This window comes from Aethalodelphis obliquidens, unplaced genomic scaffold (assembly GCF_003676395.1).
Source record: "Aethalodelphis obliquidens isolate GAN/ISIS:26980383/991018 unplaced genomic scaffold, ASM367639v1 scaffold3, whole genome shotgun sequence".
In the NCBI taxonomy this organism is placed as follows: domain Eukaryota; kingdom Metazoa; phylum Chordata; class Mammalia; order Artiodactyla; family Delphinidae; genus Aethalodelphis; species Aethalodelphis obliquidens.
The window spans coordinates 10,757,321-10,829,409 of NW_020837947.1; positions in this window are offsets into that span (position 1 = coordinate 10,757,321).

The window sequence follows — 72,089 nt, forward strand, 5'->3', positions numbered from 1 at the left end:
AGGTTCTGCTCTTATATTTCTTGATCACTCTTGCTAGAGTTTAGCAATTCTATTAATTATTTCAAAGAACCAATTTCTGGATTCGTTAAATTTCTCTACTATTTGTTTTCTGTTTCATTGACTTGCACTCATTTTTATCATTTCCTTTCTTCAAACTACTTTGGTTTAATTTTTCTTCTAACTTATTGTAATAGAAAGTGATCTTTATTTTTCTTCCTTTTAAATATAAAGCTTTAAATTTCTCTTCAATCACTACTTTAGTTATATCTCACAAATGTTGATATGTTGTATTTTCATTATATTTCATTTTAAAAATTTTCTAATTTTTCTCATAACTTTTTTTTTTTTTTGCGGTACGCGGGCCTCTCACTGTTGTGGCCTCTCCCGTTGTGGAGCACAGGCTCCGGACGCGCAGGCTCAGCGGCCATGGCTCACAGGCCCAGCCGCTCCACGGCATGTGGGATCTTCCCAGACCGGGGCACGAACCCTTGTCTCCTGCATTGGCAGGTGGACTCTCAACTACTGTGCCACCAGGGAAGCCCTCTCATAACTTTTTTGACTCATGGATTATTTAGAAGCATATTGTTGAACTTTCAAATAATTAGGGCTTTTGTAAACATCATTTATTTCTAAAATTTGATTTTATTTTGATCAGAGAAGATATTCTGTAATATATTAGTCTTTGAAATGTATCAAAGCTTATGACCCAACTGTAGGTTCCCTGTGCACTTAAAAAGACTGTATTTTGCAATTGTTGAATATATTTTTAATCCATATCCATTAGGTCAGTGTAGTACTGTTTAGATCTTCTGCATCTTTACTGAATTTTTCCTAGTTGTTCTATCAATTACTGAGAAAAATGGTGTTAAAAATCTCCCACGATTAATATGTATTTGCTTATTTTCCCTTTAGTTCTTTTAAGTTGTTTTTTTTCATGTATCTTGAAACTCCACTATTAGGTTCATGCATGCTTATGACGACTATTCCTTATAATTGATCCTTATACTATTAAGAAATGTCTTTTTAAAAAAAATGCCTATTGTTCTCCTTGTCCTGATTTCCATTGTATCTGATATTAATGTACCCACTCTCTTTTATTTACTCTTTGGTTGGTATATCCTCTCCCATTAAAATTTTTTCAACTTGTATGTCTCTTTTTATTAAATGAGCATCTCTTGTAAACAAAACATAGTTAGGAATAGCTTTTTTTAAAAAAAATGTAGTTCAAAAATCTTTGCCTTTTATTTAGAGTGTTTGATCCATAACATATAAAGTAATTATTGACGTGGTTAGATTTAAGTCTTCTATTTGCTATTTTTTTCCTATTTGTCCTGTCAGTTTTTCTTTTCCATTTTTCCTTGTATCCTTATTCTTTTGTGATTATTGAACAATTTATTATTTCATTTTATTTCTGTATTGGATTTTCAGGTATACTTTACTTTTTTAGTGCTTGTTCTAAGAATTACAGTATACATCTGTACTTTACAGTGTCTTTCTAGAGTAAACACTCTATCCTTTTCAGAAGGTATAGCCTTGCAATAGTGTTGTTCTATTTGGTCTTCATACTCTGTATTATTGTTATACATATTACTTTTACACATTTTAAATCCTTAGTCAGTAGTATAATTTTTGCTTTAAAGAGTTATATGATTTTGAAGATATTAAAGGAAAAAATAAATGTCTTTTATATATACATTCACATTTATCACTTTCAGTGCTCTTCATTCCTTTCTGTAGGTTTGAATTTCCATCTGGTATCATCTTTCCTCCAGCCTGAAGATCTTCTTTTAGAATTTTCTTAGTAAAGTTTTGGTGGTGACAAATTTTCTCAGTTTTTATTATCTGAAAATGTCTTTTATTTTTGGAGAATATTTTCTCTGGATGTAAAATTCTTGAATGTCATTTGTTTTTCTTTCAGCACTTTAAAGATATCATTCCATTTTTTTAATGGATTCTATTGTTTCTAATGAGACATTACACATTATTTATACTGCTGTTCCCTTGTATATAATGTATGGTTATTCTCTGGTTACATTTAAGATTTTTCTCTGTAACTTTCTTTCAGCAGTTTGATTATGATGTGCCTACGTTGGTTCTCTTTGTGTTTTTTCCTATTTGCATTTGGTTAGCTTCTTGGAACTATATGTTGATCTTTTTCACCCAGTATGGGAAATTGTCTGTTAAAATCACTTCCTTAAATTTTTGTTCTGCTCTATTTTCACTCTTACCTTAATATTCTCTTACAGGTTATTGAGGTTCTGTTCATTTATTTTGATTTTTTCCCTCTATATCCTTAACATTGGATAAATCTTTTTGATCTTTTTTCAAGTTCACAGACCCTTTTCTCTGCTCCTCTTTCCTCTGCTGCTCCAAATCTGCTAGGAAGCCCATCCAATGAATTTTCCATCTCAGATAGTGTACATTTCTTTTATTAAATTTCCATGTGATTCTTTTTTATAGTACTTTTCTGCTAAATTTGTATAATTTTATTAATTATGATCATATTTACCTTTAAGACCTTAAATGTATTTGTAATAGCTGTTTTAAAGTTTTACCTGCTCTTTCTAAAATCTGGGTTATTTGGGAACCTATTACTGTTAACTGTTTTTTCTCTATCTCTAGGGTCAAATTTTCCTGTTTCTTTGCATTTCTACTAATTTTGAGTCTATGCTGGACATTGTGAATAATATGTTGTAGAGTATGGGTTGTATCGTCTTGCTATGAAAGACGTTGAATTTGTTTTTCCTGAAAGACCTTAAATTCTGTCCAATTATTTTGATCCTGTCAGGATTGTTTTTATTATTTGTGAAGATTGATCTGTTTCAGTTTGGAGCCAAATTCTATGGTGTGCGTTTTACTCTAGCATATGATTATTGTCAACTGAATGTCCACTGTACTCAGTGTATAGTCTCTTGATTATAACCGAGTTGGCACTCCAGCATCTCCTGATATTGCACAAGCTGAGACATCACTGGCTAGCTCTCATCCTTGTACCGGGCCATCTCTGCGTGGTCTTGCAGAATCTCACCCTGTTAAGGATCAGTCCGATCCTTAGCTTAGCACTCTAGTGAATCCCCAAAAGACTCCTTCCCCACCCCACACACAACTCTCTTTTCTTATGTATCCTGCTCTGAAAATTCTCCCTGCTTCTGCATCCTGCAACTCCAATATCTGCCTCCTCAACTGAACAAGACTGTTGCTCTGATTGGTTCCACCTCCCTGATCTGTAGCAGAAAATACCATTAGGCAGGAAATCAGGGCAGTTGTGGAGAAACAGTTGGACCTATCTCATATGTTTCTCTTCTCTCAAGGATTATATCTTGTACTACCTGTTTGTCAGTGTCTGAAAACCGTTTGCTTATATATTTTGTCCAGTTTTATAGTTGTCTGAAGGCAAGTTCAGTACCAGTTAAGTGGTCATGGCCAGAAGGAGAAATTTGTATAAATAAATATGCAAAGCAATAAAAAATAAGAACCATTTATAATCTTATACCTAGTGATGATCACTCAGTAATTTCTGATTTTTTTTATTCTATGCATATGTGCATACATATATGTATATCCATTACATATATCATTCCCAATCTTGCTTTCATAATGATATAGCTTGAGAAATTTAAATATTCTTTAAAAGGATACCTTTTGTAGGCTGAAAATTATAAGACACTGATAAAAGAAATTGAAAAAGATACCAAAAATTGGAAAGATATTTCATGCTTATGGATTGAAATAATTAATATTGCTGAAATGTTCATATTACCCAACACAATCTATAGATTCAATGTAATTCATATCAAAATTCCAATGGCATATTTCAAGGAACTACAACAAATAATTCTAAAATTTGTATGGAATGACAATAGACCCTGAATAGCCAAACCAATCTTGAGAAAGAAGAATAAAGCTGGAGGTATCACACTATCTGATTTCAAACTAAACTACAAAGCTATAGTAGTAAAAACAGTATGGTACTGACACATAGATCAATGGAACAGAATTGAGAGCCTAGAAATAAACCCACTTATATATGAACAATTAATGTATGACAAAGGAGCAAAGAACATACAATGGAGAAAGGATGATCTTGTCAATAAATGGTATTGGGAAAACTGGACAGCAACATGCAAAAGAATGAAGCTAGACCAGTATCTTATACTACACACAAAAATTAACACAAAATGGATTAAAGACTTTACTGTAAAACTGAAAACCATAAAGTTCCTAGAAGAAAAAAGACTGTAACCTCATTGACATCAGTCTTAGAGATGTTTATGTGGATCTGATTCCAAAGGCAAGGGAAACAAAAGCAGAAATAAACAAATGGGACTACATCAAGCTAAAAAGCTTCTGCACAACAAAGAAAATCATCATCAAAATGAAAAAGGCAATGTACTGAATGGGAGAAGATATTAACAAATGATATATCAGATAAATGGTTAATATCCAAAATATATAAAGAAGTCATACAACTCAACAACAACCAAACAAACAACCTGATTAAAAAAATGGGTAGAGGACCTGAAGAGACATTTTTCCAAAGAAGACATACAGATGGCCCATAGGCACATGAGAAGATGTTCAGCATCACCAATTATCAGGGAAATGCCAATCAAAATCACAATGAGATATTATACCACATCTATTCTGTTAGAATGGCTATTATCAAAAAGACAAGGAATAGCAAATGCTATAGAGGATGTGGAAAAAAGGGAATTCTAGTACATGTTCATTGGGATTGTAAACTGGTGCAGCCACTATGGAAAACAGTATGGAGAGTCCTCAAAAAATTAAGAGCAGAACTATCATATGAAGCTATCACTAACATAGTGATCTATCCAAAGAACATGAAAACACTAATATGAAAAGATGTTTGCATCCCTGTGTTCATCTCAGCATTATTTACAATAGCCAAGTTAGGGAAACAACCTGTGTCCACTGATGCATGAATAGATAAAGATGATGTGGCACATATATACAATGGAATACTACTCAGCCATAAAGAGGAATGAATTTGTGACAACACTAATGAACCTTGAGGGTATTTTGCTAAGTGAAATAAGTCAGGGAAGGACAAATATCATATGGTTTCACTCACATGTGGAAACATCTCACTCATGTGGAATTCCACATACGAGTGAAACAAAAAATAAAACAAAAACAAAAAATAAAACAAATTAGTGGTTACCAGAGAGGAAGGGGTTGGAGGTGAGCAAAGTAGGGGAAGGGGGAGTCACCTGTATGGTGGCTAATGGTAATTAGACTTTTGGTGGTGATCACTCTGTAGTGTATACAGATGTTGAACTATAATGGTGTACACCTGAAACTTATAAAAAATGATTATTTTAAATTATGGCACAAACTTCCATTTTATGCTATACCTTATCCTAACCAATTCTTTGTTCTTGCATACTTAGGCTTTTTTTTCTCTCACTATTTTAAACAACAGTTAAGGAACATTCTTATATATAAACTTCTGTCTGCATGCCCCAGTCCTTACCAATTGTTACTGAATTCTGTAAAATGGCATCAAATTTAGGAAGTTAGGACATCTCATTTGGATTTATGGCTTGCCTGTGTCCCAAATCTGAGGTGACCTTAGATTATCATGTTCAATTTAGTTAAAGCAAGCTGGAAAAAGAAGCATTTATAGAGTGATGTTTAAAATCTCCATTCCTTTGGAAGCCTGTATGCTCCCTGAAAAGGAATTTGACTGTTCCTGGCCAGCACAGCATTTAATCCCAACCTGTCACTAGTTTCTATGAAGTGAGGTTTCTATTACTTCCTGGATTGCTCTAGTCTATCAGAGGTCACCATCTCCAATTTAGCCTAGATGTGGATGGGAAAATACCCTGTACAGCCCTAGCATCCAAAGAACATTGGTGTCAAATTCAATTACTGGAGAAGGAGACCTTTTTTTTTTTTTTCAGAGGTCTCTGAATCCATTTAAAAAGCTTCTCAGATTCCTAGCCCTTGTGCTTATGGTGAATGTATCTCCCACACAGGCCTTCTGACAGCTTTTTTGTAATTTCACATTGTCAACTGCTTTTGTGGTTGGACTTTCATTTATTGAAAAGAGTCTCAAATGGAAGTAGAGACAGTTATGTCTTTAACATATGTCTGAGTGTGCCTGAGTGGGGTGAATATTGCGGACACATAATGACCCAAGATGATTTCATTTCACGTAGCTTTCCTCTTTTTAGATTCCCAAATATGTTGATTTCCCAAATGTAAGATATTAATTCTGGATTGCTGTGGCCACAGTTTCCATTAACTCCCTTGTGGGCCTCTAAGGAATGAAAGTGTTCTTGAAGGCTTTTCTCATTTTATTTTAAAATTCTTTTGTGGCAATTCCCTACATTTCTTTTTGTTCAATTTGGAGAGTTTTTTCTTTTCTGTGATTAAGGAATAAATTAATTCATTTTGAATTAAGGAAATGGGACAACGTATTTCTTTTTCTGTACCTGAGAAATTTGTTTTCACAATTACATTTCAGTAAAACCACCTAACAGTCATGAAAGATTAGCAGTGTTTTCTCTCTGCAATATAGCCTTATAATTTAGAACACAAGTGAATCAAGAAATGTGGCTTTGCAGACTGTTTTGAGTATTATAGAATATTAATTTAACTAGTGGGTCAGTCAGTCCAGGATAGATAAACCTGCCATTTAAATTGTTAAGAACTATTTCCAGAGAAGATAACTTTTATACTGCTGATTGAGCTTCCCTTTCATCCTTTCAAGTTCAAATTTCATAATTAGAACATGATGAACAATAGAATTCTCACAGAAGAATATAGACATCTTCTTGGCTTCCTTTTTACTATTGCCTTTGAACATGGAATAAATGACATGTTCTGCAGCATTGCTAAATCTTCTGTTCCCTCTCACACTGTTATATTTCTGACCATTTCAATGACAAAAGAGGAGGTATTCAGATGGTGTTACCCCCAGACAAAATGTCAAAAGTTCAGACTAAATAGAACTAACTAGTTGCAGCCATTAAGGAATTATTTTGGAAGCTAATTTGCCAATATATTTAGAATATTATTCACTAAGAACAGCTGCCATTTTGTCTCTCCAAACGTTTTTTTTTTTGGCCTTATTCTCCTTTTGTTTTTTAGAAAAATGTTTACAGGCATCACCCATGTTAAAGCCAATATTTTTTTGTAACTCTCCTGAAATGAATCTTTCATTCTGACCTGTGTGAATTCTGCCCATGGTGATAAACTTCGTAGAATGGAAAGTTTCATTTCAGCCATGCAATGTCAAGTTGAACTAAATTCTGCATTTGGAATTGAGTAGCTACCATCATGGTGATGCTATATTACCTGGGGGAGCCAGCTGATTTCCCCAGATATGGATCTGTTGAATATCCACATACAAGTTGTTTTGTGAACATTTAAGTTTTCATTTCACTGGGACAATGCATAAGAGTGTTTGCTAGGTTGTAAATGTAAGCACATTTTTGTGTTTAAAGAAATTGCCAAACTATTTTTCAGAATAGCTGTACCATTGGAGTTCCTACCACCAACTATGAGAAATCCACTTTCTTTGCATCCTCACCACCATGTGATGTTGTCACTATTTTATTTTAGCTCTTCTAATAGGTATGTAATGATAACTCGTCACAGTCCTAATTTGCATTTCCTGGTGATGGTGAACATTTTTTCTTGTGTTTATTCACCATTTGTATATCCTCATCGGTGAAGTGTCACTGATTGTGATTTGCCACTTTTCTAATGGGATTGTTTGTTTCACTATTGAGTTTTAAGAGTTTTATACATTATAGATATGACTCCTTTGTGGTTTGCAAACATATTTTTCCAGTTCATAGTTTGTCATTTCATCTTCTTAACAGGGTCTTTCACAGAACAAAAGTTTTAAATTTTGATCAACTCCAATTTGTTGATTTTTTTCTTTTATGGATTGTGCATTTGGTGTCATGTCTAAGTGCTCTTAAATAAGCCCTAGGTCCCAAATATTTTAACTTATGTTTTCTTCTGACAGTTTTATAGCTTTACATGTAAATTTATGATCAATTTGCAGTTAATTTTTGTATAAGATATGAGATTTAAGTAGAGGTTTATTAGTTACCTGAGGATATCCAATTGCTCCAGCACTACTTGTTGAAAAGACTATCTTTCTTCCATTCTGTTGCTCTTGTACCTTTGCCAAAAGTCAGTTGGCTGTGCTTGTGTGAGTCTATTTCTAAGATTTCTATTCTGTTCTCTGGGTTGCTGTGTTTATCCCTCAGCCAATTTAACATAATCTCAATTATTGTTTGCATATAATGAATACTGAAATTGGATAGGGGGATTCCTCTGACTTAATTCTTCTTTCTCAAAATTTTTAGCTATTATAATTCCTCTGCTTTGTCATAGAAATTTTAGAAGACTCTTTTGTATATTTATATAAAAAAAGTCTCTGCTGGGATTTTCATAGGAATTATGTTACCCTGGATATCAATTTGAGGAAAATTAACATCTTTATTGTGTTGAGCCTACCAAGCCGTGAAAGTTCTATCTCTCTTCATTTATTTAGATCTTCTTTGATTTATTGCATCAATATTTTATAATTTTCAGCATACAAACCCTGTACAGATATTGTTAGCTTTATACCTAGGCATTCTATTTTTAAAGTGATTATAATTGTATTTTAAAAATAAACTATTTCTTTAGAGAAGTTTCAGATTTACAAAACTGTAAAGAGAATTGTAAAGATAGTACAGTGAATTCCCATATGCTCCACACCCAATTTCTTCTATATTAATGTCTTACATTATTATGGTATACTTGATACAATTAATGAGCCAGATTGATACATTATTATTAACTAAAGTGCATACTTTAGTCAAATTTCCTTAATTTTTACCTAATGTACTTTATCTGTTTCAGAATCCCAGCCAAGATACCACACTGCAAAGTACAGAATACAAACTCCTTTCAGATACACATGGAACATTTACCAAAATTGACCATATGCTAGGCTGTAAAGCAAAACACAGAATACTTTAAAGGATATAAAGCATATGTTCTCTAATCAGAATGAAATTAAGCTAGAAATCAGTAGCAAAGACAAAAATTCCCTAATGTTTAGAAATTTAAAGATACATTTCTAAATAATACTCTTTGTATTTGTGGTTTCTGGGTACAGTGTTCTATATATTTCAATTAGGTTAAGTTTGTTGATTATGTTGTTCAAAATCTATATTTTACTGGTATTTTTACTGTTTGCTTACTAAGAGAGTTATTATCTTAGGGTTCCCTTAAAATCACACACTGAAAAAGCTACATGGGCTCAGGTAGTATTTTTGAGTGGTAATCCTAGAAATTTCAAGAAGGAAGTGGAAAAAGTGAGACAGAAAAAGATAGAAAAGTCAATAAAGGGCATATTACTAACCTGGTTACCACCTTGAAAGCTAGGGTTTAATGCTATTTGAGACCCTCTGAAAATAATGTGTATCACGTTCCTCAGAACTTTCCCACTGTCATACAGTAAGACAAAATAACTGATCTACCAACTCCCATCCTCCTATTGTATTTCTCAGTCTACAAGCCCTGTACCACATTCAAATTGTTAGACGAGTTCAGAGGAAAATGGCAAAGAATGTTGGGATGACATGGATTTAATTCCCTTTTCTCTGGCATCTTGACCTCTCAGGTTCTGGATAATTTGGTAATTCTCTGATAATTCATATATGTTGCAAAAACTTTTTATTTGCATTTTACTTATTTACTTTGTTGCGTTTTGTGGGAAGATTAGTGTAGTACAAGCTAGTTCATTATAGCCAGAAATAGAACTGTGTTCGTCTTTGTTATTAATTTCTAGCTTTTGTTCCCATTGATATTCTCTATTGCTTTTAATGATTTTTTTTTTTTTTTTGTGGTACGCGGGCCTCTCACTGTTGTGGCCTCTCCCGTTGCGGAGCACAGGCTCCGGACGCGCAGGCTCAGCGCCCATGGCTCACGGGCCCAGGCGCACCGCGGCATGTGGGATCTTCCCAGACCGGGGCACGCACCCGTATACCCTGCGTCGGCAGGCGGACTCTCAACCACTGCGCCACCAGGGAAGCCCTTTTTCTGATTTTTATTCATTGATTTCCACTCTGATCTTTACTATTTCCTTCATTCTGCTTGCTTTGGGTTTAACTTGCTCTTCTTTCTCTAGTTGCTTAACACGGAAGTTTGATCACTGATTTCAGATATTTTTTTCTAATATAAGTATTCAATGCCATAATATCTATTTAAACATTGCTTTATCTGCATCCTACATGTTTTGATATTTTGCATTGACATTTTCATTCAACCCAAAATATTTTCTAATTTCAGTTATAACTTCCACTTTGACCCATGAATTATTTAGAAGTGTGCTATTTAAATTTCCAGATTTTGGGGGACTTTCCAGCTGTCTTTCTGTTATTGATTTCAAGTTTAATTCAGTTGTTGACAACAGACATATTTTGTGTGGCTTCTACTCTTTTAAATTTGTTAAGGTTTATTTTATAACCCAGAATATGATCCATCTTAGTGAATATGCCATATTCACTCAAAAAGAATGTGTATTCTGCTATTGTAGGATGAATTGTCTATAAGTGTTGATTAAACCAAGTTGGTTGCTAATTTTGTTCATGTCTTCTATATCTTATTTTCTGTCTACTTGTTCTATCAACAATAACTCCTTTGAGTGTTTAAGTCTTCAATAATAATCGTGGATTTTCTATTTTCTCTTTCTCTTCTACCAGATTTTTCTCAGTGTGTTTTGGTCTCTGTTATTAGGTTAATACTTGTTTAGGTTTGTTATGTTTTCTTGTTACAATGACTTTTTTTGTCATTATTTAATGTATTTCTTTATCCTTGGTAATATTCATGTTCTGAAGTTCACTTTGACTAGTATTAATATAACCACTCAGCTTTCTTTCGATCTGTGTTTGCATGGTATGACTTTTTCCATTAAAATTTTTTAACCCATCTACGTGCTTATACTTAAAGTGTGTTTCTTATAGACAGCATATGACTGGGTTTTTTAAAACTAAATCTGGCAATTTCTGTCTTTCATTTGCTATGTTAAGTTCATTTATCATTTAAATTTAATAAAATTATCGCTATTGATGTGATTGAACTTTACTGTTTGTCCTCCTGCTCATATGTTTCCCTTTTCTTGCTTTCTTTTGGATTATTTAAATTATTTTAATATTCCATGTTAACTTATCTATTAAATTTTAGACTTTATCTCTTTTGTATCTTTTAAGTGTTTGCTCTGGAGATTATAATACATATCTAAATTTTCTATTTGTTCATTTTTAAATTTATAATTGATGATGATTTTAAGGTTTTCCTTATATAAGTTTTAAGTATTTTATCACTTCAAATACAGTGTAGATTCCTTAGAACTAAATAGGTCCCTTTACTCTCCCCCAGATTTTCATGTTACAGTTGTCACATGTATTACATCTACATGCATTGACAACTCCACCAGACAGTGTTATAATTTTTGCTTTTCAGCAATCAAAGTATTGTAAAGAACTTGAGAGGAGAAAAAAATAGTCCTTGATATTTACCCAGATATTTATCATTTCTGCTGCTCTTAATGTTTAAACATACAAGTTTCCCTCTGATATCCTTGCTAAATTTGGCATGCTAATTTTTAAAACTGAGGTAAAATAGGTATAACATAAAATTTACCATCTGAACCATTTTTAAATGTATGGTTCAGTAACGTTAAGTACATTCACACTGTGGTGCAACCAATCTTCAGAAGTCTTTCATCCTGCAAAATTGAAATTCTGTACCTATTAACAACAACTTCCATTTCTCCCTCCCTCCAACCAACCCTGGCAACCTCCATCCTACTTTCTGTCTTTATAAATGTGAGTCCTCTAGGTACCTCATATAAGTGGAATCATACAATACTTTTCTTTTTGTGACTGGCTAGCTAATATCACTTGGCATAACGTCCTCAAGGTTCATGCGTTTTATAGCATGTGTCAGAATTTCCTTCCTTTCTAAGGTGACCAATATTCCCTTGTATGTATATAGCACATTTTGTGTAACCATTCTTCAATCAATGAAGACTTAGATTGCTTTCTACCTCTTGGCTATTGTGAATAATGCTGCTACGAGTATGGTGTACAAATATCCTTTGATATCCTGTTTTTAATACTTTTGGATATACACCCAGAAGTATTTAGAATTGCTGGATCACAGCCATACTGTACCTGATAGGGACTGCACCATTTTACATTCTCACCAACAGTGCACAAGGGTTCCAGTTTCTACACATTCTTGCCAACAGTTGTTATTTTCTATTTTTTGAAAGTAGCTATCCTAATTACTGTGAGGTTGTGATTTTCTAATTGTTTAGTCTGACGTTTTGCTTCTCCATTCATGAAAAATACTGGCCTATAATATTTCCTTCTTTTATTATCTTTGTTTTTTAAATCAAAATTATTTTATTCTATATGAAATGAGCTAAAAAGCTTGACCTTTCTATTCTCCAGAAAGTTTTGCTTTACAGAGGGCACAGACAATTTCTTAAACATTTAGTAAATCTTTCAATTTAAAACGGCTTCTCTATATGATACTATTTCTTTTTATTTCTAACAGTGTTTGTCACATCCGTTTTTTTTCCTTCTTGGTCAGTCTTACCAATGGTTGGTTAATTTTATTAGACTTTTCAAATAACTTTTCTTTGAAGATCCTCCAGATAAATTATTTATTTTTACTTTATTGATTTTTTATTTCCTTTCAGTTTTCTTCTGCATTTATTCAATGGTTAATTTTCTAACTTCTTAATTTGAATACTTAGCTCATTGCATTTCTATAATGCTTCCTTTATTAATATATAAAACTAGTACTTCCCTCCATGTACAGCTTTGGCTGCATCCTACAAATTTTGATACGAAGTTATCATATGAGTTTTGTTATTTCTGTTGTTGCTCTGTTTCATATATTCTATACAGTCTGCATTTTGATTTTCCCAGAAACTGATGAATAATTTAATGGTAATTTTAAAATTCAAAATGCATAGTGTTTGATTTCTAATTTTTATAAGCAGTGGTCTACATGAAACTAAATTTTTGTAAATTAAGAAATATATGAATATATATATATATATGCTCATATTATGTTTTAATGAGTGAATGCAAAGAAAAAAATATGGAAGTTTATATACCAGAAAGTTAATAGTAGTTATCCCTAAGTGCTGGAATTTAAAAAGGCTTTTTTTATTTTCTTTGCATTTTACTGTATTTTCTTAATTTGAAATGTGGATGTGTATTTTTATTTTACAAAAACAGAGCTGTTTACAATTTATTGGGGATAAAAAAGAGCTCAGATGAATATAAACTATCTATATAAAGAACTCATTTCTAATCCTCTGCAGATTATAGAGTTCATTCATTGGAATACCAAAAACAAAACAAAATTTTTAAATCCTATTAATTCCCTTGGCATGGATTTTACGGCAAATATGTGATTAGTTATTATAAATTTTCTGTTTATATTTGAAGAGACCGATTAGTTCTATAATTGTTGGCAACCAGAGAATTTCCTTTCTTTCTTTTGAGTTCGTTTTTTTTTTAAAACTTTGATTTATTTTATTCCATATTTCAGCATGTTTCTAGTTGAGGGATGGGGATTGAGTCTACAATGTCATATTACAAAATCTGGATGTTTATATCTTGTTTTCTTGCTTGTTTGATTGTTAATATAGATGAATCTGTGCTGGAATATTATATCTTGCAGGACAGAAATCAGATATTATTATCTCTGTATTTCTAGACACAGAACCTAGCATATTATAGAAACTTTAAAAATGTTTTATTAATGGGTGAATTTTGAAATAGGTCAAATTACAAAATAGGTCAAAAATTCCAGTTATAAGTATTGCAGATATAATGTACAGCTAATGACTATAGTTAACACTGCTATATGGTATATTTGAAAGTTGCTAAGAGAGTAGATCCCCAAGTTCTCATCACAAGGAACGTTTTCTTTTTTTAAACTCTATGAGGTGAGGGATGGTAACTAAACTTATTGTGGTAATCATTTTGCAATATATGTAAGTCAAGTCATTCTGCTGCACACCTTAAACTTATACAGTGCTATGTGTCAATTGCATCTCAATAAAACTGAAAGAAAAAAAGAGAAATGTGATTTTTACGGAAATGCTATCTTTAACTCCTCCCTGATCTTAAAATAAATTCCTCAAGGGCAAAGACTACGTCTTGGACCTTATTACATCCTCAGCACATTGCTGGACACCTGGCATTGCCTCTATAAATATTTGTTGGATGATGAATGAATGGCCACTTGACTGTGATCTTGCTCAGTGTTGTTAAATCAGATGAATTTCCACCCTTCCCCTTATTTGAAGGTAGAACACAGGTAAAGAAGACTGGGAAATGAAAACTTTGCTTTCTAATTGGCACTATGATCTGTAAGTCAGACTCATATCAGACTGCCCTTCTCTTTTTCTATTCTCATCTCCCCTGCAATACTTTGCTTCACTCCTCGCAAATCAATAAGTAGGAAGAGTTCCTTCAATCTGGGCTCAGTGGACCAGGACCAACAGAGAGGGTTTGATATCCTTTTTTTGATATTATACTTTGGAAGTGAATAGAAATCTTTCATGTATGCTCCTCTTTCTTCCCTCCAGTTCCCCGCAACACTGAGTGTCTTGAGATTGTGCACCAGCAACTCAGCAAGGGGGTTGTGCAGCCAGTCTAGGCCTTGGTATAACCAGTTTAACTTCAGTTTACACTTTCATAGATCCTTGAACTTCTTGTTTTCCAAGCTTTGCTTTAGGCCCACTTTTGAGAAAAATTTTATGAATCAATAAGAGCCCCTCAAACTTTCCCTGTATTAATAATTCCTTACTCTTTGAATTTGGCAGTGTGCTGACAAAGAAGATTTTTGTGTTTGAGTAACATTTGCTCGAGGCAGACTGATACCTTGTGCATATGCCCTCTGTTACACTCCAGTTGATTGACACATGAATAGGATGAAGAAGTAATATGCTTTGTCTTATTGGTCCTTGTACTTGATGAATGTAGTCATTTTTTTTTTTTTGGTTCTGATTTTCAAATATTTTCTTTCACATTTTGTGAACTTTCATTCTTACTAATGATTTCTCCTAATATCTCTGTATCTCCTCATTATACAGATCAATGAACATGTACACACTGAAGACTGATTCTAATGTCCTCAAGACCATGCCCAGAAGATTAACGGTGTTTTGGTATTTCAGTGAGTAGATTTCCTTGGAAGGGATACAAGGGAGACCAGGCTGACATTAAACTCTGTAGTGGGTTAAAAATGTGTTTTGATATACTTGTAACATATATTCATCTGAGTTCCTTTTTTCTTAGGGATTAACATTTACATTTTTGGCATATACTTTTCCAGATTTTTTTTCTTAGCATTCACTCATCCAAACACAATGTGTAGGTATATGTGTGTGTGTATACACACACACACACACACACATATTTATATTTAGACTTTTATGTTTATAAAAAATGTGATCATAATAGGCATAGATTTTAACCTGTTTTTCCCACTGAGATCGATCCTTCATCCAACTCTGAATCAATGTGCCTTTTTATAAGCAATTATTTTACCATCTAATATCAAAACACGTTTTCCTTCTAAGGCTTTTCTATGTTTATTACACACTATTTTGTAACACCTCTTAACTAAGGGAGTGCAAGGCACAGTTTGTAAATCTTTAAGTGAAAACCTCCAAAAGGAGTAATAGAAGTATGAAGGCAAGTGAGAAAGAAAGCAAGTGTATAAAAATCTAAAAAGGAGGAAGAGACTGTATGTAGCTTTGGAAATGAGGGAGTGGGTCACCTCATGTTTTTGAGAATCAAAGGATCTCAGTTCTTTCCGTTCTCTTAAAAAAAGTTAGCTGATTAAACTCTATTTATGTCATCTCACAATGCAGTGATATGTTCTCCTCACAGAAATTCCCCCAGTGCTGGAGGTGCCACTTCCACCTATGCAAAAGCTTGAGTCAGTGCCTTCTAGCCTTGCTGCCCTCTTATTTTTTCCCATGACTGCGAAGAGACACAATTTCAAGGCTAATTTGCATGACTTTCAGACTGTTCTAGTATTTTCTGTCTTAGCTGGTTTGGGTTACTTTAACAAAATACCATAGATTGTGTGATTTCTTAAACAACAGAAATTTATTTCTCACAGTTCTGAGAACAAGGTGGTGGCAGGGTTGGGTTTTGGTGAGGGCTCTCTTCTTGGTGTGTGAAGGCCACCTACTTGCTGTGTCCTCACATGGCAGAAAGAGAGAGGAAGCTCTGGTCTCCACCTCTTTCTGTGAGGACACTAGTCCCATCAGGGGTGCTCTACCCTCATGACCTCATCTAAACCTAATTACTTCCCAAACGCCCCACTTCCAAATACTTCCGCACTGGGTATTAGAGCTTCAAAAATTAATTTTGGGTGGGGCACAAACATTCAGTCCATAGGATTTTCTTAGCACTTAAAGGTCAGAACTCTGTGATGAATCTTAATGATCTTGTGAAGGAAACTCATTACTTCAACTTAGAAATAAATTGGAAAATCAGCAATGAAAGCATTTTGAATGTAGGCTTGATGCTGAGAAATAAAGCAAAGGAATAAAATTGCCACAGCATATCTTAGAGGGTCCTGAACACAACAAACTCTCTTAAAAAGATAATAAAGATGCTGGGGCAGGTGGCAATGATAGGATCACAAAAACTGATTGGACAGAGAAAGGACTCAGCATTCAGCAGCACAGAGGGGTGAGGTGGGGAGTGGCATAATTCTGTAACATTGAGCATATAATAGCAGAATCCTGGATCCATGGAAACATAGAAACCAGCAGCAAAGTAGACAAGAGATCTGCCTCTGCTGTCTTCATAGGAAATGGCTCATTTCACATTGATAACAACTGAAAAGCTCTGGAAAGCCTAGGATGCCCTGGAGTAACTATATACACTCTCAACGCAGCAGAAACTCTCTTAATTGGCATGCGCAAAGCTCACCCACCAAATTAACCAATGCTCTTAACTCTTTCTTTAAAATATACTGACTGGTGCCACCACCCATAGTACGCTGTTGGCTGCTTTTTAGTATCCCACCCATGTCTGCTCACTCCAGATCTAAGAGTCAGTTGGGTTTATGCTAGCTGATTTTGTTATTATAACAATATATCTCAATTAAATATTATGTGATATAATGAAATATAACTGTGAAAAATGTTGCTATGCCTATGGAAACAAAGTTAAGTATTCAACAAGAATTTGAAAAATTATTAAAACTTTGCTGTTGTTTTAGGTGTGAATGAGATGACCGTAAGATAGCAGGAAAATTCTAAGAGATCAACCCCCCCTTTCCATATTGTTCCCCAAGGGGCCTTACATTCCATCAACGTTAAAGAAACTGAAATTAGACATCATAGACATTGCATTGAGTGCAAATCACGCAAAAACAAAATAGTAAAATGGTGTGGAGCTTTAATTACTGGTCACCCATTTTGAAAGCAAGGACTGGGACTTCCCTGGCGGTCCAGTGGTTAAGACTTCACCTTTCAATGCAGGGGGTGCAGGTTCGATCCCTGGTTGGGGAGCTAAGTTCCCACATGCCTCGGGGCCAAAAAACCAAAGCATAAAATAGAAGCAATATTGTAACAAATTCAATAAAGACTTTGAAAGTGGTCCATATCAAAAAAAAAAAACTTTATAAAAAAAGAAAAACGGAAAGCAAGGACTGACTATTGACCAATCAAAAGAATGGTGAGTAAATATTTTTAGTTAAAATAAATTACTTAAAAAATATATACTTCACATATATATTTTTCAGACACATTTTTACATATATTATTATTTTCACATATATTATAATTTTAAAACTGTTTCTCTGCCTTAATGAATTGTTTCGATTAAATAACTATGGTATTCTACAGTATTTCACTAAATTTCCGTGTGGGTCACCTGTGAAATAGACAGGATTTTCAGATAAGTCCGCACAATACCATTTCCATTCCTAAAGCTAAATGCTTAGCTTGGTGCAGAAAGGGATGGTGAGCCTTAATTTTTATTCACACTAATATATATATATAGGCCTTGCCACACTTGGAAGAGCCAAATTTCAACATTAAAAAAAAATGCCTCAGGGCTTCCCTGGTGGCGCAGTGGTTGAGAGTCCGCCTGCCGATGCAGGGAACACGGGTTCGTGCCCGGGTCCGGGAAGATCCCACATGCCGCGGAGCGGCTGGGCCCGTGAGCCATGGCCTCTGAGCCTGCGCGTCTGGAGCCTGTGCTCCGCAACGGGAGAGGCCGCAACAGTGAGAGGCCCACGTATGGCAAAAAAAAAAAGCCTCATTAATATATGCGCGCACACACACTCACAATAGAAGAATAAGACCATTTCAGAAAAGAAGACTGAATTATGCAGAACAAAATGAAATAGTCATGGTCTGAACAGTAATTGAGAACATGAAGATTAGAACTGAGACAATAGGAAAAAAATAAAAAATATATTTTAAAAATGGATGTGGAGAAAATGATATAGAGGAGAGGCAAAGGGAATCTAACATTTCTATAATTGAAACTCCCAAAAAAGAAAATAAGCACAGTGGAGCAAAGAACAAATATTGAGAGTATAATTTATGATATTTTTCTTGAAAAGAAACAGATGTTAATGTGTATACTGAAAGTGAAAGTTGACCCCAAACTGTTAACACTGACTCATAACCGATTATAATATTTGATTTGGAAAATAAAGCAAGTATTTTTATGACATCCAGGTAAAGGAAAGTCCTTTTAAGGGAAAGAAAATCAGGTTGGCATAAAGCTTTTCAATAGGAACATCCTATAGCAAATGTCATTAAGCAATTTATAAGACATCCGAAGGGGAAAAGTGTAAACTGAACATTTTATACCCAGGCAAGTTGCTCAGAGCTATAAAGACCAACAGTTTTGAACATATCTTGCTGGAGAATCTACTAGAGAATGAGCTTTGGCCAACCAAGATGGGATTGGGAAGGTTTTAGGAAAAGGACTAGTGGTGAATATTAAATATATTTAACTTTGAAACTCAGACCAAAGGAAAGTTATAGATAATTGTAACAAAGTAACATGTACATTTTATACCCTCTGAAAATGTAGAAATAATACACCAAAAAAATGAGAGAATGGAAAACAAAGATGGAAAGTTGTGTAAGATCATTGCTTGCTTCAGGGGAAATAGCTGGGAGTCAAAAATTATCCTCTGAGGCTGACAAATCAGGTAGTAAATGTTTTAGCTTATTGTATAGTACAAGGCAAATGTAAAAGGCAATAATTGTATTGCTTCAAATTAGGTGGTGAAGGAAAGGCAAGAGCTTATAAACTAATTGTTGCTTATAATAGGAAACTAATATATAATGTCTAAAGCAAAGAGGGAATTAAGGACATTATGTAAAAGTTTAATGTAAAAGTAATTCCAAGAACAAAAGAAATAACTTTCTAAATATTAGAAAAATAACCAACAACAGCAAACAAAAAGGAGCAAAGGGAGCACACTGTAAAAATTAAACATACATATTCATGCATACATACATATATAAATATAGTATGAATTGATATTACAGATGAGAGTACATACTTACCTGTTACATGAGTAAATAGAAATAGGATTAACTCACTTAAAAAAAATTCAGCCTGGGTTACAAAGCACACACAACTCTATGCTGTGTATAAGACAGAAAACTAAAAACAATTAAGAAATAAAATGACAAAGTTATGCCAGGAAAATGTAAACAGAAATAGAAATAAAGGTTATAATCTTAACGTCAAACAAGGTAGAATTCAGACTAAAGAACATAAATAATGACAGAAAAAAATCTTATAATGCTCAAGGCTGCAATTCACACAAGATGCAATAATGAAGAATATTTATGCAGCAAATGACAGTGGAAACTTCCATGAGACAGAAACCACAGCAGATATAAGTTCACTAATAACTAGAGGCGGAGACTCACCTCTCTCAGTATGATATATCAAGTAGTCAAAACAAAAAACAAAAAACAATGATAAAGACGACCCAAACAACACAGTAAGTTAGATCTTCTGGATATATTTCAAACGCACAAACCTCCCCCTACTTTTTTTTGTGTGTGTGTAGTATGCGGGCCTCTCATTGTTGTGGCCTCTCCCATTGTGGAGCACAGGCTCCGGACGCGCAGGCTCAGCGGCCATGGCTCACAGGCCCAGCCGCTCCACGGCATGTGGGATCTTCCCGGACTGGGGGACGAAGGCGTTTCCCCTGCATTGGCAGGCGGACTCCCAACCACTGCGCCACCGGGGAAGACCTCCCCCTACTTTTTAAGTGTTGATACATCCTTCACAAAAAATTGATCACATGTCAGTTAAACCACAAAGAAAATCTCAATAAATTCTAATGAAGTAGAAATATAGAAATAGCACAGCAAAATTATCTGGCAACAATGCAATGAATATACAGTTCAATTTAGAACAAGGCCCTTTCACTTGGAAAGCAAAATAAAACTGTTGAACAATTCTTGGGTCAAAGAGGGAATGTAAACCAAAAATGCAGAATTTAATAATGATGAAACATATATCAGAATTTTGGAATTTAGCCATTTTGCTAAGAAAAATGGTCATGATATAAAATGCTTAGATCAATAAAAAATGAAACAAAGTAAGCTAAACGTGACACTCAAAAAGGTGAAGAGAGCAAAATTATGTAATTAACGAAGATTCAAGTATAAATTTATGGGTTAGAATACAGAAAACAGAACATGTTCTTCATTGCTTCAATATTTGTAATAAGAAAAGGTTGGAAACAGCACAAGTACATAAGACAAGTGGATGGCTGACCACGTTTACACAACGTGACATTGGAGGCATCAGAAATGAACAGGGAAGATGTTTATGCTCTAACATGGAAAAATATTGTTAACTGAAAAAGGCAGGGTGCAGGATGGTGTAAAATGAAAGAAAAGACTATAAAAGTATAGTTTCCCTTACTCGATTTTTGCATAAAGAAGCCTTGGAGGGATCACGGAGAAACCCACATAAATGATTTCTCATCAGGGTGACAGTACTGGGGGAATGAGGACAGGGGTTGACATGAGACGTCTCACTCAATACATTTTTAAACATTTTACTTGGGGGACCATTTTAATACAGTAAAAAACAATAAAAAATGTGAACCAAACACAGGCAGATAAGAGAAATATTTTCCTAAGTCTCTGGGCTGAGGAAAAAAAGAAGAGCTTGTGAGCAGGTTGTGATAGCATCGCCGTCATTAACCCTTTGGTGGCTGGTGGACAGGAGAGACGTACATGGATGGAAGAAACCAAACTGCTCTCTTGACAAGTCGGGCAGCATCTGTCAACAGCAGCTGCTCCATCTGGGCCTCTGCTAATGGTGGCCATGCTCCTGGTCGGACCGCAGGCTCCCATCTGCCTCCCCTGCCGTCTCAGGATGGAGAGAAGGAGGCCGACTCTGATGCTCACTGCTCTTGCTTCTTCCTCTGAGCCTTACAGCCCATCAGCTTCCCAGTGGGGATTGAGAGATGGGGGCCTGGAGTTTGCTTAACATTTCCTTTTCTGAAACGGCTTGAAGTTCGTGCACCTGCAGTACATGAATGTATTGTCTATTTAGACAAGTTTGCCCACAGACACACACGGAAGGAAGAAATTTTTTTTAATTAATTAATGTTTTTTGTTTTTTTGTGGTACGCGGGCCTCACACTGTTGTGGCCTCTCCCGTTGTGGAGCACAGGCTCCAGACGCGCAGGCTTAGTGGCCATGGCTTACGGGCCCAGCCGCTCCGTGGCATGTGGGATCTTCCCGGACCGGGGCACGAACCCGTGTCCCCTCTATTGGCAGGCGGATTCTCCACCACTGCGCCACCAGGGAAGCCCTAATTTATTTATTTTTAATTAATTAATTTATTTATTTTTGGCTGTATTGGGTCTTCATTGCTGCGCTGGGAGCGGGGGCTACTCTTCGTTGCCATACACGTGCTTCTCATTGTGGTGGCTTCTCTTGTTTTGGAGCACAGGCCGTAGGCACGCCGGCTTCAGTAGCTGTGGCTCGTGGGCTCAGTAGTTGTGGCTCACGGGCTCTAGAGCACAAGCTCAGTAGTTGTGGCACACGGGCTTAGTTGCTCCGCAGCATGTGGGATCTTCTCGGACAGGGCTTGAACCTGTGCCCCTTGCATTGGCAGGTGGATTCTTAACCACTGCGCTACCAGGGAAGTCTCGGAAGAAATTTTAATTTGTCGTTTTTTAGAAATCAGAATCTATTTTCCTCACATAGTGGGGACACAAAACATCAAGAAGCTCAGGAGGCTCCTGAATTTTATTTCTACACTCACAATTTCGCGAAGAGTCTTAACAGATTTAGTCCAAATTTAGTGTAAAAAAAAAAAAAAAAGGCTGCTCTGGGACTGCAACTATAAGTGCCAAGTTTCAATCCAGAGCAAATTTTTACAGCTGAGCTGGCAGGTCTTTAAAGAGGTCTTGTCAAAACAGAAACTATCAAGAACCAAAAAAAAAATATCTTACCTGCCTTACTACTAATGTCCCTGGGTGTGGAAATGAAGAGATATTACACAGTATTACACATTAGAAGGCAGACCTGTGGCAGAAGAGATGTCTCTTCATCTACTCCTTCTTTCCTTCCTTCTCTCCAGGAAGAGAGTTTTTAGTAAGACTATAAATGGACATAGTCATTTTATTAACAGAAAATGCCCAATTAAGGTTTTGTTGGGAGAGGTGATTCATATTAGTAAGAATCTAGGATCCTTGCTCAGAATCCTCCTATAGAGACGATGGACCGGGGAGGGGGGGGGGGGGCGGGAAGTCACAGGGTATTTGGGGGTGGGGAGGGTGTGAGTGACAGTGCTGAAGAGAGATTAGAGGTGAAAAGGGAGCCCTCTCTGACACTTGCCTCGGGTAGACTCACCTCTGACGGTTTACACTTCTGTGTAGACCCTGTTTGCTGACTGACTCCCAAGATGGGTGGCTGTGTGGAAACAGGCTGTACCTGTACCAGCGGAAGGCATAACTGACAGAGTCACTTCCTGCACTGTAATTGACATCCTACACTCTTCGCTTCCGCAAGTGCCTGGACTCTAACAGTTGTTCCTTGAGAGAAGGAAGAGTGTTTGTATTTTATGTGTTGAAAGCAAAGTAAAATGATTGCACAGGTTTTGATAGATTTCAGGGCGTGGGACACATTCTGCCATTAAAATTCCTCTTAATTGCTTTCTAGATTAAAGCATAAATCAATGAAGTTAAATGTCTTAATAGTGTCTCTTAATAGTGTCTTCCAGTTTCCCTTGATGCCGCTCCCCCAAAACAAAAGAAACAGAAAACAGTGGTAATGTAAGTGTATTTTAGTTACCCGTTAAGTAGATAGTCAGAGGGCAGGGGCAGAGTTCCCAGACTCCCAACCTCCTCTAATACCTTTAAATAAACATGTCTCTCTCCCTCTCTCTCCCTCTCTCTCCCTCTCTCTCTCAAGGGAAAGAGCACAACTCTGTTCTGCTTTCACATTTTTGCCATTGACTCCCCTGAGAAAGGAATTTCCCCTCCTCGTTCCCTGGGCTCTGCCTCTGCCTACCCGCACCCCTTGCCCTCTTCAGGCTGGTGTCTTTGTCCTCAAGTCTAGACTTGTCAGTGATAAGTACCGTGAAACATGAAATGCTTTGCGGGAGGCCCAGGCGCCTCAGGCCTGCAGAATACTACCTGTATATAAAACCGACTCAGAAATCTCCTCTTCCTGTCTCTCCTCGCTAAATGCCTGGTGTTGAGTGTCTGATTCCCTCTGCTTGATTTGTCACCTCCCCAGCATTCCTGGGAAAACCTCACCTGTGTAATGAGAGTAGGCCTTCCTATCTTGTGTTTTTTCCTGCTAATACGTCCCCTCTCAGCTTAGCTCTATTTGCTTCCCTGCATCCCTGGAGCCTTTGGGGGGACATGGATTATCAAAACTCTAACCTTCCTCATGCACTTAAAAAGAAAAAAAACATAGTAGCTACAAACAAACCGGAGAGACCTGGGAATTAAAAACAAATCGACTGACAAGTGGCAGTTCTGCTGGGATATAAAAAAAGGTGAAAAAAAAAAAGGCTCAGTCTCTTAATTCAACAAGCCCAGTTGAGGTTATTTTGAAAGTCACTAGCTGCTCTGGCTGTAACAGCAGTGTAGACCAAACTAAATTATTATTCTCTTCTTGTTGAGTTTTTCTTATTGAAGTTTCTAGCTCTCTACTCTCTGGTGGTAAAACAGTAGCTACCAATAACAGCTTGCCTCCTTAGTCAGGTGGTAGCATTCATTATGAGATGATTTTTTTTTTTTCTAATAAACTTTAGCACCTTCACCCTCCAGGAGCAAATGTTAGCATAGCCAAGGTGTGGAAACTTCTGAGGGAAAGTTTTAAAATTTCTTCCCTTTGGAATTTATGTTAATTATAGGGCCAAACACAGTGCCAGCCCAGACCTTGTGTATCACTTGCTTTTTAATTTCCTTTTGAACATAGGTTATGGGAAGAATTTATGTCCTATAGTGATTCATATATAAGATAAAACAATATTCTTTCACTTTTGTTTGCCCCCATCTCCCAAATCCACTATCTACAGTTCTGCCACAGAGATCTTTAAATCACAAATCTGGCTACTGTGCTTTCCCTGCTTATAACCTTTAAAGGCTCCCCATCATCTGCTGCAAACTTGGCCAGTAGAGTTCATGTTGCCTGGTGATGGGTTGAAATTGACTCTCTAGAGCACCGGGCTGAGAAGGACCCAGAGGCTGCATCTGGGTTCTGTGGGCATGCTGTGAGCTATGCCTGCCATGGACCTGGGAAGAAGGAATGGTTGTAGATATGTCATGCTCAGTGTACATGTTCAGTCAGGTCTTTGCCATGGCATCTGTGTCCCTCCATGCAATACTCTACTGTTCAGTGGTACAGAAATTCTTTGAGTTTCAATATATGCTTTTGTTTCAGGCTTTTGCATTTACTGTCCGTCTACTCGAATCATCCTCTTTCCAACTTCTCTCCTCAGGTTTGTTTTATTTGAATTTCAAGAGTGACCTAAGATTCATCTTCCTAGAGAAATCCTTTTTCTGTTCTCTTTGATTGTAGACCAGGTATTAAGCCTATGTGCTGCTGTTGCAAACCATTATACTTAACCCACTGTTTTATAATTACCTATGCAGGTGTCTGCTGCCTTCATGAGACTCTAAAGTCTCTGAGGGCAGAAGTATTCTATTTTCTCATTAATTACCTATGAGAGGACTTGGGCTCTTAGCTGGCATACAATAATTGTTTACTGAAAAAAATGAATGAATGTGTGAATAAATGGCATATTTCCTATGGGTGTGAAAAATAAAACAGACCTTACTGGTCTTTGCAGTTTATAATAGCCATGCAAACAAATGTAAAAAAAAAAGTTTTAAAGAAATAACAAATGGTACTGTTGGATAATTTTAGTAATTTTTTTTCATTTGTTATCATGCATTCATTTAGTACATTGATTTAGGGTTAAATTCAAGGTGGGTTTTTTTGTTTTGTTTTGTTTTGTTTTTTTGCCATATTCCTGGGCCCTTTTGGTGAAAACCAGCTTTCTATTGTCTGTTTTACTGTTTCTCCAAATAACATTCATATATATCTTAGTCAGGTCGGCCTAATATAATAAAATACCATAGACTGAGTGGTTTAAAGAACAGATATTTATTTTCATACTTTGGAGGCTGACAAGTCCAAGATTAAGGTGCTGACAGATGGAGATTCAGATCCTGATGAGAGCTCTCTTACTGGCTTCTTCCTGTATCCCCACATGATGGAGACAGAGAGAGAGAGCGTGCTCTCCTGTCTCTTCTTATAAGGGCACAGATCCCCTCATGTGGGCTCCATCCTTATGATCTGTGTACTTCCCAAAGACCCCATCTCCAAATCACATCACATTGGAGGTTAGTGCTTCAACACATGAATTTTGGGGGGACACAGCTATATATATGTATTCCTTTGATTTGTTTGTTTATCACATGTACTTACATATGTAAGTGGAATAAAATCTGAATTCCCAGAGTTCTTTACCATATTTATTCACTCCCCAACTCCTCAAATATTGACTGATCGCTTACTATTTTCGAGGTGCTGGGAATACAGTGAAGAAGAAATAAACACAATACACAACCCAATGCAGCTTACAGACTGATTTGCCCTGCCTGAAGTTTCTCTAATTTGGATGCATTGATGTGCTTCCATTAGCAGTTATCTTGGACCCTTCATATTGAGAAAAATGGTCCAAGCAAGATTACACACTCAGTGTAAACAGCCCCTTCCTCTCGAGAGCTGCAGCAATAAAGAGGATACTTTTTTAGGTAGGTGCATCTTTATGGCAGAAGACCAAAGTGGACGTTTGAGGATTCTGAATTAACCCTTACCCCTGTTAAGTCTCACTGCTCTTGCCCTAAATCTTCCGCCCCATTTTACTTTAAACAGTTGTTTTATTGTGGTGAGAACACTTAACATGATGTCCACCCTCTTAAATTCTTGAGTGTACAATACAGTACTGTTAACTAGAGGCACAGTGTTGTACAGCAGAGCTCTAGAACTCACCCATTTCACTTAACTGAAACTGGATGCCTGTTACCAGTAACCCCTCATTTCCCTCTTCCCACAGCCCCTGGCAACCATGATTCCATTCTTTGGTTCTGTGAACTTGACTATTTTTGATACTCATGTAAGTGGAATCATGCAGCATTTGTCTTTCTGTGACTGGCTTATTTCACTAAGAATAATGACTTCTAGGTTCTTCGTGTTGTCACATCTTGCAGAATTTCCTTCTTTTTTTAAGGTTGAATAGTATGTATATACCATGTATTCTTTACCTAGTCATCTGTTGGTGGACATTTAAATTGTTTCCATACCTTGGCTACTGTGAATAATGCTGCAACAAACATGGAAGTACTAGTATCTCTTTGAGATCCTGATTTCAATTCTTTTAAATTAATACCCAGATGTGGGATTGCTGCATCACATGGTAGTTCTTTTTCACTTTTTTTGAGGAAACTGCATGCTCTTTTTAATAGTGGCTACACCATTTTGCATTCCCACCGATAGGTGCAAAGGTTTAAATTTTCCACTCCCTTGCCAACATTTGTTGTCTTTTTTTTTTTTAATAATAACCAAACTGACAGGTGTGAGGTAATTTATCATGGTGGTTTTGATTTGCATTTTCATGATGATTACATTGAGCATTTTTTCATGTATCTGTTGACCATTTGTATGTCTTCTTTGGAGAAATGTTTATTCAAATCCTTAGCCCATTTTTTTTTTAACATCTTTATTGCAGTATAATTGCTTTACAACAGTGTGTTAGTTTCTGCTTTATGACAAAGTGAATCAGCTATACATATATCCCCATATCTCTTCCCTCTTGCATCTCCCTCCCTCCCTCCCCTCTAGGTGGTCCTTAGCCCATTTTTAAATTGGGTTTTCAGTTTTGTTGCTGTTGAGTTATAGGAGTTCCTTCTATATTTTGCAGATTAACCCCTTATAAGATATATGATTTGCAAATATTTTCTCCAATTTCATAGGTTGCCTTTTATAGAGAGACATCCCGTGTTCATGAATTGGAAGACTCAATACTGTTAAAATGTCCATACTACCCAAAGCTATCTACAGGTTCAGTACAATCCCTATCAAAATCCAAATGGCATTTTTTCAGAAATAGAGAAACAATTCTACATTTCATATAGAACTGTAAAAGACTAGGGGTAGCCAGATAATCTTGAGAAAGAAGAACAAGGCTGGAGGCATCAACTTCCTGATTTCAAAATGGATTACAAAGCTACAATAATCAAAATAGTACGGTACAGGCATAAAGTCAGAATAGAGAGCCCAGAAGTAAATCCATGCACATATGGTCAAGTAAGCTTTAACAACGGTACCAAGAGTACACAATGGGGAAAGGATAGTCTCTTCAACAAACAGTAAAAAAAAAAAATACTTTTAACCAAAAGAATGAAATTGGACCCTTATCTTACACTAGACACAAAAATCAACTAAAAATGGATTAAAAACATAAGCGTAAGACCTGAAAGTGTAAAACTCTTAGAACACAAAGGGGAAAAAGCCTTTTGATATTGGTCTTATGATGATTTCATGAATAGGACACCAAATATACAGGCAGTAAACAAGTGGGACTACATCAAACTAAAAAGATTCTGCATAGCAAGGGAAACAATCAAAGGAGTGAAATGCTCCAATTTAGTATTATCCTGGGGAACTTGCTCTAAGAGGGTAGAAGTAAGTCTAGGACTAGTTAGTCCCTGTTATTATGTGACAATAACTTTACATTTTGTGTTTTCACAATCGATTTTCAAAATAGCTTTGTGAGCAAGGTTATTACACTCTTTATGGATGAAGAAATGAAGGATCAGAAAGTTGTGCTGCTTATTCAAGGTGGCCCAATCTGAGGAACTGGGGTACTTGCCAGGACTTCAAGCATTGGGTGCCTCCTAAGACCTCTCTGCCCCAGAAGCCATGCACTGGATCAGCCTGTCCTGTGTCCTCTTTTTCTAGGACAAGGATGCTGAAATGGTGGCCAAGAGCACTGGTTGGTGGACCCAGGTGGTAAATGGAAACCCCGTCACCTCTCCTATCACCTACTGGCTCTGACCTTGTTAAATACTCACATACTTTGCATTTCTGGTGGGAATTCTGAGTAACCTAAGGGCTAGATCAGTAGCAGAGCTGGTAGAACAGCGCCATCTTCGTGTGGGTCATTTGACTGGCTTGACAAGCCCAGCCTCCTGTGCCTAGCTTTAATCCCATTGCCTTCTACTTTATTGAACTTCCATCTCCAACCACTTACGTCCCTGCACTCAAGATATTTTAATACTATTCACTGTCTTCTCTCACCATGTCCTCTACTGTGAGCCTCCTCTCCACTTCATCAATCTTTCTTCCCTTAAAAAATGCTTCCTCCCAAGTAAAAATTAATAGGTACTCTTCCCCTGAGAGAAATTCCTCTCTTGTCTGGATAGCTGTGCTTTTCCTGAATGACCAGCCTGTTTTTATCTTGTGGTAACTGAACTGTGTAACTTATCAGGCTTCCTTGGTTGGGCTGGCTGTTAGAAAGGTGAGAACCAAGTTCATGAATTTCCTGTAGAAAGTACCTGGCTCCCTATCATGGGCATTATTGTATTAACCTCATTTTGAGGTGACCTTAATATCCCTACCTGTGTTTTGCTTTCTTCTTTCTCACTTATTTTAAAACATGCTCTCTGGCTATAATTTACGCATCTTTCTAGGCCCCTAGAATCTTGTTTGGAGCAAAGTAGTGGGGGGGACATAGTTATATGGGAAACTACTCTTGTCTGTCAATGTCTTATCTCTCCTACTCCCTTGGTCATGGAATCCTTGACTTCTTTTAGTTGAACACATGGCCATTTGGAATAAAGACTGTATTTTCTGATCTCCTTTGCAAGTGTGGTTTTGGAGTCAGAGCTGACCAAGAAGGATCTTTGGAAGTTTCAGTGTGTGAATTTGGGGAAGTGTCCTAAAAGGGAGGGCATATGCCCTTATTCTCTTTCTTTCTTCCTGCTCATTGGAATGTGAGTGCAATGACTGGAGCTCAAGCAGCCACATTGGATCATGAATCAACAGCCCAGGCTGAAGAGCAATAATGTAGAAGAAGCCTTGGTTTCTTGTGACTGTGAAGTGGCCTCACGAATTTTGGATTGTCTGCTTTCATACTCTCTACATGAGAGAATGAAACTTGATATATTTATGCATAGTTAACTGGATTTTCTTTCACTTGCACCAAGACCTAATTCTAATATGGCAGACTTTCAATCTTGTATGGTCAGACAGAGATTGTATCTGCCATGACACAATTTGAGCCCAATAGACATTAAATTTCTACAAGCAGTAAGAATATCTTTAATGGATTTGGTTCTTGTATATGTGTTTCTACCCATGTTTTCACAAAACTGCATTCTTATTTTTTTCTTGTATTTATCACTCTTATAATTGCCTGTATTAGACTAGGGCTCTTATAAGCTTTGCACAATGCCCCAAACTGTGCATATAGTGCCACACACATCCTTATGCATTATTCACTTCTTCTCAATGTGTCTTCTGGAGAGTAACACAACAGGTTAGACCTTTGTGTCTCATTCTTTCAACAACCGCTTGTGGAGATGGGTGCTATGAGGAGCACAAAGGTAAGTAAGAGACCATCTGATTGAGGAGATGATAATCCATAAAACTGTAATAAAGGCTTAAAGGGATAAGTCCTGTGAGAGAGGCTGAGATAAGTAGAATTCGGGTCCCATTGTACTTTATCTGGCTCCCCATTACCTCTCTGATCTCATCTTCTACTCTTTCCTCTTACTCACCTGCCTCCAGCCAGAGTGGCCCACTTGCCATCCACAAACATGTGTGCCTAAGCTGCTCCTGCCTCAGGGCCTTTGCACGTGCTATTTCCTGGACCACGGCTGTTGTTCCCTCAAGTTATAGCCCTCTCTCAAACTGGACCTCCTATCTGGTTTCTCTGTTTTATTTTTCTCCATAGCCCTTGTTAGTATGTAACATTCTGTATATTTTACCTATTTATTTGGTTACTGCCTCTCTGTCCTGACTACCTATGGCTCCATTAGGGCTTTATATTTTTTGTTTACTGCTCTGTAACAGGGATTATAATATAATGGGGACTCAATAAATATTGTTTTAATTAAGGAATGAATGAATGAAAGATTCAAAGAGAAAGTACATTTCTGATGGCCGTTTACTCGTGGAGGTGGCATTTAGGTTTGAATTTGTATGTATGGGAGAATTAAGCTGGTATGAGGATACTTTCCAGAGCGCTGTTTTTACCGGCAAGCAACTGGAGACAGCTTAGGTACTCACATAAGAGGGTGGGGGTGAGTAAAAGTAAAAATGCAGCAGATGGAAATAATGACCTAGATTTACAAGGAGTTACACTCAAGAGGAGAGGTGAATTAAAGAGATCAGAAAAAATGCTATAGCATAATATCATTTATGTAAGTTTCAAATTCATAAAACAATATTCCATGTTTTAACAGAAATGTATATAGATAGATACCCCCATTTCCGATAGATAGAGAGAGAGATGGATAGGTAGGTAGATATCATAGAAGGATATGTAATGCATGACTGCAGAGGAAAGAGAAGTGAGGATGAGGGATAAGGAAGACAAATTAAAAATAAATATAAACAAATGAAGGACCTCTCACAGACCTTTTGTGAAGTATGCCAAGCCTAGAGGGTTCACTTAAATTTCACGCTGGTCACACAGCACTAAAAACAAATGGAGGGAACTTCACTGGGGACCAGGAGGGTAGAAGAAGATGGGAAATGAGTATCCTAATAATGATAGAGCCGTGGTCAGGAAATACCAAGGAAGGGAGCAATTAGGACAGTACTGAGTGATAAAGATGGAAAGATAGGTTGGGTCTAAAATTTTAAAGAGACCCAAATGCTGGGCAAAGGAAATTTTCTCACTTCATTAAGCAAGGAGGAACCATTAAGAGTTTTTGGACAAGATGAAATAACATAGGAAAATTAATGTGGTATGTAATGGATTAGATAAAATAACAGATTCACAGGCAGAGAAAAGAGTTAAACAAGAGAATGCAGTAGTCCAAGCAGGAAGTACTGCTTAATGTGAACCTAGAAAATAGTGATGTAAAGAAGGTTGTGATTTAATAGTTATCTGATAATACATTTTTATGAATTACATACATCCTAGCACTGTGTTAAAGGCTAGAGGAAGGAATCAAATGTGGAATATTTAAATGACCTATGTATTGTCCCTTGGTGGGAAACCAGCATGGTGACAAGTACTCTGACATCCTGTGGGTGTTACATAAAGTTCAGAAGGGACGGGAAGGACTACATTTGGTGTGTGCGATGTAACTGGACGTCAGTTGCCAGGTAACTGAAAACACAGTTGTCAGGACCTAAGGACAGGTCCCATTTTGGTGGAGAAAGAAAGCAAAGGAAACTAGAAATGTTCAACCTTCATGACTAAAGAAGCTGATGTATGATTAACAGCTAAAAGCTGGTGAGCTGTTTAGGGAGAGATGCTTTTGGTTTGTGGGAGAATCCTATTTAAAATTCTGCCAAGTCACTCCAATAGATATGTCTAGTAGCCTGTTAGACGCGTGAGATTAGTGTTTGAAGAGTCCAGGGCCGACGCTATTGATCTGGGACCCACTCTGTCGGAGGGGACGGTAAGAGCCATGGTCATCACCATGGTTACAGAAGCAACCGATCGGAATACGTTTGTGTGATAGGATCAACCAACGAAGAGTAGATCTTTCTAAACATGAAGTGATGGAAATATGAGTCAGGTGAATGTTTTTAAGCTGAAGAAGATTCACAACTCAGCTTATTTAAAAAAATAGGAATCCCTGTACTTTGATTATGAAGCCCCATCTGGAAGCTTTTGGCGGAGAAGCCATATAGAATGCTCTCGAATGAAAAGTCATAGGAAAAAGCAAAAGGAAAAGAGACCAGAGTAAGATTTTCAAATCAAATTATAGGGAAATAGGAGTTTGGAAATTAAGCTAAAATCAAATCAGGTGGCACCTATATTGCTGTTCAGGGCTTGAAATTCATGGTCTTAACTGGAAAAGGGTTAGTCCAGAGAGGCCCATTTCTGGCAGAGGAGCAGGTCCTGTGTAAGAGGATGTGCTCTTCTAGGGGCTGTTAGAAGCTGCTCCCTCGTCGAGATGTGCAGGGGAATGTTTCCACCACGTGGGAGATTGCATTGCGTCCTGCCTTCGTTTCATCTTGGTTTACAAGTGAGCCTGTATGTTTAGAGTGTCTTGCCCAAGTCTGGATTTTATTCATCTGTCCATTTATTAATTAATTTACTTACTCACTTCACCCGTGCCTTCTTCATTCCTTCCTTTATTCAATGTTCGCTGAGCTCCTACAAAGTACTACATACTGTTCAAGTCCCTGTGGAGGCACAAATATGAAAATATGCCTCTTGTTCCCAGCCTAATCTCAGACACAGTTATGAATACCCACGGTCACTATAAAAACAAAAAGTTAAATGCTCTATAGGGGGAGGATGCCTCAAATCCCATGGACGCTCTCAATGGAGAGCATTTGGAGAAGGCTTCCTAGAAGGGGTAACATTTTACTTTGACTAAAACAGTGAGGAAGAGTTTGTGAAGTTGGGCAGGCAGAATGATGCCTGGGGTGAAGCTCTTCAGGCCACAACATGTGCAAAAAATACGGATGTTTGAAAGTGGGTCTGTTCAGGGAATGCTGGAATAGGGTTCATGGCAGGATTGTTGAGAGATTAGGCTGGAAAAAAGCAAGCAGTGGTCAGGTAAAGGAAGTTCTCTTCTCCACGTAGAATTTAGTCTTCCTTTCATTTAAACTTGAACCCATTGATGAGAAACTGTCCTAATCCCAGTGTACTAATTCTAATGGTACCCATTGATTATTAATTGATAAAAATTAATAACCAGTAGTCTCTGAGTCGATTTTTATCTTTGGCACTTATAAACCCCCATTGCAGTTTGACATGGAAAATAACTTTAAAGCACCTGCCCTGTTACTTCTTAGTTCATTGCTGTGAGAACCGATTTGAGTCCAGAATAGTGCCAGAAAATGGCACAAAGTGAATCTGGTCTCTGAGCTTCATGTTAACAAGGACAATATGCATTTAAAATTTCCTTCTTACAAAAAAGCAGCTACTGCTTTTACTATCCTGGGATGTTAAAATACCTACCAATACACTCTTGGCCACAAGCATGACTTCACATATTTTTTTTCCTGAAAAAAAATTAAGATAAGAAATGACATGGCTGAAAATCTTAAGGACCATGAGATTTATTTTGTTTTCATTAACTGTGCCCAAGTTTCTTCTTAAGCAATGAGACTATATAGGATGCAATACTTTATTTAAAAATAAAAGTTATTGTGTTGGTATAAAAGTGCAATGACTCCAGGCCCATTGAAGATTTTCAGTCTGAGCTCTGAGACTGTGGTTTCTTGTTTAGTTTTTAGACTCTCCACAGAAACATTTTTATAAAAAAAAATGTCCTGAATCAAGGAACATGGAGGAACTCCAGGCGCTTAGCTGATCTCAGTAAATTGGCAAGCTCGGCAAAACATCTTCCAACTGATTTTCAGACACAGTGTTAGCGATCAACAAATATTTTCTGAACGTTGCACATACACATTAAGGATTCCTTTGAAATAAGATGCTAGAAAAATGGGATGTGCTCCTAAGGGCAATGTTGGACTCTGCTTCTTCATGGAGACAAAATGTGTTTGTTCCCACTCTTTAATATAGCCTTGTGAAAGCACCTTGGACCTTTGGGGAAAAAAATGATATAGATCAAATGAATACCCCTTTATGTAGGCTCAAAGAGAATGACACAATTTAAACTATAGGTCACTATTTAAGAAAATAGGCTCCATCCTCTGTGGAGTGTGTGTGGTGTGTGTGTGTGTGTGTGTGTGTGTGTGTGTGTGTGTGTGTGTGTGTGTGTGTGTGTGTCTGTTTTGAGACTGCGAATGGAGGTAGTTAGAAGGTTGAGTTAAAAACAGTGTGAGTGGGGACTTCTCTGGTGGTGCAGTGGTTAAGAATCCACCTGCCAATGCAGGGGACATGGGTTTGAGCCCTGGTCTGGGAAGATCCCACATGCCGCGGAGCAACTAAGCCCGTGCACCACAACTACTGAGCCTGTGCTCTAGGGCCCATGAGCCACAACTACTGAAGCCTGTGCACCTAGAGCCCGTGCTCTGCAACAAGAGAAGCCACCGCAATGAGAAGCCCGCGCACTGCAACGAAGAGTAGCCCCTGCTCGCCGCAACTAGAGAAAGCCCGCGTGCAGCAACAAAGACCCAACACAGCCAAAAGTAACTAAAATTAAAAAAACAAAAACAATGTGAGTGTTTAACTTTTCTTGTTTCTTTGCAGTACTGGATTTTATCCTCTTTCTGTTGCTCTACCACTTAAAGGGTGTTCTGTGAAAAAGAAAGAAAAAGCCTAATCTGCCAATAATACCAGGAGATGCCATTGAGCGTAGCTATCTTCTGTGTCACTTGGACCCAAGTGCATATCACGCTGAATCAGTTTTCTTTAAAATGGCAGTGGATGTGGGTCTAATTCACTACACCAAACATATTTGGCTCTGCTAGTCAAAAGAAACCTGGGAGGAGTAGTGTCTGCAATCCAGACACAGTTACCATGAGCTGCGGGATGGACAGATTTTGCTGCAGGGGGTGTTTAGGCCCAGCCAGTGTGAGTTTCTGAGGACTCACTCATTTTTTTTTCTTTTCATTTTTAACAAGTTCAGGTAGAGGGTGATTTCTTTTGATGTGTGTTGTTGGGAATACAAACCTGGTGTGCTTCTCATCCTTTAATTGAGACCTGATAGATAGATTAGATATTCTTTTGGGGGTAAAAGGAAAATTAATAAAGTTGACCTATTGGAAAGTTAAACACAAGCATGAGCTGACTGTTTAAACTTTCCCTTCTGAGGGGGGAAGCTTCGTGGGTGTGTCCGTATATGTGTGTGCGTGCGTGTGCACGCGTGTGTCTGAACTCTGCTGGGGAAAGCCCCTGAGAGCCGCTCCGCTTCCTTTTGTGTGGAGCACAGTTACACCCAGTGGCCAGTTAGGTTAATGGCACGTGTGTGTTCCCTGAGGTCACCTGAGAAAGAGCAGTGGGCCCCAGTCACTTCCCAGAGTGGAGGCCAGACACCAATTTGGATAATAGCAGAACAACCGTGTTCCTTTCCTTTGTTCCGAAAGGTGGTGCCTGGGAAGGAGAAGGCCCCACACCATTCATGATGTTAACAATAGCAGCATTAACATTCATTGGACTCCAACCGCGTCTGTTATTCTTTAAATTAGGACCCAGGAATATAATGAGATGGATTTTCACAGGCTGAAACAAAGACTTATTGCTTTTTATTCTTATTTCCCTTTATCTGGGCATAATTGAAACATGTTGAAGGTAACTGTTCTTTTCATTTTGTTTTATTTTTGAGTTGGGGGAGCAATAGCAGATAATGTTAAAAAGGACCATCTTTTTAGAATGCAAATAGGGGCAGAAACCCTAATTATAAATTTTTAAAGAACTATATGAAACAACTCTGAACTGAAATATCCTTTAGGAGCTTCAAAATGACACTCTTCTTTTGTGCGAGCTTGCTTTGAAAAACTCTTAGAAGACACCGCTAAAGTCCTGTTTTCACTCAGGGGCGAGCATGACTTGTGGGGAAAAGCATTCGAGTTGTGTTTGTGACATGTGCCTTCTTGTTAGGCTGACCACAAAGTAGAATTTGTGACCATTGGAGATGTCTCGCCAAGTGAAAATTCAGCACATTCCTTTTTAGGAGAGAGCCTGTTACAGGCTTGTTCCCAGGGCTGCAGATACAGTGTCCGTGCTCCATGAGGTCTTCAGGGCATCATGTGAAACCAGGTCCTCACACCTGCTCTGATATGCATACCATTTAGAGCCTGAGTTAAGCCTCACTTTTCTAATTGAATCGTTCTTAGGACCTCTAGTCCATAATGATCTCCCCTTGTCTGAAGTTCCATCATTTGCACTTTTCAGAAAAATAGGGACTTCAACCACTCAAAACAAATTGAAGCCAAGAGACCAAGGTCTGAGTCCACAGCTCCGCCCCTAATGAGCAGCTGACCTTGGTTTGAAAATTACTTGTTCCCAACCAGAAGGACCTGATCTCCTTCTGTAAGTTCAGGAAGTTGCACTAGAAGATATTGAACATCTCCTCCAGCTCCTTGACAGGGTAACTTTAATCACACCGTCTTTCCTTCTCTTAACTCACCTCTACAACTTGATTATCTTCTGCTCAAAGCTATTCATTTCTCGATGCAGGACAGCTGTTTATGTTGAGCCCTGCAGTCTCTGGGCTGGTGCTTGGATCCCTCCCCCCCACCCCATCCTCATTTCTGTGCTTTCTGTGGAGCCTGTAGCCATCATGTACTGCCGAGGTTCACACTGGTGCAAGGTGATGTGTGTTCTTGTTTTATTGATGTGGAGCTGTTTTTTCTGTTCCAATGCAAGGATCATTTCCCACTTGATGCTCAGAGGAGGAGAACTGAAATATTTTACTATTAAAAACAAAACCTTGCATTCATTGTTTGCGTTGCTTGTTCCTCCTTCTCTACCCGACTCTTACCAACCCAGCCTCTGCTGAAGAGCTATTGTGGCCCCAAGTGACTGGACTACTTGAGGCATTTTACCAGGAAGATATTCAAAGAGGTTACACGGAAAGTAACATGGCATTCTTGTTTCTGCATAACAATAGACTTACTTTCCGTTGTTCGTCTAAGCAGGTGGAATATCCTGCCAGAGGGTCTTTGAAACCCTTCTTTGTCCATTGTGGAAAAAAAAAAGAGAGAGAGAGAGAGAGAAAATCTGATATGCTGATAAGAACGCAGGTGCCAAAGAGAACGTCAGTACAGCCACAGTGAGCACAGCTTCACTAGCTGCGGCATCACCGGCCATGACCAGCTTTGGTAGAATTTTTAAAAAGGAAGCGTTTGCTGCTAATCGAAAGTGAAAGGCTCAGTGCTGAAAGACTGAAGTCTGATAAAGTCTGATAGATGCTAAGAGAGACCACAGCTCTTAAGCAAGAAGAAGATAGTTTTGACCCGTGTGTCTCAAATTTTAATCTTATCACAATCATTTGGATGGCCCCTGGTAAATCTGAGTGCTCTGACCTACCCCCAGAGTTTCTGATTCTGTCCATCTGGGGTGGGACCAGAGAATTTGCATTTGTAACCAGTTCCCAGATCATGCTGATGCTGCCGTTCTTGAGATCACACCTGCATCATACGGTCATTGTGTTAAATGAGCTCATATCTTTCAGATGCTCAGATCAATGCTGAGCACTCAAAAAAGGTAATAAAAATTTTTAAATGCCTGATTATCAGAACCTTTTCAATTATTGTTATGTATAGTGTCTGAATTCTGCTACTAATGGTGGACCAAATCAAGTAAACGCTAGACAGAATTTTATTTTAGCAAAGCTGACTATGGTCTGATTATGCTACATGGTACACTGTCCCGCTATGCTTTTGCCTACCAATCAGAGAATGCCTTGCTATATTTTAATACGTGAGTTCTTTGCTCCTGGAGGGCGTGGGTCTTGACTTCTTATTCCATTTCTCTGGCTGGAGCTAATGCCTAGTTGGTCCTCAATTTATTGGCTTATCTATATCTATATTATTGCCCTTCTAACATAGATAAGAGGGGCAAGAATTATGGGAGACACAAAGAAGATATATCGTCTGATCTCTGGGAAACATATTCACAATGCATATAGCTTACAGAGAACAAATATCTAGAACACACAAAGAAATCTTACAACTCAATAATAAAAACACAAACAATACAATTTCAAAATGGACAAAAGTTTTGAATTGAAACTCTACAAAAGAAATCTGAATGGCCAATAATCACATGGAATTATGCTCAGTTATCATTAGCCATTTGGGAAATGCAAATTAAAGTCATGATGATATACCATTTCTCCCACTAGAATGGCTGAAATTAAAACTGTGGACAATACCAAGAATGTGGAGCAACTGGGTCTCTCACACTTTTCTGGTGGGAATGTAAAATGCTACAACGACTTCGGGAAAAGGTTTGGCCATTTCTTACAAGATGAAACATTTCCTTACCATACGAACCAGAAATTCCATTCCTAGGTTTTCACCCAAGTGAAATGAAAACTTCTGTTTTATTCATAAGAGCCCAAACTTGAAATACCCCAAATGCCCATCAAACAAATTGTGGCATATCTCACAAACACAGAAATGAAAAATTTCAAAAACATTATGCTAAACAAAAGAAACCAAACACAAGGTAATACATACTGTACTATTCCATTTATACGAAATTCTTAAAAAATAAATCTAAAATATGGCAATTAAAAGTAGATTAGTGGTACTTGGGACTGGAGGTGGGAAGATGATGGAAATGTTCTCTATGTTGATTGTGTTGATACTTATACCATTGTTCAAAACTCATAAAACTGTACTCTCAAAATGGGTGGATTTTATTGTATATAAATGATACCGAAATAAAGCAAAACAAAAAATTAAGATTTAAAATACTTTTGTCCTTTAAACTTCAGTGTCTAGGGTGAACCTTCAGCCTCCTCATTTGAGTGCCCTCTCTGGGAGTCGTCTCAGAGGTTCGGCCAACTGAACTTCTCCGGCTGTACCATAACCCTGCAGGGACCCTAGTCCATATAGACCTTTCCATTCTCCGTGTCCTCTCTGCTTTTATCTGGAGTATGGCCAGAGAATCTTTATCTTGGTCTTATGATTATGTTTTAAAAATGGGGAATAATTTTCAAGACCTTGTTATTGAGCAATGACGGGGAGATGTTAAAAAAAGAGAAGATATATCTTCACAAAAGAGTATCTTATCTATCTGTATCCATCATCTATCTATCTATCTATCTATCTATCTATCTATCCATCCATCCATCCACCTATCATCTATCTCTTTCTCCCAGACTGTGAACTACGTTTTCATTCTCTTAGTGGCATCTTTTGAAGAGCAGAAGTTTTCATTTTGATCAAGTGTAGTTGTTGGTTTTTCCTTTAACGTTTAATTTCTTTTGTGCCATAAGAAATCTTTGCCTATGCCAAGATTGTAAAGATTTTTCTCCTGTGTATTGTTCTGGAAGTTTTATGATTTTAGCTTCCATGTTGAGTCTTTAATACATTTCAAATAGATTTTTGTGAATGGTGTGAGACAGGGCTTGAGGTTCTTTTGTTTCCATACCAATGTCCAGTTGTTCAGCGCCATTTGTTGAAAAATCTGTACTTTCTTTACTGAAATGCATCCATGCCTTTGTCAAGAACTAATTGAACATAAGAGTTTAGATCTATTTCTGGAATCTATTCTGTTTCATTATTCTATGTCTATCCTTACACTGAAGACACAACGTCTTGGTTTCCATGTATTTAGAAGTTTTGAACTCAGGTAGTTAAAGCCCTCTTATTTTATTCTTTTCCAAAATTATTTTGGCTCTATTCTATGTTCTTTGCATATCCACATACATTTTTAGAGTAGCTTGTTAATTTTTGTAAAAGAACCCGAGGGGATTTTCGTCAAAATTGTCTTGAAGCTGAGATCAATTTGGGGAGAATGCTTATCTTAATACTGTGTATTCCAATTCATGAAGATGATATATTGTTCCATTTATTTATATCCTTTATTTCTCTCAGCAATGTTTTGTGGTTTTCAGTGCATAGGTCTTTTACAAATTTGGTTAAATTTATCCTTGAGTACATTTTTTTTTGGTTTTGTTTTTGATGCCACCATGAATTTTATTGTTTTTTAAATTTTCAATTCTAATTGTTTACTGCTGGTATATATCACATTTCTAGTATACATTTGATTTTGTGTATTGACCTGACCCATGACTTTATTATAGTCACTTAATTTTTGTAGCTCTTTTTATAGATTCCTTAGAATTTTCTATGCAGACAATTGCCTTAATTTTTTACTTTCAAATTTTATGCCTTTTATTTCTATTGCTAGCCTTATTGCACCATATAAGAACTTCAGCACAACATTATATCATAGTGAGAGCAAATAACCAACTGGGCCTGAAGTTTTCTTTGTGAAAATGTTTTGATTGTGAACTTAATTTCTTTAATAGATCTAGGGCTACTTAAATTTTATATTTCTTCTACAGTTTTCTTACATTGTGTTTTTTAGAAAATCTTTAATTGCATTTAAGTTATCAAATTTATTGGCATAGTAGTGTTCATGATATTTACTTTTTAACCTTCTAATGTCTGAAAGAATTTTAGTGCTATCTCTTCTTTAATTCCTGATTTTGGTAATTTATGTTTCTCTTTGTTTTTTTTTTTTTTTTAAGTATAGCAAGAGACTGTCAATTTTATCAGTATTTTCAAAGAACCAACTTTGTCTCTATTTTTTTTTCTACTTAATTAATTTTTACTCCAATCTTTGCTTCTTCTTTTTCTGGGTTTAATTTACTTTTTCTGATTTCTGAAGATAGAAACTTAGATTACTGATTTTACATATGCTAATAGCAAATCTATGCCACACGTACCACTACTGCTTCCCTTTTACAGATAGAGAAACAGGCTCAGAGAGCTTGTAACTCCTCTAGGGTTAGAGAGCTGCAGTGGGTGGAACCTGAATTCAGACCCAGGAAGCAAGTCTCCTCAGCTTGCCTGTGGGGCCTTGAAAGCCAAGGCCGGGAGAGAGGCATGGCACCTTGACTGAACTAGAAGGTCAGAGCTCAAGGACTCCTACGTGGTTCCTTCAGTCATTTTCTGCATGCCTCTCAGTGTGTTCTTTTCTCCAGCTAATTTCTTCCTTTAGCCGTATGATACAGGATGCTGGGACAGCACAGCACAAGCTTAGGGGATTCAGATCCCAGTGGGTGGCTTACACACTCTTGTCAAGTGAGTGTATGTTTTTAATGCAGCCTCATCAATTATTACCCCCCACTTTCTGCTCCACCACCACACCTCCCATTTGTCTTCCTCCCTCCTCCAGCCCGGACAGTTGCGGGGCCTACAGGTGGGGATCTCACTGTGACCAGCTAGCAATTCTCTAACATCCAGGGTGCTGCAGGGACAGGAGTGCAGGAAGTTTTCAAGGTCTGTGCTCCAGGCTGTATGATGCATTGAATACTCCCTGAAGAGCCCTCTGCTTATAATTGCAGAGTTTTTGGCATGTGCTCCCTGACAAAAGAACAGATGTTTCCTTCAAGAACAAAAGAACAGGGCATAACTGTTGGCCAAACGGTTTGCCACGAATGATATTGAATGGGGAAGCAACAAGTCCTAACGAGAATGCCCCTATAGGATCAGGAAGCCAGTGCCAGGAGTTAGAGTGAAATGAAAGGACTCAATGCTGCTTTTACGTTTTAATAGGCAGTGTGCTGGATGGTTTTAACCTCTTCAGATAAGTGCCAACAGAATAGTCTTTCTAGCTGTGTTCAGGAATTGTGTAGCTGTACACTAATGATGGCTTCGTGAGTTACCTTGCAAGATCCTAAGTCTGTGCGTTCATTTCAGAGACGCAGTTAGATGATTATTACAGGCTCTGTTAAACCTGCAGCATCAGCATGCAGTGCGTATATGCGGGAGGCATTCCCTAAATAACAGCTCTCAGTCAAACTAAAAACACCGGTGCAAGTTTTTCTCTTCTTTGCTGGCTAGAACTTCAAAGCACACAGAGACCACACACAAGAATGAAAAACAAAGGGCCCAGCCTCAGCACCTCCCCCTCCCCAATTCAGCAAGCCTCTTGAATGAGAAACCTCCGCCCACCGCATCACGTGTCACACGGGCTGGTTGCATTCCTGAAGTAGTTCCTCCGATTTTTTGTCTCTGAAGACGATCTCCTTTGAGGTTGTCCTTGGCTTTAGCCCAAAGGAAAGACAGTTTATTTCTCCCAACCCCCTCTTCCAACTGTTTTTTTAATTAGCAGAAATGTGCAAAATACTCTTTTCATTCTTTTAACTTCTTTTACCATAAATCACTTATCACCCAAAGAGACCAGGGTTCCCCTTTTGTTAAGTCATGGTTAGATAAGAACTTTCATAACATCTCCTATTAAAATCTGCACTGTGTCTACATGGTCTTTACAAATCTCTCCTCCAATCTGCTTTGGACTTCAGCTAGAGGGATAATACACTCCAGTGTGGCAGCTGGGCAGTCCTAGTTTGTGCTTTGTGGTCCTGGCTGATCCCTCTTGTCCTGACATTCTGTTTTCTGATTTGGACAACTCACTATATGATGGCAATCTCTTTGGCAAGTATTTTTGAAAATGTTTATCATTATTCTAATAATTTATATCAAAATTTCTGGTGCAGCCCTTATGCTGGTGATGTGGGACCATACACTGGGAGTGACTTAAAGTTTTCATAAAGTGAATCTCCTAATCACATACGCACTTGAGTTCATACTGTTTTTCTTTAAATGTGGTTGATGTAATATAATTATGAAAATGTTTTTTGGAAATTTTAAGGTTTTAAATTCGGTAAGGTACAACATATAACAGTTGCAATACTCTCATATTTGAGTTCTAAATATGAGTTACATTTTTGGGTTGAATACCAGCTGAGGAATATATAAAAAACAAGACTATATGATTTTGTTTCTTATAATGGATAATGATAATCTGCTAACTGGTCGCAAATGCACTTTCTCTATGACCCCTCACAAAATTCTTGTAAAGATAAATGGGCACCTATCTGGGATAACACTTTGAAAGTAAAGCATATTACACATGTTACTCTAGCGGTACTTAATATAATCCACTATGATTCTCTGGAAGCCGTATCATAAGATGTTAGAATTCTCAGCCTCTGTGGGACAGCACTCAGGGTGAATTAAAAGTTTTAGTCAGAAGGACCCAGCGGCTAAATGACTATTTTTCATATTCCAGACTGTGAGTGAAATTCCACAAGTGTCTCTTCTTCTCTGTTTTATTTTCACGACTTGATACCAAAATTTAATAAAAACAAATGTACATCTATTACAATTCAAAACTGAACTACCTGGGTGGCTTGGGATGGGAGCAAAAGATCGATATGAGGGAGAGGAAAACTTCCATTTCTATGGCAATAAAAAGTAGTTTTGCAAAGCTAAAACCATGGAAATTGAACTAATGAAAATGGTATGCTAAATCGGACTGAATTCCTGCATTTGGAAGCGAACTAGACCTTTGTGACCGTACTTGGTTGTCTCCCTTCTTTGTAGGTTATTGGATGCCACAGCTTCATGGAAATACACGCTGCTGTGTTGTTTTTGTTCAATTATGTTTACATTTTAATTAATAACAAGGATGCCCACCTGTCCCTATTGAATCCAGAATGAAAACTCTGGGTTGAAAATCTCCTTGACCAGAGGAAAAGGAAAAGTATAAAAGCCACAGGTTAGGACTGCTGTCCTGACGGCAGACGGCCAGTGATTTGGAGGTCATGTTTCCAGTACCAGTGACAAGTTGAATTCCAGTTAGTCTGCCCCTTTCACCTATGGCTTCTTGTGAGTAAAGGCTCATGGTATCAAAGCAGCTACCCGGTCAAGGATCCTAGTCTATGACAGTGGATTTCTGGGAGACTTAAGTGTCCTTGGTAGGGTGTCGATATGCCCTGGGTTGCCTGGGACAGTCTGGGTTTGTGCCTAGGGCCCAGTGTGATTATTCATAGCACCCCCTCTGGATTTGGGTGATAAATTAGTTGGTCACACCTCCTATGCTGGATGCCAAGCTCACAACCTGGGCATTAAGAATCCCTGTACCCTCACCAACCAGGTGACATCAACCAGTTACCAACGTACAACATCAGGGTGGACCCAAGCGCTTAGGTGACAGTCATTTTATCAGTCTGTGCTCTGCCTTTTCGTACATATTCCCAAACTAATTGTCTCACTAAATTCGCTAAGTGCATTTCCTGGCTGCAACATTTCTATTTGGGAAAGATGCCAGAATTGTCAGCCAGTAAAGACTTCAGCCCTTTCTTGGCCAATTTGCCAAAAAAACATCAGAGGGTGTTATTGATCTTTTCCCTTGTACTCATTCAGCTAATTTTTTTCCTGGTTTCCTTTCTTTTCTTCTTCTTAAGCTGACATCCAATAAAAGCTATTTCTTTCAGGTGCCAGCTACGTGTCAGCACCGACACCATTCACAATATGAGTTGCCATTTCTCCCTTTGCTCTACAAAACCCCTTTTCTTGTTTCTATTGACAACACAGGTATCTGTCAAGCTTGCTTCCCTCCTGGATTTATTCCTTGGGTGACTATGAGCCTTGATTGGTAGGTACATGGGACTCGGATTATACTAAGATTACAATCCACTCGGATTACATTTGGATACTATTGCAAGTTGCAATAGTTGCACTTTTTTTTTAATTACACAGTATATAAGTTATCAGGGCAATCTTATTTTATACTTAATTTGTAAAAGAAAGCCTAGAAGATTAGTCAGGGACATTTAAATAGCTAATTAGCTTCTCAACAGGAGTAAGTTTGGGATTTGGCCTTCAGAAATAGGAGCACTTCTTTCAAAATCTCTGACACTGGCTTGTGCTACGCTCCCCATTGTGAGAGCTGTTCACCTCCGGCCTTTTCTTAGCTGGAGGCCCAGTCTCATGTTATCCTATTAGGTAAGATAAAAGAAAGAGGCCTTGGGAATTGCAGCCGAATTACCAGAGAGATGAGCCAAGTGGTTATGGGGATAATAAATATTTAAGATATCTGGGAAGCTGTGAGGAACAGGATAGTGACAACAGTCAGCAGATGCTGGTGAGCGCCATGCAAACAGAGGGGTGGGCTTGACAAATCTGCCACCTTTTTGCTGAATTACCCTCAAGACAGCTCACCCCTCCACTTGAGCGGTGCTGCTAGAGCTGCCCTGATGGTTCTCGAATGCACGGTCACACAGAGAGCGCCATAGTGAGTACAAAACTATGGATAGATGGTGGCACGGATTCCTGAGGAATTCTCACTCGACTGTGGATCCGCGTGAGAAGAACGAAGACCAACGTCACATTTCCTACATTGGCAGTGGAGGATGCTGCTTGTCTAAGCGCCTGGCTTATCAAACAACCTCGTCCAAACTCCTCATTCCCTTTGATCCTTCCTGGTGCTGCTTCATCGAATTTCAATTCCACGGGAGCTCCAACCAGCAATCTTTTCTTTTTATTCCCTTTCTTCCCTCTTCCTGCCCATTCCTTTTTCTGGGGGTCCTAGGAGCAGGGCTCCTGAGGTTACCGAAGTCAATTTGGGTTAGAATTACTTGGAGCTGGGAAAGAAGTGTTGATATGGTGATATATAAGTAATTTACAAATTGATGTATGCATTCTAAAAATATGCCTGTGAAATTTTTGTAATTCTAAAATGGGAATGGAACCAAAATGTTTAGTCAGACATGATAATTATAGCTAACATTTATTGAATGCTTATAATGGGCCAGCTACTGTTCTAATTGCTTTACATTTATTAGCTAATATAGTTCTCACAATAGCCCAATGAGACCATTATTATCACTATTTTACAAAGCAAGGAACGAGCACTGAGAGGGTGGAATGTGTGGAAAGTCATCAGTTGGTGGATGACTTGGGTCTTGGGACCCAAGTCTTTTCACTCCCTAGTCAGCACTCTTAAGGGTGGGACCTGCTGCTAGTACAGTTCCAAAATGCCCCTTAACTTTCAAAGAGTTTTGCAAGGACAATTCTCATCATACATAAAGAACGATATTTGAATTTCTTGCCTCAGAAGTGTTAATAGTCAGGAAGTAATATTGTAGAATAGATTATGCCTGGATATTAATTGTCTTGCTTAGTTTCCTAGCGCTACTGTAATAAAATACCACAAACTGGGTGGTTTAAAACAACAGAAATTTATTCTTTCACAGACCTTGGAGGCTAGAAGACTAAAGTCAAGGTGTGGTCAGGGCCCTGCTCCCTCTGAAGACTCTAGGGAAGAATCCATCCTTGCCTCTTCCAGGTTCTGGTGGCTGCCAGCAATCCTTGGTGTTCCTTGGCTTCTAGAGGCATCCCTGCAACGTCTGCCTCCATCATCACATGGTGTCCTCCTGTGTGTGTGTCCAAATTTTCCTCTTCTTATAAGGACACCAGTCATTGGATTAAGCTCCACCCTCATCTAATATGACCTCATCTTAACTTGGTTACATCTGCAAAGACTCTATTTCCAAATAATCATATTCACAGGGACTGGGGATTAGGACTTGATCATATCTTTTGGGTGGATACAATTCAACTCATATCAATATTTTTTTTAAATTTAGTTTATTGAAGTATAGTTGATTTATACAATATTGTGTTAATTTCTGCTGTACAGTAAAGTGATTCAGTTATACATTTATATGTACATTCTTTTTCATATTATTTTCCATTATGGTTTATCACAGGATATTGAATATAGTTACCGGTGCTATACAGTAGGACCTTGTCGTTTATCTATTCTATATATAGTAGTTTGCATCTACTAATTTCAAACTCCCAATTCATCCCTCCCCCGCCCCCCTCTGCTTGGCAGCCACAAGTCTGTTCTCTATGTCTGTGAGCCTGTTTCTGTTTCATAAATAAGTTCATTTGTGTCATATTTTAGATTCCACATATAAGTGATATTATATGGTATTTGTCTTTCTCTTTCTGACTTACTTAGTATGATAAACTCTAGGTCCATCCATGTTGCTACAAATTGCATTATTTTATTCTTTTTTATGGCTGAATAGTATTCCATTGTGTGTGTGCGTGTGCGTGTGTGTGTGTAGACACACAAACATGTATATACCACATCTTCTTTTTCCATTCATCTGTCAATAGACATTTCTGTTGTTTTCATGTCTTGGCTATTGTAAATAGTGCTGCAATGAACATTGGAGTGAACAGCTCATAGCAATATTCGTATCTGCTTAGCCCGTATTATGTCCTGTGTTCTAATTGACGATAAATCAAGAAAAATATTTTCCCCGTGCAATTTCTTTCTTTTTTTCTCTAACACATGTGCCTAATTCTTTTACTTCCTCCTTCAAACAGCATCTACTCTACCAGCAGATGCTTCTCCCATAATAAGAAGCAGATAATATCCCACTTGAAGGACCTGGGATCAGGGCGGAGCAGTTTTCATGACAGACTCTTTATAGTACTTATATTTTCTCTTCTAACCTTCTTTTCCATTTCTCATCCATAATAGTTATAACAGTAGCTTGGAAGTAATCTTACAGTTCTTGTTATACTGCAAGGATTTCTCCATACTATCATAAAAACTTTGGTTATTATTTAATCTACCTCATAAAATTTCAACAACTAAAAGATACATAATTTAACCGTTTTCATATTTAAGACTTAGATTGTTTCCATTTTTTTCTTTTGCTTTAGTACTGCAATGAATATGTGTGCATATATCTTTTTTCTTGCTTTGGATTTTTTTTGGAAGAGAAATTTCAAAAAGACTATAATTTTTGTTATATCTTGATGGCTTATTGTGTGATACAGACTGCTATCAGAAATTGTAGCAGAATCCCTCCAATGTTATCATCAAGCTTATCATTTAAAATTTTATTTTAAATGGCCTTTAGTTATTTTAATTTAAACTGCAAGACAGGACACCTTATCTTTCTTTCACAGTTGTTAAAAACCCATGAGAAGGAAGTTAGATTGAATTAGTTGCATAACCCAATATTTAAAGTTTCCTGAGTTGATACGGCTGCAGTAATTTAAGTTTTGTTCATAATGCCCACATTTTCAAATTTCATAGCTAAAATTAGGTAAAAATTTAAAAATACATATGCTTGTTTTATTAAGATAATTATAAGTTTGTTAGAGAAAAGACCTAGGATGTATAACTTCTTATTTTAATTAAATACCATTATTTTAATGTCTACTATGCTTGGTGGTGTTTTGTCCTACATACTCACTATAAACTTATTGAATAGAAGATGATTTACCCTTTAATGAATTCATTAGTATCTGCTTTATTTAAGCTTTAGTAAATAAAATTACCCACTTATCACTTACTTTTCTAAAATGACTGCTGCTAAACTGATTTGCAAGTTTATCAAATCGCACTATGACTTTAAAATGTATAGCAATCCATATTGATTAGGAATTTCCCTTTATATGGGATTTCTGACATGTGTGTATTTAAGATTGCATATATGATTAAAGGAGACATTATATTTCAAATATATATATATATATCCTCAGTGATAAATGTTTTAAATCATGTCTACTTTACATCAGTTACTTATTGTAATTGAATCCAAGAGTGTTCTGCTGAGGGCTGGCTGGCAAAAGAGGATCTTATTTAACCAATACCGTTATACTTTATTTCAAATTAATTATGTTTTTCCAATTCTCCTGTTTTACTGCAAGCATGGAGTTGGCCCCAAACTCAGAGTCAGCCTGGATACTCAATCCTACACTTATTCAATGCCAGCTTCCTTGTTGGTATCCACCCACAGATTCAGAGTTGCCTTCGATTAAGGAGTCCTGGTCACAGGCAAATAAGACAATGACCTCAATCTCCATGTATTAAATTCAGGATATAGTAGGTCTTGATTCTGGTCCTCTTCTGACCCCAGAACCACACCACAGAACCGAACAATCACGCTTCCTTCTTTATAGCTAATTACGTATATATCGTGTGCGTATGTGTGTGTGTGTATGTATGTATATATTTACATTTCCATCTTATCTCTCTTGTGTTCTAGGCTTGTTTTGCAATTCTTAAGTGGCTGGATAGACAAATGTTTGTAATAGGAAGGGAAAAAGAATGCTATTAAAACCAACTTTAGCTCAAAAAGGGAGAAGCATAACTTATTCTTAGACCAGATATCCTTTTATTTAAATGAAGTATCTTGGTTGAACATTTGCTACAACATTTGAATGCTCAGGAGATTGGACTGGAAAGAAACAGTGAACCCAAGAGATAGCAGAAGTCCTCTTCATGAGAAGTGAACTTGCCTTTGTGTAGGGGGTGAGACATAAAAGGCGGGGTGGGGAGGAGGAAGTGTGAGAATGAGAGCGCCTTCTGGAAGTCTGAGGAGATACTTAGCCAGTGAGAAATTTCTATTACTGTTGATGACCAGAAGAAATTGAAAAGACAAGGAATGTCTAACATTTAATTTTCATTTGTCACTTCAGCGTGTTACTATTTCCGTATCTCTGAGTCTTCGGGGAATCCAGAGAAGGAGCCGGTGTTCCCCATCTGGGCCGACATGAGGACAATGAATGAAGGCAGGAAAGGTATTCTACTTCTTGAGAAATAATAACCTTGGTTTTATGGTCCAAAGCACCAATCATTCCCTCCCTTGAACTCTCTTTATTACAGAATTCTTGCATTAGCTAAGAAGGCCTCTGTTTGGGTCAACACTATTCCCAAACAGTTTTGTCTGATCCCAAATGGTTCCCCTAAGAGCAGCAAGGCTCGACCTCAGCTCATCCATCATGCAAGGCAGGCCCAGGAGGCTGCAGGACCCAAAGCTTTGCAGTAACTGACATTCAGGTCCTCACTGATTGCAGTCTTGTCACAAAAGTTTGTGGAATCTTCCAGGGCCTGTGATTCCAGCATCTGCTTGCTTACACTTGGGCTGCTCCTGGCCACTTGGAGCCTGCTGGTCACCAAGACAGCGGCTTGGACAGACTGGTCCTCAGACTCTGTTCTCTCACTTGTCTGATATTTCTTCTTTATGCTTTGTCTGGTTTAAACTCTATACACTTTTGATCTACCCCCATATTTGTCTGTAGAATAATAGTTGCCCACTCAATGTTCCCTTGATAAATATTTTCCCTTTGCCCACAGCTGAAGGTTACCCCCTAAATTTTCAGTCTTAGCCTTCCATAGAAGGATTATAAGAGGCTTAGCCCTAATTATTACACAAAGTAGGACTCATACCAGACAAGCTGGACTCCCCTAGACACAGCCCTCCTGACTAAGCTAGAACTTAGAGTTGGTACAACTGGCTTCATCGCCTCACTGTCCTCTAGTGCCTTGCATATAAAATGCCCTCAATGTACGTTTCTGAATAAATAGATGAATGTTTTATTCTGATGGGAAAACAAAGGGAAGAAGAGAAATGGAAGAGGCATTCTAGTTGAAAAGGAATGCTATTAAGGCTAAATGTATTCATTTGTCTTTTTACCTAATAGGCAATAAAAGATTGCCCCGTTCGAAGAGAAATTCAAGGCTGGAGAGATGCCAAAGGTACTCTTGTACAAAGTTTCCTGATACCCGTAAACTTGTCATAATTCCCTCTGGAGCATCTTTCTTAAAGTTCAAAGGCATCAATTATAGTTGCAGGAGTAAAAATACAAAAAAAAGAAACAAAAACATAAGCAGAGTTATATTCATCAGAAATTAAGTATGTATAGAAATTCATTAGTGAGGTACCTGACTCTACTATAGGTTTGTATTTTTATAAATCGCACTCTAAGTGATCCATTAGGCATTTGGGAGAGAGACCTGAGATCTGGAAACAAACAAGCAAGCAAAGAACCATGATTTGGGCTTTGGTCCATTCTCTATAAATTATATGATCGTAAGCCATCACCAGACCCTTGAAGTTTCAGTTGCCTCATCTGGATGTTGGAAATAATAATTGTTGCCCTACTTGCTTCCAGAAATTCTTTTAATGATCAAGATGATGATAATAGTAACTAGTTATTAATAATTATACTCCTTTAATAGAGTTGTTTTTGGTTAAAAATTTAGTGAAGTGTGGTCCCTCCCCAGACCTGGGTTAAGGATCTGAATTTCTACTGGGAAGAGAAGTTGAAGGATGAGAATGTTAGGTCTTGGGCAGAAAATAGGATTTAAAGAACACTGGTCAGTCACATATCTATGAAAATCTTTGTTGTTTCTACTTGAATAAAACAGCACACTACAAAAAACGTAAATGCCTTTTTACACATACAGTAGATGGATGAGTCTGTGTCCTAACCTTTCTAAACTTCAGTGTCCTCATACATAAAGTGACAAAAATACCAACTCACACATTTCCTTTTCACCATCTCTTGTCTGCTAGACACTTCCCAGGATTTTTCAAGGAGATCACTGTAATATGATTTGCTTTTTTTTTTTCAAAAATGTATATAATTAAGATATGTTTGCCTTTTTCTATCCAGTCCTCTTACAAGAGACTCAACACCTATCTGACATTCTTGGGATGTTTTCCTAGTCCTGCCCCCTGGGTCCTTCCAAACTCTAAAATTCTCCCAAGATACAGCTTGAGCTGGAAAAAGCTTTAGTTCTGTACCCATTTTAATCTTTCTTTCTCACAGCTATCACGAGAGTGTGGTTCTAAGCATGAGTTTACTTTTCCTCATCTTTATTTACCTTTCCCAAGATTTTAGAGCGAAGTTTCTCTTTGCTTTCTGCCACCTTCACCCTGCCACTCCCGCTTGAGCCGCTCCACAAGCGAAGGCTGAAAAGCAATCTTTTTCAATTGGAGTAGAGACATTGAAGATGCCTCAAAGCCATGTTGAAGTTTTTATGCTAGGACTCTGTGTAAGAGAAACTCACATTTTTGAAGGTTTGTTATATGTGGCTTAACTGCAGTTGTTCACTCTCATGGGGTAAGGAAGCTGAGTTCAGGCGGGGGTCTAGGGCCCTCATGTGCAAAGGGCAAGTCTCGTCGTCTGGAGGAAGTCATAGCGTCTGAGGAATGCCAGCTACACCTAACTCAACACAGCAGGCGTTACCTCATCTTCTCTCCCCAGCTCTCCACATTGCTGTTCTTCATCTCTCTTCTAAACCTATGTGAAAGGAAATCAGATCCATTTTCTTAAAGGAATTATCTCACTTCAGAGTTCACTTTAAACCACTCTATAATCTTTCAAACTATTTTCACCATGACAATTTGATATGGACTTGGCAAAATTAGTGACAAAGGTTATTTCACACGTTTGGTTCCAAGGTGGTAGTCAATGTTCAGTGTCAAGACAGTTTCCATCCAAATTTTGAAGGCTAAGAGAAAACATTCGCTCAGGTGGAACGTCTCAGCAGCTTTGTGATTGTTTTTAGATTACTTAGCTACTCTCAAAGTTCACACCTGAAGGAAAGGTGAGGGCAACTAGGGCTTCTTATTTCAGTTTTACTGAATGATGAGCATGAATCAGATGATCGGATTTCTAGATTTATAGCATAAACGTACAACCACTCATGCTCATATGAATAATTACAACAAACCTGTTTCTTTTCAAAGTGACCAAATTTTAAGTTAAAAAAAGAAATCAACATCTAACAAATCATTAAATTATTAAATCAGAGTTGATTATTCACATTTAAAAATGCTTTTATTTTTTGGCTTTAGAGAAGTGCTCAAATCAGAAGCGTTTAAACTCCCACTATGTGGTAGAAGTTAGTCATGTATAATACAATGATCTAATATTAGACAGCAATGGATCTTATATAAGAACTGAAACAGAGTTAGAATTGAAACAATTTCATGTGAATGTGAGGGGGTTGGAAGTATTTTTAAAAGAATGTTTCTCATTGCTGCATGGATAGCGAGAGTAACTGCCAAAATGTGGGCAAAACGAGAGAATTATGCAACGGGAGGAAAGAAATCAAAACATGGAGCATAATTTTGACTCTATTGTTATCAGGCTTTTTTTTTTTTTGAATTAATAATAAAATTGAGCAGGTGGAATGAGTCAGTTAATGACTCAGGAAGGCCCATAGGAAACTTCAAACTGTTAAGCAAAACATTCTTCCTCACCGTGAATTTCAGTTTCTTTAAATGGTCTTTCAACAGAAAACTTAATCTGTAAGGAGATCTGTCCACTGGGGTTAGCAGCGAGCCCCCTGGCCCCATCTGACTCCAAACCTTTATGAAAATGATAGATTGTTAGGACAGATCGTTCACATAATGTTTTTCAAATTTAGGGAAACAAATGTTTTTATGGCGCAGCCTAGCAGTTCCCTGGGAGAAGGAGGTGTGGGGATGTAGCCTATAGGAAATGGTCTCTATTTTGTGTCTTTAGTTTTGTTTTTCATTTAAAAAAAAGGTTTTATTTTATTGAAGTATAGTTGATTTATAGTGTTGTGTTAATTTCTGCTGTACAGCAAAGTGATTCTGTTATACATATATATATACATTATTTTTCGTATTTTTTCCATTATGATTTATCACAGGATACTGACTAGAGTTCCATGTGCTATACAGTAGGACCTTGTTTTTTATCTATTTTGTGTCTTAAAACAAGAAGGCGGTCACCCTTAGGTCAGCCCTTGACTCTTCTTACCTGTGCCCTGAAATGGTTTTCTAACTTGTCTCCTGCTGGACTCTCTCCTGTATTCCCACTACTCTGCTACAGGAGTTCTCTTTCTAAACTGGGATGGTGATCACGATAACAACCACTCAGTAGCTGGTCCACGGCCACCCCAGGTCCTGGTGACAGTGAGCTCCTTCCAGCTACTTTTAGGCTCTGTCAGACCTCGTGCCCTGGGGACACACTGTTCCCCCGTCAGAGCCACCTTCCCTTTGTTTGTAGTTTCTCCGTACTTTCAAATGTTGTCTTGCGGCCTCCTCTGATCTCCTAACTTACATGCTGTCCATTGCGCCTCCCTCTCTTATGCTCACAGTGTTTTATATTTACCTCGCTGAGCACTTTATGTGGTTCTGCAACCATTCGCACGTTTCCTCTACTTCCGGACTCTGCGCTCCTGGCCACTAGGGACCAATCTTCCGTCTTCGGTGAACTTCACAGTCCCTGGGCCCTGCTAGGCTTCAGATGAGGCCATGCGAGCGGCTTGGTGTGGATTCCACTGCTGATGAAGGACCGCAGCATTCCTGACTGAGTCTCTTCTTCACGTTCTTGGGCCCTTGGAAATACCTCCTCTGGAAGGGAGCTGCCCATCAGGTCTCCCTGCCTGTGCTTTTGTGGAATCGGTGAAGCTGTGTAGGGGGCTGTATTGGGGCTCAGACTCTTTGAGGCCCTCAAATGTCTGCACTGCCCGTAGCCACACATGCCACACACACATGGCACAGGAAGGTCCCTGTGTTCTGTGTAGCAGTGGGGATGACGTTTTCTGCCCAGGGGTCAGCCTTGGTCTGTTGGGCCAGGCCAAGCACCACATACCTGATTCTCTTTATCGTTTTGTCTGCAAATCGACTCCTGTGCAGACACTCAGGAGGGGCCACTTACCAACTGGTTTATCAAATTCCACCAAGACATGTAGCCAATTTCCACCTCAGCAGGGACACCCCAGTACATTTATATTTTCCTCCATCACCCAGACAACAGCTGATGTTTAGTAGGTGCTTTCCTAGGTGTTCCTGGGACTCTCTGAAGAAGGCTTTCATGTTCCTGAAAACCTCCCTGTTGACACTGACCAGCTTGGCCTGGGGTTCAGCACCCCATCCTGCCCTTTTTCTTTGTGCTGGTCGTAATCCACACCCTCAGAGCTGAATTCTCAGGCTGAGCCATACTTCTGGGACCTTTAACTGAAGGTTGGGAAGCAACCTACAGAAAATAGTAGGTTAGGTTAAGTGAAATAAATAGTAAAATAGTAAAATAGTAGGTTAAGTAAAACCCTTAAAACCAGATGCTGGAAATGGCTGCCTCGTGACGGCCTCTCAGACCTGCTTCAGTGAACTCTCTGAGATGCTCAAAAAATAAAATATTGTATTCTAAATAAAAAGCACGTACAGCATGGGGCCTTTATTGACATTATTAAAATTTAGGTCTTCCTTGACATCTCAGCTCCCTATTCTAGGAAAAGATGTTTACTTCATTTTGATATAATTGAAGGGAATCCCTAGATAGTTCTACAGGAACACAGGGATATTCTGCTTCCATACCCCAATCTCCTTTTCACAAGATATGCTGTTAGTCATCAAATTGTCAAAACTTCCACTCGTAGTATGGATGGCACGCCCTACAACTAATCAGTCAGGATGGCCCTCTGTCATGACAGGGACGCATCCGGGATGGGGTGCTATATTTGAGAAATGCTGGTCTGGAAGGAAGTTTGAGACTTCACATGTATTACCACCATGCATACTTTGAAGGTGGGATGGAAACACTGAGAATAGTAAAGTAGTAGATCATATTAGAAATGATATTATTTTTATTCCCCACTAGACTTTTAAATGGAAATTTGTCAATTATTTCTCCACAATCCCTTTTCTGAAAAACCTTCGTGCCGGATGTGTTTCAGAGTTCAGAATTTTTCCGATTTTAAAATTTCTGTAACATTTCCAGTAGGGTAAGGCAGTGCCCTGGAGTTAAACACCAGTGGTGATATTTCACAATTGCAGATCAGGGATCATGCCAACGGCATGAAAGCAGAAGTTTCCATGGCAGGGTTTGGAAAACATTCTGAAGAGACAGCTGGCACACACCCTTGCTCTCTGCTTCTTCATCCCTATCTATTCTGCTGCCTAGAAGATGGACCCTGCCATCTTGGCTTCTGAGGATGAGAAGTAAGAAACTTGAGCTGAAAGGACCATCGGTGTCAAACCAGCCCTGCCCAGCTTACCTCTGGGCTTCATTTGCATGAGGAAGAAAAGAACTTTTATCTCTTTTAAGCCACTGTTATTTCTTTCTTTATTTTCGGTCACATACAACCACACCTAACCGTAGGTAATTCAGATCTAATGGAGAAGTAAAGTCCTAGATTTGGTGGGATTTTTAATACCTTACCGGGCAATCTATATGTCAATTTGCGTATAGAGAAAGCCACATATCAGTGCATTATATTTAGTATGCGTTGTGCAGCTAATTCGATTTTATGCATGAAAATATAAAAGCGCCGCCATAGAATCCAGAGTAGTGTAGGTCCTTTATGGGCTTGAGGTGGGTTCTCTTTATTTTCCTCATTTATCTTTGGCATGACAGTTTTTTTAAAAAAACACCTGACACAAAAGTGACTCATCATAGTGGAGGAAACCATTCCCCCATCCTAATGGTAAGTTTAACAAGTAGTTTGTTTTGCCTCAATTTTTCTAATGCTCATAGCGTTTGCGATTTAACAGTGCCCGAAAGATACCTGCAGCTTAGAGCAGTCAGGGCGAGGTGCCTACTTGACTACATTTACTATGGAGGATATTAAGAGCAATTCTAAAACAAATAGAAGTTTCTCCTGCTCATTCATTTAGGGCTTGATTCTTCCCACACGTGGAAATCAGAACTATTATGGGTGTCTAAACTCTGGTTGCCCATAGAGCAAGGGTTGACCACTCTGAACAGCTCACTCCAGGCTGATTTGTGGGAATCCCTTTAGAGTTTTTTTGAAAGGTCAAGGTTGGCAGAGGCTGGAACAGTAGGACTCCAAACAGCTCTGAGTCAGGAGCTGCCAGTATAGGCAACTGGCCGTTCTTCTTGATGGGTTTTATTGCTACTGGTATTTTTAGCAAAATATTTTCTCTCTTGAAAAGGCCCAATTTATCTTTCAGTTTTATTTTATAACGAATGCATATGCTTTATAAACACGTTCCTTTGACTAACAGCTCAGATGGTTAGTATGTGGCTCTCATGAGGTGTATATTGTCTGTGCATAATTAAGTTTTTTTCCTTATTACCATGACCCTAAGTTTACTCCTCACTTGTGCATGCCTTGGTCTGTTTTGTTGTGGCCTCAGTCTGAATGCCTCAGTGCAAATGTTTGCAAACTATGCTCTCAGAGCCCCAGGATTCCACAGAGGTCTCTCACGTGCTGCCGAGGCGTATGAGATTGTTCCTGATCTCCCTACCTGCTTTTCTCATAGTAGATCACATCTTATCTGTATGTACACTTCTGTTTGAATAAAAGAGCTCTGCTGCTGGAAGATAAAATAAATTAAAAAGTACTAGTGGAGGGCAAATCCATCACCGTTACTGGAACAACAGCCTCCAACGTATGTTCTGTTAAGTGTGGACAAACGTTACCAGTATTAAAGCATTTGAAGTATTGGGTTGGCCAAAATGTTCGTTCGGTTAACAAATACGTTGTTCAATAAAGTTCTTGGTGATAACGAAATGTGTGTCTTTTATTTTTACTTAAAACTGAATGAACTTTTTGGCCAACCCAATATACCAGATTAATTTAATCAGTTTTGATACGTCATGGGTCAAAGCAAAGAAGATGGGTTATTGCTTCTGTTCTTAGCAGCAAAGCTGTTTTCCAATACTTTACTTGTGAGTTTGGGATGCTGGGAAGTATGAGGGGTTTCAGGACAAAGAGATTTAGGAGGCACTGATCTCCTGAGTTGTTGCAGTGACCTAAAGAAGACTGAATATGCTTCCAAAATGCTTATCGCACAGGATAACACAGAGACATTGAGGGCAAATTGGGCACATTAAACTCTACTTTAAATTAGGTAGGTGTAAGTAGAGGCATTCTTCCCTTTCTGAAGGCAAATTCTGGTTCCTCACCTCCATTTTGATGCCTTTAGGTTCAAATTCAAATCAGTCTCTCTGCCTTTAGCAAGAACTAAAGCCTATAAGATCCTGGAACCCCATCTAAGTCATGAAATTGGGATGTGGTGTTCAGGAAAGTCTAAGCTGTTCTGGTTAACTTCAGTAATCTAAAGGCTGCCTTCCTATCAGGTAGCAGGAAATGGTGGCAGTTTTCCAAAGATAGGTTCTCTGAGCTTCACATAAGTCAAGTCTCAGTTTTGGTTGAAGTGCCCATTGGGAACAAGGGAGCCCTCTAGGTGTCCAGTGACAAAGTTCTTACCTACAAAGAGAGGACACCGAGGAGGAATAAGGCACTGTCACTGCTGCAGGTCATCCTTCATTTATTCATCCACTCAACAAATATTATTGAGTCAATGCAGGCACTGTTCCAGGCACTGGAGTTGTGGCAGTAAACAAAATAGACAAGTATCTCTGTCCTCGTGGAGCTTACCTGTGAAGGACAGAGGCAGACAATTAACAAACAAAGCAATAAAATGCTACAGAGAAAAGTAAAGCTGGTAATGGAAAAACAAGAGCTGGGGGAGGGGCTGCAGTTTAAAAAGGGTCAAGGACGTTCTCAGTGAGAAGGTGACGTTGAAGCAAAGACTTGAAGGATGTCAAAGAGCCGATCATATGGACATGGGCTGGTGAAGGGAGGGTGTTCCTGGCAGAGGACGGGTATGGAGGCCAGTGTGCTGAATCAGAGGGAGGAAGGGGGACCAAAGACAGTGGTGCCCCGGTCCAGTGCCTGCCTGGCTGCAAGCCCCCAGCCCATCTGGTTTGGGAGGTACTTCTGATGCCCCTTTTCCTGGGCACTTCCCTTGGCCCATTGTGGGCCACGGAACACAGACAGGCAATGGACAACCTGGGTTTGAATCTCAGACCTGTCTCTAATTCACATACCCATGTGACCTCTACTGGCCCAGATTTCCTCATCATAGAACAGAAGGTTGGGCTAGTAGATTTCCAGCTCCTCCCCTTCCCAACTGTGAAGTTCATTGTTCTTTTAAAAGCACACCTTAGAGTGATAGGATTTTATTTCATATGCTAATATGCCCTTTCCTAAACAATGTACTGTGAAAGTTCTTTATACCTACAACATACAAGTGAAAAACAAAAGCAAGAGCTTTTGAGCTACAATGAAATGTTTTACATTTTATTAGTAGTAGTATTATTATCTTATTGTTGGCACATTTGTAGGAGAAGCTTGGTGAGCTGAGAAAAGGAAGCAAAATTTAAGGAAATTCAATGAGACTATCATTTCCCTACACAACCATTAGACACCGTCACATCTATTAGTTCTTGTTTTTTTTCTTTTCTTAACCTCAAAACATGTGAGATAAGGTAAAGGAAAAAATAACACCAATGACTTTGACAGCTGAGGAAACTGACAGTGAGTAGATTTTAGGACAACACTCAACTAGTTAACAGCAGAAGTGATATTAGAACTGATGTCTCTTGGGTCTGAGTCTTACGATTTTTCTACCAAGCTGCAGTGAGAACCACAGAGACATTTAATGAGAATGTCTGCAGACGCTGTCACTAAAATAACACCCTGTGAGAAAGCTGATGAAGTCAACTTGCTTTTGGCCCTCCTTGCCTCTAGGCTGTGTTACTCCTTACTGCAATGCACGTTCACCCACCGTGGTTTACCTCCATTCACCCCACCACCTGCAAACATGGATGGAACACCCAGATGTAACACAGTCCAGAGGGGAAAGCAGTGAAGATAAAATGTCATAAGTGCCACAAGTGAGATGTGAGTTGTGTATACGGAAAACAGCTGGGGGAACCTGTAACAGCTGTGGACTGGGAGACTGAGAAGCTTTCACAGAGAAGATGACATTTCTGTTGGTTTGAAGGAGATGAGCAGGAGTCTGCCAGGCTCAGAGAGGAGCACATGGCACACAGGCAAACTCATCACACACAAAAGCACGATTCCGGGTAAGCGCGCGGCACGTTGGGAACCGGTGGTAATCCATCGTGGTTAGAGCCCAAAGTACGTTGTGCGTGGATGGGGGATGAGGCTTCAGAAATTAATCTGAGAGAAGTGTCCTGTGATACATTTCACATATTTCACATTTCAACATCTTGGAGAAGACTCAAAGTGCAAATGTCACTTATAGGTAGGAAATCTCGGTGTCTTCTTCCTTCTCCTTGGGTGGTGAAGTGAATTTGAGGAGTCTCTTAATTCCATCCCCTCCTTTGCTCTCACATCCTTTTCTGCCTCTGACCATCATGCTCCAAGTAGATACATGCTTTTCCCCACCTTTTCCTCTTCCCTGCTTCTCTAATGAAAGTTCCGGTCCTTCAAAGAAAGCTGGCTCTTTGGATATAGCACAGATACACTCTTATTTCTATTTCAGTTCCTTTGGGTGCGAAAACCTAGGAGGGAGCATTGAGCCTGATGGAAGGCCTTCCTCAAGGGGGCTTGACGCTCTGGGAGAGACCCTTACCCCGGAGCAGCATAAAGATGGTCAAACACGCACCAGCCCCCCTTCCCTGGTGCTCTGTTAGGAGCTCCCGCAGCATGTTTCTGAAGAGAAGACTGTCAGTCTCTGAACCTAGAAAACATACCTGCCCCTGGACCCAGAATATACTCTTCCAAGTTGAGAAAAACAATCTTTCTTTTTAAATGGGGTAACATCGCTGGGATATATCATTCCCAAAATAAGATCCTCCAATTTGGAAAAATCTAGCTGAAATAAATGAAAATAACAGATGGAAGAGAAATAACAGAAGCTTTCCAAAGAACGGCAAGACATATGAAGGGGGGAATCATCTGTCTAGAAAATGGTACTCAGTTGTACTTTTGAAATTAAAGGTACATTGACTGCTGAAGAGATTGCAATGTTTCTCTTGACAATTCCCCTTTACACATTACGTCCTTTCTGGGCCCAGGTTAGCGCATGAGAGGTGTAGTTTGCTTTTCTATTCCTGTTTCTCCCATTTGTGCAGTTTCCCTCTGTTCAAAGGTGTTCACATCAACCGTTCTGGTCCCCTGGATAAAGGCTTGGGCTCTTGGCAGAGTGCTGGATAAATACAGGCTCGCGCTCTTAGCATAGGGATGTTTAATAACAGATTTGTATGTCCGTTGAGGCTTGTCTGAGTGCAACCGTGGGCAATCGGGCCTCCTCAGCACCCTGCGCGGGGCTCAGGACAGCAAGGCTGGGTCTCCCATCCCAGCTCAGCCGCTGGCGCCGGCGCACAGCAACAGCAAGTCGTCCCCTGCGAGCTCCTCCTGTGGTCCAAGTCTGGAAGAACACGGTTCTGCTCCCTCATTGACAGTGGAGCCTATGGGTTACATAATTCACTTCCCCGTTCCTGCTGTTCCCTTAACGGTGAGCCCTGGCACACCACTAACTTCCTGTGTTGCCTGCATCCCCGACTCCTTCCTAATGACCACATGAAGGCCTTTGAGGGGTCCGTGCACTGCGGGGCAGTAGGGGAGGGCTTTGTCCTTGGCTGTGAGGGCATCCTGTCTAGCGGCTGACCCCTTCCTTGGGTTGCTGAGAGGTGTTCATGCAAGGGAAGAAAGGGGAGCTTCGGTCAAACAATTTGTCTCCAATCCCTACCCTTTTTTGTCCAGTCTAGTGAATGGAACCTCTCACGTTAAGCTTAGGAAGAGCAGGTCGTGAGCCACTAGCCTTTTACTCCTCTCCACACTGACCCGGTCCCCCCTCCTCTTCCCGCAGCTCTCTGCACCCCTCCGCAGTCAAAGGCATTTCTGGTCCAAAATCTCATCATCTAAAATGTCCCTATAAAAGGAGGAGAGAGAGAAAGAAAGAAAGAGGGAGAGACGTGTAAGGACCACTTCACCAGTCTAGCGTTTCCCATGAGAACTTGCCCCTTAACGATTCCTAGATTTAGAAGGTCCTACAGAAAGTACCATTTGTCAGTCTCAGAGGGGATGTATTTGCACGTGAGCCCCGCTGTGTCCTGGAGAAAGCTTCTGAGAAGACTGGGTGAGGCCAGTGTCATCATTTATTTACTTCCCATTTCATTGAAGATTTTACAGATAGGTGTTAAGTAACTCCAGGGCTGTTTTACAACAGGGCACTGTAGTACCTCCCTAAAATTTCGATGTAATCCATTCCAGAGTGAAAGCTCGGGGGAGGGTCCTGGAAACAATGTGCTGTAGAACTTCCAACTTTCCCCCAGTCCGCCTTTCACAACTTGACAAAGCCTCAGGGCAGCAAGTGATGCAGGTACATTCTCACTCAGTGTCAGAGTGGGGTCCTGAGGTCCGTGTTCCCCAGTTAATGTCTGAGGCAGGAAGAGTCGCCTGTCACTCATCTCTCTGCAATGCCCTTGCGCTTTCTGCTGCATTCCTCACTGTCGTAAGGGAGCAGGTGGTGGCTGTGAGAAAAGAAGGGCAAGGAGGAGGTGCTGAGAGCAGAATGAACCGGGGAGTGGAGCACAGTGGAGAAGAAGGAGATAGCTAACATCCCGCTGGAAACTCCCACGCAGACAAGCCGCTGTAGCAATAGCTTGGCATCAAGTCTGAACGTTAGGCCAGGGCGGCACATCTGCTTGCCATCAAATCTTCCCAGATCATTGCTTTCCTTTTTCTTTTTCCTTTTTGCCCTCCAGCTGCTAGGAAAGAGCATGTTCTTTCCTTGTAGTCTGCATCCTTGGAATGTGACATCATTCTCTTGCCTTCTGTGGCAACATCAACTCAACAAAGACAGGGGGCGGGGGAACAAATCTTTTTCTGAAAGGAGAGGAGAGAGACTTTTGAAGAAAAGAAAATTCATATCACTCTGTACAAGGAAGACTTCTTTTGCCTGACTCCATCATTTCTTGTTTTTCACATCATTTTTGGACTTAATTTTCAAAAACATCTGACAACACTGGACAATTGCCTCCCTCAAATTGTTCGTGCCCAGTTTTCTTCCTGATTACGTCTACCCATTAGAGGGCAAATTCCTTTCTAGTAGGTCCGTGGAACTCAGTACTAGACTCCTTCAAAAAAGATACATCCTCTGTGCCCCCTTAGTCACAGCCACTCACTTCTTAACGCTTGGCTTCTGCCTTCCCTACTCTATTGAAACTGCTCCTGTACAGATCACCATTGGTCTCTTTTTTAAAAAATAAATTAATTAATTAGGCTGAGTTGGGTCTTTGTTGCTGCGTGTGGGCTTTCTCTAGTTGCGGCAAGCGGGGGCTACTCTTCGTTGCGGTTCACCGGCTTCTCATTGTGGTGGCTTCTCTTGTTGCAGAGCACGGGCTGTAGGCGCATGGGCTTCAGTAGTTGTGGTGCGCGGGCTTGGTGGTTGTGGCTCATGGGCTCTAGAGCACAGGCTCAGTAGTTGTGGCGCACGGGCTTAGTTGCTCCGCGGCATGTGGGATCTTCCGGGACCAGGGCTCGAACCCATGTCCCCTGCATTGGCAGGCGGATTCTTAACCACTGCACCACCAGGGAAGTCCCCCACCATTGGTCTTTTTTAATTGCAAACTGTTTCAATGTCTGTCTTCCTTAACTCCCTGCAACACTGTCACTCCTCCCAAAAACTGTCCTTTCCCCCTTTTCAAAGCTTCTCTCTCTTCTCTACCTCCTGCCTTAGAAAGTTGGTTATCTCCCATGGCTTTATCTTCTTCCTTTTTTCTCTCCCCCTTGGCAATTCCATCCACACTATGATCTCGCCATTTACCTCCCCGTCTCCAGAGCTGACACCTCTCCCATGCTTCAGAGCCTTCTTCCTACCTGCCTCATGAGCATCTCTAAAAAGTTGTCTTCTGAGCAACTCAAACTCATATTTCTAACTGAACTTGCCTACTTTTCTCCCCAACCTATCACTCCTCTGTGTTCCTTCTTTCCAAGGCACTCAGGACCATCCTTGATCATACCTTTAATCTACTTTCTTTCCATTCCATTCCCATTTTCATTACCCTAATCAGGCACTTGATACCTCCTGTCCAGATCATTGCAGTAATGAAGCTGATGTCCTTTTCTCCATGTCCCTCCCTACTCAAGCGTCACCATAGTTCACACACTGCACATGGTCTCCCAAAAGGAAAGCTCTGGTCATGCTACCCTTCCTGCTCCATGACCTTCAGTGATGGCTCTTCAGTAACTCTCAAGGTTAAAATCTGCCTTGGCTTTTAGTACCCTTGATGAACTGGTCCCAGTCTACTTTTTCAGCTTTACTTCCTACCACTCAGCTAAAAACTGAAATGTGTGATATTTCCTTTCTATGCTTTATATTTTTCTGCTACCGTTACTCTACTCTCTAGTCTTTCTGCATTTCTCGCAATCATTGCATTCCACAGTCTCACCTTTCCTTGAAGGATTCCATCTCTTCCATGAAGTCTATGTTGATTATCCTATTCTCCCTTCCATTTCAGAACGCCCATTATGGTTAATACTGATCACTTGGCATTATCACACTCCAACGTATTTTAAAACAATTGTGTACAAGTTATCTGTCCTACCAAACTCCTAGGAAATAGGGAAACTTGTCTTACACATGTTTTGAATCTCCTCCAGCACGCAGCACACAGCCTTCCTTGCCTAGGAGGTGTTTTGTTTGTTAGAGAAATCGAACTCATCTTGCTTTTTCTTACCATTCTTGGTTAACAATCAAAACTACCCTTATCTCCTTCTCTCTCACTCCTCCTTCCCCTGCCCCATTTATATATAAAACACAGACTGCTACCATATGGTGCCTTTCTAATCACACACTCATAGGACAGGAAGAGACATATTATTATAGAATACTGATCCTTTAGTTGTGTGAAACAATTCTAACTTAAGAGCAGATAGCTGGTTTAAAGTTTTGTAGTTTCAGTGTTATTCTGGTGGGCTATTGAAACTCCTTTACCCGGAGGTTGAACGATGGACACGTATCATAAAAACTGCGTTAATTTAACTTTACGAAGATTTTAATATAAAACGTCATTAACAAACTGGAAAATCAAAAGCCCACTGTGGGTAGGTAGGTATAATTCTTGAAGGAACATTACTTTCTCTTAACTTCAGTATAATAAATGTTGTGACAGAATAAAAAAATGTCAGTTAGGTGATGAGTAAAAAATAAAAATGGAAGAAGTCAATAGACAAGTTGTTCTACATAATGAGCATATGACAGACTTCTAGTATCGAACAAGGTGGAGTCAGCCTACTACTTCTCCTCTATCCCACTTATAAAAACTCAAACCTCTGGACAGAATACAAAAGGCAACTACTTGAAGACTCAGAAAAGTAATAGCAGTCAGGCAGGGGAGGGGAGTCAAAACTTGAACAGCCAGTACTGATAAATTTCCTATTCCCCCCCCCCACACACACACACCCCCGTATGTCTCAGTTGTGATTCAGGAAAGGCTAGCTGTCTGAGAGGTGGAACTATGCAACAGGTATGAAGAGCAGAATCCCCTGGTCATAAGACCAGGAAAAGAGGGCTCTGAAAGAGAATGTGGAATGAGATCTCTGTTTTGTTGTTTTTCTTCTTTATTTCCTGGCCATGCCTGAGGCCAGCCCCAGGCATGGCACTGCACTATTAGAAGTGGTGCTGGTGGAGTATCTAAACCCCAAGAGATAACTCATCTCCATGGTCAGAGGAACTGGAAAAAGGGGCCCCAGTGGCCTGGATAGTGTGTAGGTTAGAATCTTCTATTCGTTCTTTCTCCTTACTCTTATTCCTTCATCCCAAGGGTGATCCCCATTGCACAAAACAGTGCAACACCATGAGACTTAAAAAGAAACTCATCTTTCTGGCTGGAGGATCTGGTATAATGGGCCTCTGGGAGCCAGAGAGTTGACCACTCTTTGAAAGAAGACATTTAGAGAAGAGTACACTCTAATTATAGGGAATGAAACAACTCAAGTCCTGGAATCATACCTGAGTTGTATATGCAGAAACAACAACAACAACAAAGAAGCAGAGAAAACACTTTGCAAACTAAACTGACATTGGGACTGTCACCCACAGCAGATGATACTGAACTTGCAATCTGAACTTAACTGAATTGATTGACTTCAGAAACAAACTCCAAAAAAAAAAAAAAAAGGCACAACGTTCTCTGGAGGATTTTAACAGGATCCAGAATCTCATAACATTATATCCAATATGTCCAGAAAACAATACAAAATCACTTGACATACAAAGAACCAAGAAAATTTGATCAGTTCTCATGAGAATAGACAATCAATAGACTCAATTTTGAAAATACTCTTGTGTTGGAATTGTCAAATAAAAAATTTAAAACAGCTTTTATAACCATGCATCATGAGGTAAAGGCAAACACTTCTGAAATGAATGGAAAGGTAGAAGTTCTCAGCAGAAAAAGAGAAATAATTAAAAAGTAATCAAATGAAAATTTCAGGATAAAAATATATAATATCTGAAACAAAAGGGTTTTATGGCCTCAAAAGAATGATGGAAATGTCAGAAAAAGAATCAGTGAACATGACAATAGAATGAAATTATCCAACTGAAGAACAAAGAAGAAAAAACTTGAAAAGAGGCTCAGAGACATGTAGGACGATATCAAAACCTTTAATATTTATATCATTGAAGTCCCTGAGAGAAAAAAGAGTGCAATAAAAGTGCAGGAAAAAATTATTTGAAAAAAGTTATGATTGAAAACTTCCAAATTTGGTGAAAGATATAAATTAACAGATTAAAGTATCTTAATACACATGAAATGAGATAAACTCAATGAAATGCAGGCCTGGACATATCATACTCAAACTGCTGAATACCAAAGATAAAAAAATAATCTTGAAAGCAGCCAGAAAAAAAAAAAAAAAGACACATTGCATATAGGAGATAATTTGATTGCAGATTTCTCATCAGAAACCTTGGAGACCAGAAGGCAGTGGAACAACATCTTTAAAGTGAAAGCAAAACAAATAAACAAAAAATACCCTTTCAACCTGGAATTTTATATTCAGGAAAAAACTCCTTCAGGACTAAAGGTGAAATAAAGATATTTTCAACAGCTAAAGGAGTTTGTTTAGGGTGAAAGGAAATGACATTACAGGAAAGATTGACACATCAAAAGTGGATGAAGAGAGCAACAGAACTGGTAAAGATCTAGGTAAATATAATAGACTATTATTCTTATTTTGAGTTTTAAAAATATTTGTGGGGCTTCCCTGGTGGCGCAGTGGTTGAGAGTCCGCCTGCCGATGCAGGGGACATGGGTTTGTGCCGCGGTCCAGGAGGATCCCACGTGCCGTGGAGCGGCTGGGCCCGTGAGCCATGGCCATTGGGCCTACGCATCCGGAGCCTGTGCTCCGCAGCGGGAGAGGCCACAACAGTGAGAGGCCCACATACTGCAAAACAAACAAACAAACAAACAAAAAATATATACATATGTGAATGTTAAGAGCAAAAACTACAATATTTATGATGTGATTTTAAATGTGTGTAAATGTAATACATACAAAGATAACATAGAGGAAGGAGGGAAAAAGGTCCTAAAATTAAATTTTAACTCTAAGTGAACTGTGAAAAAGCAACCATTAAAGAAACAGTAAAATATATATATATATATATATATATCCCCAAACCCAATAGATAAATTAAAAAGAAACATTTAAAAATATTAAAATAATCCACAAGAAGATTGAAAAGAGGTGAGCCAAGCAAAACACCGAAGAACACTAGAGAGAGATAAATAATAAAATATAGATTTAAATTTAAACATATCAGTAATTTCAGTAAATGTAAATTGTTTAAATAAACCAAATAGAAAACAGTGATTGTTCAATTGGAGACAAATTCAAGTTTTAAGTATCTGATGTCTACAATAAACTCATAATAAATACAATTTTATAGGTAGATAACAAATTAAAAATATGGCAAATTATATGCCAGCTAAAATCTAATCAAAAGAAAGGTGGAGGTGCTATATTAATGTCAGACTAAGCAGAGTTCAAATGAAAGAAAACTTACCAAAAATAAAGACATGCATTACATAATGATAAAAGAGTCAGTTCATCAAAAAGACATAATAATTCTAAATGTGTATGCACCTAACACCAGAGTTTCCATATGCATGAAGTGAAAGCTGATAGAGCCAAAAAGAGCAATATACAAATCCGCAATTATAGTTGAAGACTTCAACAGTCTTTTTGTAACTGATAAAACAATTAGATATAAAATCAGCAAGATTAAATAAACCTGAAAAACACTGTTATCAACTTTAGCAAATCATATTCATAAAACACTCTACCCAACAATCATATAATCCACATTTTTTCAAGTACACCTGGAACATTCATCAAAATAAATCATTTTCAGGGCAATAAAACACACCTTAAAAAATGCAAAGGAATCAACATCATACAAAATGTGTTTTCTGGTTGTGATGGAATTAAAGTAGATATAAAAGTAGAAAGATATCTGGCATTTTCCCAAGTATTTGGAGATAATACAGCACATTTGTAAATAACCCATAGGTCAAAGACAGAATCTTAAGAGAAATTAGGAGACATGTTGAACCAAACAAAAATGAAGCTACAACATATCAAAATTTGTGCAATGCAGCTAAAGTAGTGCTTACAGGAAAATCCATAGCATTAAAATGCTTGTATTAGAAAAGAAAAAAAGATCTGAAATAATCTAAACTTCTACTTTTAGAAACTAGAAAATGAATAGTAAGTTAAACCAAAATTAAACATAATAAAATAATCAACAAAATTAAAAGAATAAATTAAAAATATAACAGTAATAGAGAAAATGAAAGAAACTTTGAAAAGAAAAAAGTAGTGATAAACCTTTAGCCAGACTGACCAAGGAAAAAAGAAAGATACCACAAATGATCAAAACCAGGAATAAAAGGGGAGCAGTTAAAAATATAGTAAGTTAATAATACAGTTAATAATAAAGAGAAAATTTTTGTGACACTGGGTTAGACAAAGAGTTCTTAGATGACACCAAAAACTTGGTCCATAAAATTAAAAATTGATAAATTGGACTTCTTTGAAATTAATAACTTTTGTTTTTCAAAAGACACTAATAAAGAAATGAAAAGACTAGCCATAGATTAAGAAAAAATATTTGCAAAGCATATATCTGATGAAGTACATGTAAGCAAATATATAACCATTTCTCAAAACTTGGCAATAAGAAAGCCAATACTTTAATAAGAAATGGGCAAAAGATTTGAAAAGATATTTGACCAAAGAAGATATATGGGTGACATTTAAGGACCTGAAAAGATCATTCAACTTTGTTAGTCATTAAGGTAATGCATATTAAACTGCAATGAGATACCACCATACAATTATTGAAATGACTAAAGTTAAAAAAAAGAAAGAAAAACAAACAAAAAATAACCTGATAAAACAAAGTGCTGGTGAGGTTGAAGAGCAATGAGAATTCTTATACATTGCTTGTAGAAATACAAAATATTAGGGATTCTTTGGTGAACATTATGGCTGTTTTTATGAACTAAACATACATTTAACATATGACCTAGCAATCTGACTCCTAATTTACTAAAGAGAAATAAAAAGTTATTTTCACACAAAAACTTATAGATGAATTTTTATACAGCTTTACTCATAATTTAGTCTCCAAACTGTGGACAGCCCAAATATCCTTCAACTGGTTACATTAGTTTCCCAGGCCGGTCATAACAAAGTACTATAAACTGGGTGGCTTAAAACAACAGAAATGTATTTTCTGACAGTTCTGGAAGCTGGAAGTCCAAAATCAAGGTGTTGGCAGGGTCATACTCCCTTTGAAGGCTCTAGGGAAAAATCCTTACTTGTGTCTTCCCAGCTTCTGGTGGCGCCCAGCAGCAAGCCTCGATGTCTCTTGGCTTGTAGACGCATCACCCCAAAGTCTGTCTCCGTTGTCACGTGGCTTTCTTCCCCATGTCTCTTCCGTGTCTCTGTATTCAAATCTTTCTTTCCCTATTCTTTTTTTTTAACATCTTTATTAGAGTATAATTGCTTTACAGTGGTGTGTTAGTTTCTGCTTTATAACAAAGTGAATCAGTTATACATATACATATGTCCCCATACCTCTTCCCTCTTGCATCTCCCTCCCTCCCATCTTCCCTATCCCACCCCTCTAGGTGGTCACAAAGCACCAAGCTGATCTCCCTGTGCTATGCAGCTGCTTCCCACTAGCTATCTTATTTTATGTTTGGTAGTGTATATATGTCCATGCCAGTCTCTCACTTTGTCCCAGCTTACCCTTCCCCCTCCCCATATCCTCAAGTCCCTTCTCTAGTAGGTCTGCGTCTTTATTCCCATCTTGCCCCTAGGTTCTTCATGACTATTTTAAAAATATTTTTTAGATTCCATATATATGTGTTAGCATATGGTATTTGTTTTTCTCTTTCTGACTTACTTTACTCTGTATGACAGACTCTAGGTCCATCCACCTCACTACAAATAACTCAAATTCGTTTCTTTTTATGGCTGAGTAATCGTTCCCTATTCTTATAAAGATGTGAGTCATTGGATTTAGGGTCCACCCTAACGTGTCCAGTCTCATTTTAACTTGGTTCATCTGCCAAGACTGTAGTTCCAAATAAGGTCACATTCATGGGTAATGGGAGTTAGGACTGGAACACATCATTTTGGAGACATAAGTCCACCTGCTAAACTGGTGATGGGATATACACACTGTGGTATATCCGTTCAATGGAATATTACTCAGAAATAACAATGAACAAACTATTTATACATGCGACAACATGAATGAATCTGAAATGCATTGCGCTAATGAAAAAAAGCCAGATTCAAATCGCTACTTATCGTATAATTCCATTTATATAATATTCTGGAAAATGTAAAACCATAGAGAGGGAGAACAGGTCCATAGTTGTCGTAGGTTAGAGGAAGAGGGAGGGTTTGATCACGAAGGGGCAGCATGAGGAAACATTTGCGGTGATGTTTCCTGTTTCCTGGTTGGGGTGAACATGACACGACTCTATATATTTGTTAAAATCCATACACTGTATACCAAAAAGAGTAAATTAAAAAAATAGATTGAAAATAAAAAGTATATCTGGATGTTAATTAGACTTATTTTGGTGAGTTTTTGCAATATATACAAATATCAAATCTTATGTTGTGCATCTGAAACTAATATAATGTTGTATGTCAATTATATCTCAGTAAAATAAAAATAAAATAAAAAGCATATGGACAGAGTTTGGAGGGTATAGAAAGGCAGACGTTCAAGGAGGATCACAGATGCAGTGAGATGGGGCCTGCTATAAAGGATGGAACTTTAAGGAAAGAGAGTAGTGGAAGAAATACCTTTTTAGAAGTCTTGTTAGTGGTATGAAATACGTTTTCTGCCTCCGTATTACAAGAAAACTTCACTTAAGATGTGTGCTGTTTTCATCAGTGCTTTTGGAATTACATTTTTTTCTTGCTTTTGGAATTAAACAATTTTGAGCCTGGCCTTAAGAGAAGAGCAAGTTAATTATCGGCTATAAAGTAATCAGGGGCCTAAATGAGTTGAGGCCCTTTTTAATGTCAACTGTTTTCAAATGTGATGCACAAGTTAGGCTCTGGAATGTTGAGTTTGATGAGTTTCCTACATAGGAGAGCACAGAGTACACCGCCTACATACACATATTTTCAAAAATCACTTCAATACATATTTTAGACAATCAAGAAAAGAACCAAAATCCAAAATATAAGACAGGCAATTTCTTGGTTTAAAAGAATCTGCAGAGTGAAACTCAATACTTTTAAATTTAAGGATTTATAATGTTTGAAAGTGTTCAAAATTATAGCGTGATTTTAAAACCTTTGAAAGAAAAGTTATATAATATAAAATTATAATTTAGTGGGAAAAAAAGGTTTAAAATTTATGCTTAACTTCATGAATACCCAGAATTAAAATGTGGTCCTGCAGGAGTGGAGCTGTGGTTGGGACTGGGGGTGAGCAGAAGAAGCAAGCAGATGAAACATTGTTTCACTCTTGACTTCAACCTCACAAATAATGGGTAAGCAATTTCTGTTTGCCTAAAATATATTCTCCCTTCTTCCTTCCTAAGAAAAACCCAGTTTTGTTCAGAGTGGCAAACTACCCAGATAAGATCCTCTTTCCCAGCCTCCCTGCAGCTAGAGGTAGCTGTGTGACACAGTTCTAGCCAGTGAGACAGTAGGGAAAGTTGACCGAGGTCCTGGCTTTTGCTACACACATACAGACAACTGCCTCTTCCTTCC